This window comes from Pelmatolapia mariae, linkage group LG9 (genome assembly GCF_036321145.2).
Source record: "Pelmatolapia mariae isolate MD_Pm_ZW linkage group LG9, Pm_UMD_F_2, whole genome shotgun sequence".
Taxonomy (NCBI): domain Eukaryota; kingdom Metazoa; phylum Chordata; class Actinopteri; order Cichliformes; family Cichlidae; genus Pelmatolapia; species Pelmatolapia mariae.
This window is the reverse complement of record NC_086235.1, coordinates 29,686,935-29,759,023: the sequence shown is the minus strand read 5'-3', so window position 1 is coordinate 29,759,023 and position 72,089 is coordinate 29,686,935. Positions and strand designations below refer to the sequence as shown.

At 43.9% G+C, this 72,089-nt stretch overlaps 1 protein-coding gene and 1 non-coding gene across 6 annotated transcripts; one reads left to right on the top strand and one right to left on the bottom strand.

Moving 5' to 3' along the window:
- Window positions 1-35,711: 35,711 nt before the first annotated feature.
- Window positions 35,712-57,712, bottom strand: pfkpa (phosphofructokinase, platelet a). Of its 5 annotated transcripts, XM_063484135.1 has the most exons (23): window positions 57,450-57,712; window positions 54,600-54,673; window positions 53,717-53,794; window positions 52,405-52,594; window positions 51,983-52,148; window positions 51,675-51,719; window positions 51,480-51,588; window positions 50,739-50,834; window positions 49,445-49,537; window positions 47,614-47,739; window positions 46,962-47,026; window positions 46,652-46,721; window positions 45,483-45,629; window positions 44,225-44,295; window positions 43,926-44,013; window positions 43,033-43,185; window positions 41,873-42,025; window positions 40,561-40,725; window positions 39,776-39,837; window positions 39,444-39,555; window positions 38,985-39,084; window positions 36,640-36,745; window positions 35,712-36,516 (listed from the first exon to the last, which is right to left on the bottom strand). In XM_063484135.1, exons 1-23 carry the CDS (start codon window positions 57,541-57,543, stop codon window positions 36,360-36,362), a joined length of 2,520 nt encoding a protein of 839 aa, XP_063340205.1. In that variant the 5' UTR covers window positions 57,544-57,712; the 3' UTR covers window positions 35,712-36,359. The 5 variants fall into 5 exon arrangements, with proteins under 5 accessions (XP_063340205.1, XP_063340203.1, XP_063340204.1 ...); XM_063484133.1 differs by lacking the exons at window positions 43,033-43,185; window positions 50,739-50,834 and adding an exon at window positions 51,189-51,284; XM_063484134.1 differs by lacking the exon at window positions 43,033-43,185.
- trnat-ugu (transfer RNA threonine (anticodon UGU)) lies at window positions 46,235-46,307 on the top strand. The gene has a single exon. It is a non-coding gene; the product is annotated as a tRNA-Thr (tRNA).
- Window positions 57,713-72,089: the final 14,377 nt, after the last annotated feature.

The window sequence follows — 72,089 nt, the reverse complement described above, 5'->3', positions numbered from 1 at the left end:
CTTATCGATCAGATACCAATAACAAAGTTGGTATCGATACCTTTCAGGTATGATTTTTATAACACCTTACAAATTGTATATATTGCGAAGGTCTCCAAGTCATTGAGGTTAGAAGGTCTTCTTGCTGAAACTCGTGTCTTAAGCTCCCTCCACAGATTTTCGATCGGGTTCAGGTCTGGGCTCTGGCTTGGCCACTCCAAAACAGTCACATTATTGTCCTTTAACCATTTCTTGACTACTTTCGCTGTGTGCTTAGGATCATTGTCCTGCTGGAAGATCCACTGCTGCCCCAGATCAAGTTTTTCTGCTGACTGCTTGAGGTTTTCCTCCAATATCTCCATGTACTCTTCCTTTTCATGATGCCATTCACTTTGATTAGATTGCCAGGCCCACTGGCAGAGAAACATCCCCAAAGCATAATGCTTCCACCACCATGCTTGACTGTCGGGACTGTGTTCTTCGGTTGGAACGCTTCACCTTTCCTTCTCCAAATGAAGGCCACATCCCTGTGGCCAAAAAGCTCCATTTTTGTCTCATCAGACCACAGCATCGACAACCAAAAGCTTGCATCCTTGTCGATATGTGCTTTTGCAAAGGCTAGTCTGGCTTTTACATGCCTAGGCTGGAGGAGTGGAGTCTTCCTTGGCCGGCATCCACGGAGGCCCTCATTGTGCAATGTGCGCTGGAGTGTCTGCCTTGATATGGTGGTTCCAGAGTCACTTAAGTTTTTCAGGATAGCTTTGGTGGTGATCCGAGGATTATTGCTGACCTGTCTCACAACTTTTCTTGCCAATCTTGATGTCATCTTTGGTTTCCGGCCACGCCCCTTGAGATTCTCTACAGTGTGGAACTTCTTGAACTTGGTGATAATGCTCTGTACCGTAGCCACTGGCACTTGAAATTGCTTTCCTATATCTTTATAGCCTTTACCATCCTTGTGTGCATTCACAATGCGCGACCGAAGGTCTTCACTCAGTTCCTTCTTCTTCGCCATGTCAATGGTTTGACTGTTGACCATGAAGTGAGAATGAATGCACACAGTCACTGAATTTATTTCAGTTTATGACATAACAGGGTGCAAAAGGGATTCCATAAGGGTAGTGGGTTATAGGTTTGGCATTAATAATGATGACCCCTACTTTTGACACCCAACAATAGCTTAAACTCCATGATCATTCTATGATCATACAGGGGTATGAATAATTATGGACATGCATAAAAACCTAAAATGTTGATTATGTAACCTTTAAGTCAACAGCAAAGAAACCAGATTTGATGTATTGGTTTGTAATCTGCCATAACTAAAATGGATTGAAACCAAAGTTTTCTCAGTCCATCTTTTCATAGACAAAAATATGAAATTAGCAATTTTTGCATAGGGTATGAATAATTTTGGGCTTAACTATATATATATATATATGTCAAAATGACTGAACAGTATAGAATGCCATTTTAAGAGAATTTATTTTGCAAAAGTTGTTGTTTTTTTCAACTTACAAAACTTTTCAAATAATTTTTAAGATGTAACAGATCTGTTTCCAGACAATGTAACACAAAATTCTTAAATAACAAATAAAAATGAAGATAAATGCGTAAAAAGTTTTGAATAAAAAATACAAATAAAATATCAGTAAAACACTAAATTCTAAGTTTTTTAAAATAAAGTGCAAAATATGCCTTTGGAAAACATCAGTCTGCTGGTGTGTAGGGCCACCTTTTTTCTTTCCACTTGTCTCACTGGGCGTTTGTGGAGGGCAAGTTTTTGGCTTTCCTCATATTGAAAACGTGCTTCGTCTCTTCGCTATTACTGTCGCCCCGCATAATTTGCAGATGATATTTTTCTGGTTAACATCCGACTGCTTAAACCCAAAACAGATGCATATGACCGACGTTGCACCGGTCTTCTTTATGAGCACCTCCTCCTCCTCTCCACGTGTAACCTCCATGCTTGCAGCCGCTGCAATGCTTTCGACCAAAACAGGTGCAGCTTGATGATATCATCAATATGGGCTATCATGGTAGAGTGGTATAGTCAAAATCTCTATCCATCGATGGATCTATCTATCCATCCATTCGCTTCTGCTTTCCAGGGTCGCGGGGGGCACTGGAGCCTATCCCAGCTGTCATAGGGCAAGAGGTGAGGTACACTCTGGACAGGTCACCAGTCTGTCACAGGGCTAACACATAGAGACACAGACAACCATTCGCTCTCATATTCACACCTATGGGCAATTTAGATTAATCAATTAACCTATCCCCACTAACTGCATGTCTTTGGATGGTGGGAGGAACCCACGCAAACACAGGGAGAACATGCAAACTCCACACAGAAAGACGCCAGCCTGATGGTGGAATTGAACTCAGGACCTTCTTGCTGTGCAGCAACAGCGCTAACCACCATGCCACGGTGCTGTCATCTCAATTCATTTTGGGGTTTTGTTTCATTTCAGTTGGAAAATCTGGAAAATGCTGCTCTGCCAGAGGTACAACGAGAAGAAGGTTAAGGTGAGGTTTAGGACAAGGATTCATCCTCTGTGCAAAACTTCACAACTGTCACTGGTTACTGAGATATTTCAGTCAGTACAGAAGGCTCACTGCGTGCCCTCAGCCATGCAGCAAAACACTTGCTTGCACAGCGCTATCAAAAATGAAAGATTGAAAAGTGAAAGATGATTAACATTTGTTTTGCTGTAAAACCAAGACGGCTTTGCCCCCTGCAGGGACTTTTCAGTTCTGGTGGCTTTGTCAATATATTTTAATATTTGGCCTGATGCAAGGAGACACAGTGACATAAAAACGCGATGCTTCAGCTCCACTGCTTCATAACAGGTTAAATGGAGCGGAGGGCGATGAGCAATTCTCCAACAATTCCTCTCCTTGGGTTGTTCTTCCCCCTCCAAACCCATCACTTCCTGGTGTTCCGGCTTAAAGCTTTACCCTGTGGGGTCCCAACAGGCTGGAATAAAACACGAGTGGATGCGGCAAGTTGCCATGGAAACTTAATAAGCCAGCAGTTGTAGTGAGAGAGGGAGTCAACTACGGTACCCGGTGAAGCATGCGTCTGAAGGAAATAAATTGAATGCTGTGGAGGGGAAGAAGACGGAGGGAGACGGGAGGGGAGGAAAAAGAGGCAAGGGGGACCGGGTGCTATCATGAAATAACCTTTTAAGTCGGAATTAAATATTTTGTCGAGAGCGCACGACTCTGATGTCCCACCCAGGCCTCCCTCCGCCCCTCTGCGATTTGCCCGAGGAGGGTTGGAGGTTAAATGGTTGTCTGCGTTGTCACAAGGACACTCTGAGCCGTCTTCTGCCGTGCGTCTCAACTTGTGACCAAGGAGCGCCTGACTGCTACCTCCAGCCCCACCCCCCAGCTTCCCCTAACCGCACCTACAACTGTCACGGCTGTCGGGCCATTACGCAGGCGCTCGTCTCCAGGGCGCAATTGATGTGCCTTTAGCTGTCAAAGCTCAAAAGCCTCCAACATGCTACAATATTGCCGAGCATCCTTTACGCCGCGTTCATTAACCGCCAATCTATCATTAATTATTGGCTCCTGGCATTTATGGAGAGGTGGGGAGATTGATAGCGTGGGGGCTGGGTTGCTGATTGAGCCTGTGTATAATGATTCACAACAAGGAGGATCCCTCTTAGCTTTTATTTATAAGGCATGGAGTGAGAAGGGGGGGGGGGGGGGGGGGGGTGCTTCTCATCACTTGCCAGAGGTGTTGTACATCGGTCTAGCTAACCCGATAAGTCCTCACGGCAGCTGGAAAACAGCTTTATCTTCATTCTCCACGTCTCTCAGGGTCCGTCTCCATATGTTTTTGGACAGCTCGATGATCATCTCTCTTTACCTCTGCGGGCTCCTCTTTCCCTCCGGCCCCCTTAACAGAAACAAATTAATTCCCCTCTGAGGCTTAAGCCCCGGACCCCGCAACTTTAAAGGTGATGAGCTTCCTGCTCTTGATTCAGGGGCCAGGCGACTGCCAGCTTTCTATTATTGGGCTTTGAATAGAATTAGCTATCTGCTTCAATAGCAAAAATAAAATAACAGCGTCAATGACATCCTTATGTCGCTGTAGCTCTAAATACAATAAAACCAGGCCTTGCCGAGTCTATAAATCATCAGGAAACCTTGGCCTAAAAGTGCCAGCAAAAAAACCCCAAAAAACCTGAAACGTCTTCCTTCTCCTTTTACACCCTAATTCTTTTTCATCCCCCTCTCTCCCCGGACCTAACACTATTTACAGCTTTTCAGATGCTCAAGCCACCAAAATATAGCGTTGTTTTATCTTTAGACAAGTCGATAAGGGACCATATTGGTTTTCTGCTAAAAGCTACGGATTGCGCTGCCTGTATTGACTCATCAGTCGGGCAGTTCAGACCGCAGCCCAGGGAGGCACATCCGTCCACACACACACACACACACACACACACACACACACACACACACACACACACACACACAGTCCTCGGTTTGCTCACAGCGTTTCATTTTCTGAGATTCACCTGGTGGAGAGAAAGATATTAAAACTAAGAACAAGGATCAGAGCCGGGATAACACAGTGTAACAAGAAAGAGGTAGCGAGCGGGAGCAAGAGAGAACAGAGAGGTACGAGACAGAGGCAGACGGAGTAAGACAGGGGAACAGGAATAGACGTGAAATGAACACCCCTCCGGAGCGCTTTATCCTGCATTGTCACGCTCTGTTATACCGGCGGTCTGCTTGATATTTAGTGACAAAGACTAGATTAGGGCTGCCTGCCTATCGCTGCTGTCCCCAATCAACCCAGCGGTGCACAAGCAGTCACACGGAAACCTGCTCCTGCTGGGAGCTAGTGAAAGCTCCTGGAGGCGTCAGGTGAGAGTTAAGATATTGTCAGAGAGGCCAGAGAGAGAGACGGACAGATTCGTTACATCGGTTATTATTCCAGGTCGCGTCACAGTGGAATGGGAGAACTCAGCAGGTTTCATTAAAGCCCCCAGAGTGAGTTGTTCAGCGGGCTGGTTAGTGTGCAGATTCTGGGAAAGCACTGAATAGATGGAGGGTTACTGGAGGTGACTGAGATAAAATGAACTAGTGTGTTTTGGCCCGCAGAGGTTATTATATGTTGTTGCACTGAGGGCTCACAAAAGGCTGGCCTGAGCTACAGCTCGGTCAAGCTGTTTATTACGAACTAGGTTGATGTAACCAGAAATATCCAGAGGCTTAGGAAGCCAAATGGACAGCTGCAATTTAAAATAATAAAAAATATTTTAAAAAATAATAAAAATAATGCATGGGTGGTTATCACAGGCATCAGGATAGGCTTTCAGAAGATGATTTTATGCATTATTCTGTACCGTCGCTCATAAAAGTATTCCAGGAGATGGAAATCTGCCTCCGAAAGACTTTCATCTGCAGGCTGAGAACGGTTCCCATGTTAACCTGGGAAAGATGAGTGTTGAGCTTTCAGCAGAAAGGCACAATAGTAGAATTAGGATTCATATAGCGTTGGCTTTACAGGTACTCTTCCAAATGACTCCATGGAGCCCTTCAGGCTACTGTCAGCAGAAACCCTCACAGGAGACATACAGCTTATATGCCCTTGGTGTTTCACAGCACTGGAGCAGATGGTTATGATATGGATTACACTGACAGTAAGTCAATAAGACCCAGATCTTGGGTTTGCACCGGATTAGTCAATTGTCTCTGCCCCGTCCCCCCACACACACACTTTTTTTATGATTTTGTTTTATGACTGTTCGTGCCTCTCGGCTTTTCGGCTCGATTTGAAGCCCCTCTGCCAACCAGGCTGTGAAACAGTCTCTGCCGTCCATGTCCGGATGAACAGGGGATGCTCGTCCTAATTCTGTAACCCACCAGCGCAACCCGCACAAATCTCATTTATTGCTCCCGTGCCATATGTTACATGTCCACATGCTTTTACTCTGATATATGCACTCAAAACCAAGCTTGCAGGCCAGCTTTGGTTACAATTAACCAGTGCACCATCCAACCAGAGCGCAGCAATTAAACAGCATCCAATCAAATTTGCGTGACAACCAGACGCCTTTCATCACAGCGGGAAACCAGACGTGCTCCGTGCAGCCCACCTGCCCCGAGCACTGTCTCGGAGATGGTCTGGAATAGCTAATTAGGCAGGGCCGCTTTCAACCATCCAGCACGGGACACTCACACCGAGCCGACACAGAAAAAATTCCACTTGATCTCGTCATCGGGCTTTGCTGTTTTTTTTTGTTTTTTTATGTGTCAGCATTCTCCTGTTTGATCCTGCATCCACGCAGGCAGAAGAGAGAGAGGAGCAGTTATGGTTTGTTTAACAGAGTTTCAGAGGAGTTTGGAAGCACCTGCTGTGCACGTCGCACCGCATGCTTTTCAACCGCAGTCCCACCCAGGGAAGGGGGATGGGGGGGAGGGAGGGACTGTGCAATATTTAAAAAAAAAAAAGTCTTTTCATTTTGGGAGGTTTTTTTTGTAAACGGTGGACTCGTCTTTCTCAGCTAACACGTTTAAACTGGTTGTCATGTTGTTGCGAGAGCATTCGGGAGGTGATGCGCTGCAACTCCGGCGCTTTGAGCAGCAGGAAGTGCACTTCAAAGAACGCGTCTCTGCTGCGAGGCTCTTTGGTTACACTTTTGTTAAAAGCAATCCATTTTTAGCTATTGTTCCAGGTTTTGTTAATGCGAAAGCATCGAGGGGGTGGGGGTGGGGGGGCTATCTTACCACAGAAAGGATAAATATATGCATATGTAAATAATTTCAACAAAAGCATCGAGTCAAGTCACCTCTCGCTTAGCTGTAAACCGTCAAAATTCCTCTCCGTCCTGGTGTTTGGAGAGGTGAAGAGTGGAGTTCTCACTCACAGCTGGAAAACAATAAGGCAACAAATAATGTATGAGGGGCCAGCAAAGGGGGAGCGCACCGCAGCGAACACAAACAGGAATTATTCATTATATATGCAGTATTCGCTCAGTTTGTGTGAGTGAGCAAGTGAGCTCACCTCAGTTAATATGCAGTGTTTTCCATAAGTCAGGCAGGGTAACTCACCCTTGCTTCTAGCAGGAACCCTGTGAACCCACCTCTTTCTTTAGCTTTCCGACTTCCTCCCTGCGCCTACCCCCGACGTCTTGCGCTCACAATAAATTGATGTGAACGCTGTTTTAGCACTAGAATACCAACTTGTCAGTAATGTGCAGGAATGTGCTCACAGTCAGCAAGCCTCTTTCCCTGTCCGCTTTCTTTAATGTCTGGCCTTGACAGGGAAAAAAAGGCATACGTTGGGCCTCAAAACTGAGCAGCTCATCAGTCATGACATACCATTAGTGTTCAAAAGGCCAATTACAAAAACCTACAAGGCACTCCTAGTCACCTAACGGCAGACTTCGATTGGAGCTTGACCTCGCTGCGATTTGCGTGCACAGCTAAGCACCAAATAATAGATAAAAGATCTTTAACATAATTACGCTTTAATGGACGCTGAAGCCACGCTGTCAAAAATTGATATGCAGGCCTTGGTGCATTTAAGAGGAGATGGCAGAGCACATTTATCTCCACGTCAAAGAGGAACCGAGAGAGAGGGGAGGACAGCTAGAGGAGTGACACACCAGGATGTGGATTGCACCACCCGCTGTAAGATCTTCTCCCATCAAGCAATTCTGTGTTAGTGCTATCCAGTCTAATTGCAGTGAAAATATCCACCCTTCACCCCTACCAACCCTTTTTTATATTTAATCATATCCTGCTATTCTGTTGACAAAGCCTGATGAACATCATTTCCACCGCCGGGTCTTCTGCCGGGCCGTATTAGCGCCAATGTTGACCAACTCCACCAAGGTGACCGCCAATAACTGCGGTCAGCTCCAGTTGGCCGCATTTAGCAAAGACTTTTTGTGAAGTCAGCCCCATTAAGTCAGGGATAATTGTGTGTGTGTTCTCCATGGTGAATATTTGATCTGCTGTTTGCCCTTTGCCGGCCACACAGTGCAGAATAATGGCCCTCTTTGAGCGGCGCGAGGCAAAACCTTCGGCTCCTTCGGCCCAGTAAGAGGCCAACGCAATTACTCTATCAATTATTAATTCATCATAAAGGTCGTCCCTTTGCTCCATTATCCACACCAGTCTAAGCATGCCAATGTCATGACTGTTAACAGGCCCTCCGGGTCAAACGCCACCCAGACAGAGAGCTATACAGACACTTCACAGGATTCAACTTATCATCAGAAGCAGTGGAAGCCATATGTGTATAATTAATGAAGAGTGTGAAATTTTAATATTTGAAAATTCTAAGAGTAGTAAGGAGTCTGAATTAACCTTTAATTGAAGGTTTTACTAAAGTGTCATTTAGCGCTAGCTAGCTAACTGAAGGCTAAAGAAGGAGCAATTAGCTTGGAGCTGTATTGTAGCAAGTAGCCTAGCTAGCAACTGGGTCTAGTGGACAAAATGTTTTATAGTAAATGTGATTCTACAACATTTTGTTAGTTAAAGGTTTTGTTCTCTTCCTATGATATTTCACCTCAGTGAGCAGGCTTGCTACCTAGCAAGCTATGATATATGAGAAGGGGACAGACGTGAGTGTGATAGACTGAATTTAAAGAGCGAAAGAGGAGAAAATAGGAAATGAGATTTGAAAACCTGTTGAGAAGAACACAGACAAGACTTGAAAATGTCTTCAGAATAAAAAAAGAAGAACAGAGGAGGATATGACAGCAGAGGTGTCAGGAGCTGATACAAGAGAATAAAATATGCAGTTCATCTTTTGTGCATCTTAAGTTACTGATCAAAAATATTAATGTTTTTTTAAAATGTTTTCTTATTTCAGTGGAGGACATTTTCAGGCTTCAACGAGTGAAGCTGAGAGTGAAAGAAATGAACGATGAATGGCAAGGAATATATAAACGTACTTTAAGCAATACTGTAAGTATGTACTATTAGGCTCCCGTTGGTCTGATAGTCACTTTAGTCTAGTGTGGTGTTATTGGAGATGATTAGATTTTTATTTTTACACCCTACCTTCTGTAACTTAAAAAATATGAACATCAGAGAGGTTTTGCCTTTGGTTTGGTAGCAGAGGGGAACATTTATTGCTTGCTGTGTTATTTTTGCTGGTTTCACAGTGAAGAACAACAAAGTATCTTTGCTCTGAAGCAGGTTTTTTTTCTGTCTGAAATGATGCATAGAACTGTTTGGCGTTCCATTAGCTCAGTTTAAAAATAACTTAGGAGACCTTTAGGGCTGGGCTAAAGGTCTCCCCAGTTATTCTCGTAACTATTTACTGCGCTCAACCTGACCCTGGTTACAGATGCCAAACCAGTGGTTCCTAAACATTTTAATCCAATGTACTATGACATGCCAAACAACTCAAAACCTTGACCAAACAAGACATCCAGTCAAGCTCCAACAGCTTGAGGTCCCAGGTGCTAGCTGCATGGCGAGTCAGGTTGTGGTGCATATGAGCTCAGACACACTGTTTTGGTCAACCTTTGAACTGTTTGGCCTCCAAAACATAGCTAAAGCTCAGGCAGACTCATCAGCATTGTGCTCACATTTGTTCATTTGAAGTAACTTTGTGTGTAACACGCAACGTGTAATGCATAACTTTGCATGTGACAAATAAAGATTGAGTTGAACTAATTTTAAACTGATCTAGACTTCTTTCAGCATAGCTTCTACTTTTAGTTTATTTATGCTCAACCAATCATCTTAAACATTCATCCAAAACTGTTGACCTGCTATTTGAACCATTTGTCCACTATTTATTTTAATTACTAATACATTTAGCAATTAATAATTGTTCCATCCTTGGCAGCAAGAACTGCAGCCAAGTATTTGTAATAACTAGCAGTGAGTCGTTGATGGTGCTGTGCAGGTATTTTGGTCTTCTTTCCTTTTGCAGAATTGTTTGAATTCAGCCACATTGGACATTTTTTTAAACGTGAACCGCACGTTTAAGGTTACACCAAAGCATCTCACTCTGATTTGAGTCTGGATTTTGAAAAGCCAACTGCAAAACATTTGTTTTTGATTTTGTTTGTCTTTTTCAACCATTCAGAGGTGGATTTTTTTGTGTTTTGGATTATTGTTCTGCTGCAGAACCCAAGAGTACTTGAGCTTCAGGGCACAAATCGATGGCCGGACAGAGGACTGTACCAGAAAGTCCTCAGAATTCATCAGTTATGGCAAATCATCCTGCTCCTGAAGCAGCAAAGCAGCCCCAGATCATCACACTACCACCACCATGTTTAACTGTTATTATCAGGTTATTTTTCCATGTGGTGCTGTTTTGCCAGATGTAACAGGACTCCCCAAAAAAGTTCAACTTTTGTCTTGTCAGTCCAGAGAATATTTCCCCAAAAGTCTTGGAGATCACCAAGATGTTGTTTTTTTTTTTTTTTTAATGTTTGATGAGTCTTTGTGTTCTTCTTGGTCAGTAGTTTTTATCTTGAACTCTCCCACGGATGCCGTTTTTGTTCATTCTCTTTCTTGTTGTTGAATCATGAACACTGACCGAAACTGTGCCAAGTGAGGCCTGCATTTGTTTGGATGGTTTTGGGGCTTTTCTGTGACTTCTTGGATGAGTCATCAATGAGCTCCGGGAGTATTTTTGGTAGGCCAGCTCCTGGGAAAGTTCACCACTGTTCAATGTTTTATTGCCTCACCGTGGTTCACTGGAGTCCCAAAGCCATAGAAATGTCTTTGTAACCCTTTCCAAAGTGACAGATTTCAATGACTCTCAGCTGTTCTTGAGTTTCTTTAGATTGTGAGATCTTTTAGCCCACTTCACTTTGTCAGAGTTTCTCTATTTAAGTGATATCTTGATTCAACAGGCAATAATCAGACCACAGCATTTTGTACTTCATCGGGTCATCCTTGGCTAATGTTAAAATGTTTTTGGTGACCTGAAACATTTAAGAGTGAAAATATGGAAAAGATAACATTTTTGGAAAGGGAGAAATGCTTTTCTTAACGCTGTATACAGCAGTCTCTCATGTCTTATGGTCACAGGCTAAACAGATTGACTGAAGCGAACCACATGAGCTTTGCAAGCGGATCAATCCGCTTTGACCATGACCAGTGGTGAGTTTGTGGTCCTGTGTGGCTACATGTCAGCGCCGTGGCAAATGTTAAATGTGTCGTCTGGTTTGACCTTTAGTTAATGGTGCTGGCGCTCCTTAGCAAAGGTCACATTCTACATTTCAACCAATCGCCGTTCATTGCATTAACCGTCTGCCCGCTGGCGACCGACCGAAACAACCCCCCCGAAAAGATCAAAATACACTACGTAGTATGTGGCCCATCTCACAAATAATGATGTGATCGGTGCGCGGTGAGGTGATGGTGATAATCAGTTTCATGACGGATTTGATAGCGTGACATGCTACGACCTTTAAAGAGCCTGATAATGTATGTGTGCTGGGTCAGGGTTATATTACAACATCAATATTTATGATAATAACAGCTAAGCATGTTATTACCCTCTTCATCTGGAACAGACCACCTGTATTTTTTAGTGTGCTGTCAACAACTAGAGTGAATGCAGTTGGGGGAATTGGATAGCAGGAGGATTAAATATTTTTTCACACATTTACTGCCAAAGCAGATTTTCAATTAAAGCAAAGCAGTCTACTTTGGTAAATTATAAATTGTCAAGGCTGTCTTCATTAAATTGTATTATTAGTCGTATTAGCATTAAGTGCATAATTTAATACAATTATCCCTAATTATTCACATAAATTACATTTAGGCCACTGAAGAAGAAAAAAAGGAGAAGTTTCCGTGGTGTATTTTTCCTGCTCTAATTTGACTGTCCCGTTAAGAAGAACGCCCCCCCAAACAAAGCCAGCATTAATATTCATTTCCCACATTTCACTTTCACTGAGGAGTTTACAAAACTCCTCTCAAACTTTCTCTTGCTCGTCTATTAACAATATTTTTTATATAACATTATCTTCCAGAGCCACGACGTTGCTGCTGAATATGTGCAGCTTGGGCAATTACAAAGAAGTGTGAGGACCTGACAGCTTAAATACCAAATGATATTTTTATTACTATCAATTCTCATGCAGTGTTAAATTGAGGGCGTAAAAAAGCATTAATACAGTTATAATTCATGACATGTCGTGATTCGTGACTGTGAACAGAGTGATGACTGCTTTTATAACCGAAACAGACCTACACGTCTCTTTCATATCATTTCGGCTCGCCGGGATTCAAGAGCACAGGGGCATTTTCGTGCAGTGTGTCGCATCGTCATGGCAACATGGGAAAGCAAAAGCCAATATGTTTGAGAAAATGTTAAAAAGGACGAAAAAAAAAGTGCCAGATCTTTTCTGTGGACTCGGTGAGGTAGTGAGAAAGTCTGCCAGCCACCGGTGGAGGAGACAAAACCGAAACAAAGCGGGCGTGTGAGCGTGCACGTAAACTGTGTGTGTGCAGGAAAGTGCTGACTGGGAAAATGTGGGGTTTCTTCAAGAGCTCACAAAGCCATGAATGCGTGTGATGACAGAGTCTGATGTGGGCACACATGCCCGCCCACGTGCACACACGCACACTCGCACACGCACACGGAGACGCATTCACACTCACAAATGCAATAAAGGCTGTCACAGCAGATGGAGACACTTAAATTTTGTTACAAGTACCTGCCTGGAATATGAGACCTGTTTGAAATCTGCGATACCATCTTGTAGCCAGCGTAGGTGTTTTGTAGAGTAACTGTATCCTCAGATTATACTGCGGTTATAAAAACAGAGGTAGTGCTTTTTACACGAATGCCGAAGCCATAAGCATCCTGCACAAATGTGTTTCTGCACGGCCATTATTTATTGGATTACTGTCTTCTACAGTAGGCATATTTATCAGCACCTTTGCAGGCTATTACTTTAATTTTAGATGAAAAATAAAAGCACATCTCTATGTTTATATTTAGACACCTTGGGCTGTCGACTGAATATTCCTCTGTGATGGGTGGGCTGCGAGTAACACTTTACATAAAAGCCCTGAGACTCAAGTGACTGGCATGTTGTTGCACAAGAACCATTTTTAATAATCAAATTCCCCTGTGGCTTGAGAAAGAAATATGTTTGCGTGCGTGTGTTCGCGTCTGTGTGTGCGCCCGTGTGTCTGTTCATTCCTGTTCTCATTAGGATCTAGAGTACAGGGCGCTGCTTCAATGTTGTTTCCTGTATAGCCCATTACTGCTACCTGCCCCGGGGTTGGAAGTTGAAGCCTGAGACAAACAGCGAGCCGTGTGCAGTAAAATGCACCCGGGAGATTAGCGTGGCGAGGAAATCGGGGTGTGTGTAAGAGGGGTGAACTTAAGGTTGAGTCAACCTGAGGCCACAATGGGCTGTTGTGGAGAGACAATTTCCAGCAAGGCTTTTAGCGTGGAGGGGTGGTGACAAGTGAGAGGCAGAGAGAGGGATCATTTTGTGTAATTTAGTTGAGAAAATAGAGAGATACATTATTAAAAATCATAGAATTGAGCAAAGCACAAAAAAGTCACCTCGAAAAAGGGTCACGCAATGCAAACAATATAAAAAACTGCACACACAACATTTCCTTTAATAAGGTCAGTAACTTCAGAGCCTGTTCAAATCCGTGTGAAGTGACTGTTCCAGCCACAAAGTTTCACTTTTGAGTCAAACAGGCAGTGTTAGTATGGTTAGTTGAAGCTAGCTAGCAATCAAAAAGCTGCATTTGTTTATTAAACAGCTTAATGACGGTTACATTAAATTCTAATGCCAACGTTACATCAAGTAGACAAGTCAACATAAAAGTTGCCGTTTGTTGGTCATTGCAAGTCTTAAAACTTCAAAGTTTGAAAACGTATCACAAAAACTATTGTATATTTTATTCTATTTTATTCTACTGTATATAGTATTCTATTTTTATTTTTATTCTATTCTGTGCAGTTGTGTACTGTATTTATTCTTATTTTATTTTATTCTAATTGTCCTTCATAACTTTTGCACTGTCCACTTCCTGCTGTGACAAAACAAATTTCCCACGTGTGGGACAAATAAAGGTTATCTTATCTTATCTTATCTTATCTTATGATGTATTATGCTACATATGTTAGGTTATAACGACATGCTTAAGCAGGCATTGATGCCACACTCATCACTTCCAGTCAGTGCACCTAACATGCATGTTTTTGGACCAAGAAACTTTTTGGGGGGTAATTTTCCCTCTGTACGCCCCAACAGAGGATCTTTAGTCAAAGAATCGAGGTGTGATTGAAGTGCAGACGCAGCTTGTGTTTTTGTACATAGTCCCCGTTTTCAGCAGCTCAAAAGTAATTTGACAAGCTAACATAATTTTAAAGATCAGGATTGTTTTTACTACTGGTCTGAAAATTCTTTGCAGTCACTGCCTAAAGTTTAGAACCCGTCGACATCTCCAAAGTCTGCATCTCTTTTCTTGAGACACTCTGCCAGACCTTCACTGCAGCCACCTTCAGCTGGCTGACTTAGCCATCAAAGAATAGCCTTTTCTTTGTCTTTTTGGTTTTGTATCTTGTATCTGACTGGATTTAAAAAGCCATCCAGTCGGTTTAGTAGCATTTGAATAAATCTGAGAAGAACTACTTCTATTAGCAGTCATATCATCAGTAAGCACTAGTGACCTGGCACCAGGCCTTTTGGTTGTTTTGTATCACATTGCCTCTAAAAACTGGAAACCGTGTATAAAAATGGCTGAAATTCCTAAATAGGTACAGCAATACTTTTATAAAAGCCCGTTGAAAAAAAACTACAAGTCTGCACTTCAATCACATCTTGATTGGTTGATCTAAAAATAACCGTTGATGTGTACAGATGCAAAAATGTGTAATATATATACATATATGTCACTGTCCAAATGCTCTAGCTGAACACATGCTAGGAGAGGTGGGGCATGCAATGCTAAAATGAAGAATTTCCAAAGCACGAGGTATTTGGCGGGTTTTGCTGCAGTACCTGGATGCAGTGAGATACGTCGGGTTACAGATGTGTCTCTTAACTGCCTGTGCTGGCTGCAGAAACTTTCCTAATCACACTGTGTGATTATGGATGAAAATTCCTGCCCGGGTTAGCTAGCTACCAAGACTCATGCTAATGCTGAATTAGCACAATAAACAGACAGTACAGCGCGTACCCATAGACGGGACCAAAAGTTAAAGGACAGGAAAGTTAAATGCAGAGGTGGAAACGGGCAGGTGTAGTCAAAGTTAAAGTTGTGCTTTAAATGCTGCTTGTAGTTTTTACCGTGACTTATCTGAGCAGCCACGAAATCTAAACCAGCATGAGACATTTTGCGAGAAGAGAGCGTTAATATAGAAAGGCAGCATGTGTCTGTTCTGACTCAGTGCTCTGTACACAGTCCGATCTGCCCCATATTCCCCTTCTTTAGGCACGGGCAGTACTTTCCCTCCACATTAATATCAAAAGGCTAGTCCGTTAGCATTGCGTGACTCAGCTCATACTATGCCTGTGTTGTGCCAGTTGCAATTTAGCAGGTGTTTGGTGGGGACGGCTCACACTGATACTGTCAGTCACCATGTTTTCCAATTACCATAGCCTGCACACCAACATGATTGCTTGATTGGCAGCGTTATTTCCGTGGCAATTATTACGATTTTGATTATGTCAATCATTTCACTCTCTGCTCCACGTGGCATCGACTAGCAGCAGCTCACATTGCTCCCTTCTTCGTTCCCGCTCATGTGTCTGATGGCTGAGGTATATTCTCTCTTTTTACAGTAGAAAAACTTTTTAAAAATTCATGCTCTGCCCGCCTCTAGCACTATTACCTTTGAGCTCGGTAGCTCATTCTAAATTACTAACGGCCTGTATATGGTCCCCATAATGATCATTTTCACTCTGTGTCAGTAATAATTGCGAGGTTAGTTCTATTTTAGTGCAAGCTCAGGGCTTCTAGTTTTATCTTGCTACTTCTTGTATTATTCATGTCATCGCTGTGTCTTTGACTTTTCCTACAGCGCCCTCCATTTAAACTGCAATTACTACTATTACCTCTTCGACACTCCTCCAGAAAAAAAAGGAGGGGGAAAAAAAGCTATTTTCTTCATTACCGTCGTCATCACTGCCACCACCATCATCATCTATTTACTACATGATTCAATTAGTGAGCCATCAGATAAAAGGTCACAACCGTAATCAGTCCTTTAAGAACATGTTTTTCTCTGAACGCCTTCCACTGGGCCCTGGCTTTACATCCAAGGATGGCTAATGACCTCGCCTTTCCATTTTGTGACTGCGACTCGAACGCCTGCATTTTTTTGAACTAATGCAGTATCCACAGCAACAAATGTCTTTGGCTGTGAGGCCTTAATAGTTGGTACAGAATCAGCAGAAATGCAGATATTGGCCAGGCTTCACTCCCGCACTTTTCATGTGATGCTTTATTTATTAAAACCTTCCTTCCTGATTTAATTCTTTCTCATAAATTTTGCAAAGGGATTGAACTGATTGAAGCTTAATATGCAATATTCCAGCTCATGTCAGTGCTCTATGCTAAGGTGAATGTAGGGTGGACATGTGACTCAATGACGGCTGTTTACCGTGTGTACTCTACCTGCAGTTTAGGCACACTTAAATAACTGCATGCCACATTTTTCTTATCCTTTATGAATGATCAGACTCCTTGATCAGACTGCCACAAGAACTATTGAATGAATTACTTTTGTTGCTTTGTTCAGGTATCTGTGTTCCCAGTGATGCATTCAATGTCAACCTTTAAGTTTTTACTGTTAAATGGACTGCCATGAAATTTCGACGTTCCCCAGAGGTTGAACCCTAATAACTTTGATGAGCTATTAGAAGCTCTCAGACTTAATTTCTCCATCTACTGATGGAAGATCCCATCCCATTTTTTTTGTTGTTGTTGTTGGAACTGAGAAATTCTTGGAATGACCGTTATTATTTTTTAGTACCAACCTCAGGGTAAAAACATTTTCCAGTCGCTGAGGAACCTTTGAGTGATAAATGTACGTTGGTCGGCCCAGGCACGCTTGTGTGCATCGACTACATCTCTGTAGTTATTAACTAGCTATTAAAGTCAACCTCAAAAATTCCTAAAACATGAAACTGACTCATATACGAATTACCAACCTGCTATTTCTATGTCCCTTCCATATTGGTGGCAATGGCAGTTTTATTTGTAAAGCACATTTCATTACACAATAAAGATAAAACATGAAAACCTATTTAGGTCTAGTATCGTTTAAGGTCATAAAAACAAAAACTTTACAAACTGGTTAATTTAAAATACACACACAAACACACACACAGTGTATTATCAAGTGTTATTAAGAAATTCTGTAAGTTTGTTTTTGACTCATTTCTAATTGATCCTGGGTCAGCGGCAGCTCGTTCGAAAGAACAGGACCACAGTAACTGAAACTCTTGGTGACTGGAAAAGAAAGAATAATCCTTTGAAGACAGTGGCAGGTCGGGAGCACCTGGAATTTTCCAAGTGGTCAGATAAAGTTTAACAAGGTACCTGACATAATGATTGGAAGAGAATTTTTTATTAAAAAGGGCGGGGCTAAATGCTGAAAGTTAACTAAAAGGTTGGGACGGGGTCACTCATAAATATTGGCAAAAAAAAGAAACAATTACCTATTTGTATTGTCCTTCAATTTTGATTGATTTTTTAATTTGTTAATATACATTTACTTGATGCTTGAATGTAAAAAGATTCAGTTGAAATTTTGAGCTCACTCTGTATCTCATTCTCTGTTAGGAAGGTTTTGTGTGTGTAGCCTTGTACAGGGTGGGCCATTTATGTGGATACACCGTAATGGCTGTGAACAAAGAGAAACTTGAAAAAAACTCATGAAAGAATAAAGTTACGTTGAAACCAAGCACACCATTGTTTTTCTTGTGACATTACCAATAAGTTTGATGTGTCACATGGCCCTCTTCCTATTGAAAAAACATAAGTTGTATCCAAGATGGCCGACTTCTAAATGACCACCATGGTCACCACCCGTCTTGAGGAGTTTGCCCCCTCACATGTACTAATGTGCCACAAACAGGACTTTAATATCACCAACAATTCCCATGTTATTACGGTGTATCCATATAAATGGCCCACCCTGTACATCTGTATGTGCCGTGAATGTATTCCCACTAGGTTTTCAGCAGGCTACCATGCGGGCAAGAAATATACCTTGAAAACTCACAGATCAGGTATGCTGATAAATAATTAAAGGTGAATAAGGTGTCACTACAGCTTCTATAGTTATGTATTACGTCTTTTCCTAAAACAGGGGTGGGGAACTCCAGGCCTCAAAGGCTGGTGTCCTGCAGGTTTTAGATATCACCCTGGGTCACCACACCTGAATCTAATGATTAGTTCATTTCCAGGCCTCTGGAGAACTTCAAGACATGTTAAGGAGGTAACTTAGCCATTTAAATCAGCTGTGTTGGGTCAAGGACACATCTAAAACCTGCAGGTCACCGGCCCTCGAGGCCTGGCGTTGCCCCACCCCTGTCTTGGACAGATATCCATGCTTCAAACATTCATGCTCCACACAGGATAAACTGAAATTTAGGTCCTCTAACATCTTTTGAATGTGCCCAGTCACTCAGCCACATTATCAGTCAGTCTGTAGACTCGACCTTTAGGTCACAAGCCTTTTTCTACAAGCTTCAATAAAAAGAATGCCAGATATACTTCTAATCAAAGTGATACATTTGACTCCAAGACAATTTCACACTTTGGTTATTTAAGACAGAACCTAAGGTAAAGTTCATTTTATGTTATAGGGCTGAGGCTAATCAGCCTGATATACTTATTTGAAGTGTAATCCAACTGACACACTCTCCAGCAGTGACCTATATCTGAATGAAAGCTGACAGACTGCTTCCTCACTCACACCCGCATGGACACACACAGAGACACGCGCACACACACATGCATAATCACCTTAAACATCAACATCTTAACTTTTCTGAGCTCACACGCTGTAGTACGACTGTCTGATCAAAGCAAACTAGCAAACGTCAGTGTGTGTGTGCGTGTGAGAGTCCATCTCAGTAGCTGCTCTGTCAGCATACTCCCAGTCCAAGAGGGGATGGGGTGGGTGTAGGGGGGCACACAGCATGGCTAAAGAACTCATCAACAACCCCAGGCGCTGTGCTTGGTGTGTGGGATGATGCGCTGCAGACTCAGCCTCTCAGCCCAGAAACCCCCCACCCAGTGCACACACAAACACATCATCTTCATCATGGACCCGTCTGTACACACATTAACATGCTTACTGTCTGCATTCATCCGGCAAATGTGCTTGTTACCCACGAGGACGGGCATTTTTTAACGGGGGTTAAGAATCTGGAGTGCAGGAGCTTGTTATGAGAAACTAGAATTTGATTTGCTGTGAATGCAAAGCACAGCGAAAAAGCTCTTGGGGTATTTAGTCTCTGGCTATAGGCTTAATGAGCTTGTGTGTGCATGCAGTATGTGCCGCGTTACAGTTGTGTGTGCGGTGCACGTGTGCGCGTCAGTGTTTGTGCAAGTGCAAATGCCTGTTTGTTTTGCAGTTGTCAAAGGCTGGAGCTCTCTCCAAGTGTAATACACTTATGTGATGGCTAGTGGCTGGAGGCGGACGGTCTAATTCACTCTCGGAGGCTAATTCCATGCTAACAAGTCAGTGATGCCACATGCTTGTCCTTGCCCACAGCCCAGTGGGCCAGTCTCAAAGCAAACCAATTAGCCAGCCTCACTCAGGGTCTGTCAACCCCCACGCCCTGAAAAATCATTCTAAACTCCCCCACCCCCCCCCACCCCCCTCCACTCCTCTCTTGGAGGCTTTTGAATGAAGTAGGTCCGCGAGGAGAGTAAAGGGTCTGTGCGTTAATAAGCCTGTATCGCTGGCATGAAAGACGCCTAGCAAGAAACATCAAATACACAAGCCTAAGCTGCCTTGCCAATTAGCTAAAATAGCTTTTTAGTGACAAATCGTCTAACCGGCGCATGAATCCACGGCTAATGTACAAGTGAGGAGATGAATACAGTTTTAATGGACGCATTAGCACGCCGAGGGATTCTTTGTGAAAACTTGCTCTGCTCTATCACTGCGAGTTTGAGGAAAGCAGGAAACATGACGGTGTCAGGGCTCGCTAAGTGGACTGGCTTGACACTGTGCGGTATTGCTGCAGTTCCACTGTGGGAGTAGCTAATTGGATGGTAATTAATGGAATGGAGGCCGATAAATACCTTTGTGAGCAGGCTTGTCAAGGACAAGGAGGTGACGGGAGGAAGAGAGGGAGAGACGAAGAGAAAGCTACAGGACAGGCACCTTTTCTTCATCATGACAGCTAATCCTCATCCCTTCATCCCTCTCCTCGCTTCCTAAATGAAAGTACCCCTCCCTCATCATTCCTCCTCTTTTACTCTGCTCTCTTCCTCCCCCTTATCAGGCCCCCCTGCTTATTCTCCCTTGCCCCAACTTCAGTTGTTTCCATGGAAACGCTGAATAAAAAGAGTTACTTCTAGATTAAATCAAAGATTTCGAGGTGGCGAAAATATTACAAGCTTTTGAGTCGTTTTCCTCGAGTTCAGGATGATACTCTATTTTCTCCTTCCAGATACGGCATGCGTGCCCCTGCCTTCGCAGTGAGGAAAAAAAGGCCGAGCTGCACAGCTTATTCGCTCAGTGATGCAAACTCTACACTCGTGTGTCTCTGTGGGACCAATGAATAGCTTGTGAGTTGACAGTTTCGCTTTCTTCCTGGGCTTTTTTTTCTTCTCCTCTCTTTTCTGTGTTTCAAGGCTTTGTAGGTGTCCCGCAAATCTGTTTAACCAGTCTGTCAGCTGCCATCGAGGTGGTCCAGAGGAGAATTTTCATGCATAATTGAGTGCGTGGGCTGGAAAACGAACAAATCCTGCGATGTTTCTGTAGGACACTACAGATTAATAAGGTTGCTCTGTCTCTAAACACACAATAGGTTACTGTGACATGATGCAGGTTACCTTGACAATAGACTGTGTTGTTTTTAACTGTCGTCTCTTTTATCCTGATCCCCATTCAGAGCGCTGCAAAGTGTGAATGGATCTTTGGCTTGCTTAGCTTAAATAAACAGTGGCCTTTTTTGCATTGGTGGTGATCTTAACAGCACAGGTAGAGGTCTCTGCAGAACACGTGGTTGGGTTTGGGTTAAGGATCAGGGACATATAGGGCAATATAAGTAATTCCTTGCAGTCTAACGGTTTAGGCATTCCCAGTTAGGTTAAGGAATGCCTGCGCTGTATCCTACATACAGTGCAAATCACAGCCTTTGTATTACAGGATAATTTGTGTCTCGTTTCCTGTAAAATACATGAAATTATGCAATACTTAAAATACTTATTCATCTACTACCTAAGATTACTTGTTCATTACTTAAATTTACTTAAAGTATAAATATTTCTTTGTTTTGTATAAACAAAGCTATCCACAGGGCAGAGAAAAGTCTGAAGTCGACTGAACTCAGTGCAACTGACGCTTTCTTTACCACAGTTGGATTGGGAACTCTCTGCCATTTATTTCACCTAAACTGAACCCTAGCTTGTATGTTATTCTTCACAATTTTTTACAAACCTAAATGCAGTTCAAATGAGCTACTACCACAAGGGATGCTTGAAAAAGGTTTATTAAGAACTGAGCCGTCTTCTTTTAGTTGCTCAAATGATATCAATCCACTTAAGTTCCCCACTTACATGATTCTCTCATGTGCACATGCTCTCGAAGTATCTGAAGTCTGAAGCAGTTTTCTTTCCAAGTTGCACCAACACCACTATCAGCTTTACTGACAGTGTCACACAGTGTGCAGTATTGCTAGCTGGTAGTGCTTTGCTAGCACACGGGCAGCCTGGTGCAAACACAGTAGCTTGTACTGCTGTTATTATTTTACTTTTCTACTTTTTTTCACAATCATATTTCAGATTTTTTTCCCTGAATATTCAAATAAATAATGCGATTTTGAATAATTGCTGACAGTCTTTAAAGAAGCATCATGCATACCATACACTCCCTAGCTCACAGCCCCAACAGTCCACATGACCTTCAAAAAAAAAAAAGAAAAAAAGACATGGCCATTTTCTTCTATTGTGCCAGTGGCCGGAGTATTTTTGTTGCAACAATTTTTCGTGATCAAGCAAAGAGACTTTGAGTGCCCATAAACCTGTTGCCATTCTGATGTTCCTTTCTTAGACTAACACTGGTAGATACTAACAACTACATGTCAGAAACTCACAAGGCTCTTGAGACCCAAGACCTCCTTTGCCCAAAGATACCTGAACATGTGGCCTGGAGGAGGCTCTGGACCCAGGATTGAACTTGGAGCTGGAAATCAATTCAATTCAATTCAGCTTTATTTATACAGCACCAAATCACAACAGCAGTCACCTCAAGGCGCTTTATATTGTAAGGTAGACCCTACACTAATACATACAGAGAAAAACCCAACAATCATATGACCCCCTATGAGCAAGCACTTTGGCGACAGTGGGAAGGAAAAACTCCCTTTTAACAGAAAGAAATCTCCGGCAGAACCAGGCTCAGGGAGGGGCGGGGCCATCTGCGGCAACCGGTTAGGGTGAGAGAAGGAAGACAGGATAAAGACATGCTGTGGAAGAAAACCACAAGCTTTCTGACTCAGTCTCACGTACGTCCCCTGAACAATCCCAGCCCATTCTTCTTTGCTGACTCTCAAGCTCCTCCAGATTTCATGGTTTTCTGTCATGGACCTTGGTCCTCAGTTCACCTTTGAGGATTTCAATGGGACTCAATTCAGAGGTTTATACCGACCAATCAGGAACAGTCACTTTGGTCTTTGGAGGCATGTTTTGGGTTATTGTTGTGTTGGAAGATAAAGCGCCCAGTTTTGCTGCTAACTGCTTAAGTGAGGTTTTCTTTCAAAATCTTCACATATTCATCATTCTTCGTGATTCCTTCCACCATGACAGGATTCCCATGTTACTCCCACCATCCTGTTTCACTTTGGGGACGGTCTTCTTTCTTTCTCCAAAAATAGGAAGAGTCTCTGTTTACAAAGAGTTTTGTCTCATCTGACCAAAGGAAACACTTCCAGTGTGCAGAATCTTCCTCCAGGTCGTCCTTAACATACTTGAGTCTTACTTGAAACTGTCTCTTCTGCAGAAGTGGAGTTTCTCTTGGTCTGCAGCCTCGCAGTCCATTCCCGTGCAGGGTGCTAGGGTGATTGTCTTCTTTGAGACTACAATTCTTAGTCATTCGCTTGTGTCTTGGCTGTTGTCTTTGAGTCCTTGATATCTTTCACTTCCTGCCTCTGCCAGTCCTTCTCTGCACTGTGCAGCTTTCAGCACATTTCCTGATGACACTTCTCCCTCCAGTTCTTTGTATATCCATCTCCTGCTTTGTGAGTTAACATCATTGCACAGTATAGGCTTGTGCTATGGCTTAATAAAAAGGTCAGTTTTTAGGTCAGAGAGCTAATAACATTGACGCTGATCATTTTTTATTTTTCTGAAATAATTCTATTAATATATGCAAATGGAAATATTTATACCTTCTATAGACAAGTAGTTTGTTTTGAAAAGCTATGTTAAAAAGCTGTCTTTAAATATCCCACCTATTGACAGTTGCCATAGTAACATGCCGTGGCTGATCAGTATTTATCCATATCCACAGCTGACCATCCGTATAGCAACTATACGTCATCTCTTCATCACTTTTGCTCGGAGAGGACGAGTGACAAGAGATCCACAGTGACACTGGTAGCACAGAAAGCTTTTAACAGAAGCCGCCTGAGTGTGTCCCTCCTTCACACATGGCTGAGTCCTGAAGGAGCCGAGGCTGCGCGTCACCTGAGCGGGGGCAGGCACGTTCACATGTACAAGGACACACATTTGCAGACACACGCACACTCATACACACACACAAGAATGTGGGGAATTAATGACAGAAGAGAGCTCGGGGTTTGGACATCTTAACAGCAGAGAGAGCACTCCATCAGTCCACAAGAGGACATGTGGTGAAGAAGCGGTCGTCTTTACTCTCAGTACAAAATTGTCTGGCTGGTCTGTTGCAGTTTCTTCTCCCACAACTGGAAGTTTAAGGCATGCTCATTTTTTTTCCCCATCGGACTGTATCTCCCTCCAAGTGGAGAACTCACAGCCATGTGAAAGATTTTCTTTAAGGATGCCATTAAATGCTGCAGGACTTATGCATTTTTTAATGCATACATTTTTTATGCATGTTAACCGACTTGTATAACTTACATCCTCCTCCTTTTGTGGCTCTGATGTACTTTAGTCTCTGAGAGCAATAGCATGCTTCAGGGAGAACGGCTTTTGCAGACTGGGTTACATTATTCTGCTTGTGTCTCACCCCCACCCACCCACCCACCCATACAGTACAGTGGTGCAGAGCTACCACCCAGCAGAGAATGATTTATGAGGTACACACTCGCCAAATTACACCTAATGAATTGTATTGCTCCTGACTGAATTTAACACCCCCCTTTATTTTACTGCCTTTGTTTAACACGGGTTAACTGCCACAAGAAAAGCAATCGATGCTGAAATGGTTAATGAGAGAATATGAAAGATTGATTTGCTCTTGTCCTAAGTGGGATTTATGGTGTGTGTTCTCACGCTGGGCCTGAGGATTAAGCCCACGAGGTCTGGGTTCATGTTACTGTATCCACATGTTCGGCCTGTAGCCCAGGAGAACCAGTGGATGCAAACACATCTGTCTGCACCTTGACCTCCTCCCTGCAACTGACTGAGGTAGAGAGAGGGAGGGATGACTTTAACGCACACCTGCGTCAAACTTGGGGAATTCAGCCGCACCGGAGGCCGGCGTTTTGTAAAATATCCTGGCGCTCTTGTTAACGTGTCACGGCTTTTTAAAGGGCTCTACAAACAGCCCACCTGGGACTCGTGGGAAAGGGAAGGGCGAAATGGGAGGGGAGAGTACGAAACAGAACGCGGCCCGTCGTTATTTTCACAAGTCTTTACGACTCAATTTAGCGGGTGGGGAAATAAAACAAGCAGGGTGTCGGAGCTCCGGGAAGGGAGGAGGGGGAGCTGAGATGAGTTAGTGGGTGCTCCCCGAGCTGTCAGAGAGCTCGCTGTATCGGCGAGGGGGTTGGTGGGGATCAGAGGGAGGGATTGGGGGGAGATGAGGGAGGGGTGGGGGGCAGAGCCGTCCTAATCAAGCAAGTTTATTCAGATCAACGTCAGTCTTTAGCTTCGCTTCACATCTCAGCAAGTTGAAGCCTGAGCGGTTAGCTGAGGAAACCAGGGATTCGTTTCAAAGAAGCGGAGGCTTCGCTTAGCTTCAGAGTTATTTAGCATGAATTCTGCATGGAAAATTAGCATATTTTGTGGCTTTTCCTCCTCTTTTTCATCAAATTCTCCATGCTTTTCATTCCCAAGTAGAATAAGACGGGCTGTGGACCTTCAAACATAATGAATGACGTATATATTTTATTTTCTTTAGCTTTTTACTTTCTTTGCAGTATGCTGTTAATATTGCCCTCTGATAGTGACTGTTTCCCACACGCTATGATAGTACCATGTGATAATGGCGCTGTCTACCCCTCAGAAAGGCCTCGTGTTCTTTCATTCACCTATCTTCTTTTTTTTCCCCACCGCTGTTATTTCAGACCAATTGGGAGCGCGCGCGCGCACACACACACACACACACACACACACACCCGGACAGGAGGAGAGTGTCGGTAATTAAAATTCTGTTCAGCATGACAACGCTGTTTCATGCCTCATTTTTCCCTCCTCCCCACACGTGGGATGAATACCGGATAAGCGCCGAGACTGTTTTTAATAGGTAAATACACACTGCTGGTATGCGCTTATAGCGCGTGCGGCGCTACCTCGAGCGCACAGGTGGAGAACAGACGCGAACCGCGCGAGCTTATTATCAGCGGCACCAGCGCGCGCGCCGGGCTGCGTTCGGTAATGGCAGAGGTTGTTGTATTTAAAGTGTGCTTAAAAAAGATGAAAAAGGGGGGGAAAAGCAGTGGCTGGAGCTTTTGAGTGCAGTGTGTTCCTCACTGACAGCTCGTATATGTTTGTGTGTGTGTAGGTGTGACACCAGCATGCACAGTTGCATGCTTGCATGTGCTGATTCTGTGATGTTTACTCATTGAATGGGGGGGGGGGTGACACAAAGCCTCCTGGGATCCCGTCCACAGGGCTTGTCAACTACTGTCACTCAGCCATCACAACGGTGCACCCACACCCACACTTCCCCCCCCCCCCCCCCATGCAAAACAGAGACAGGCAGCCACAGCAGCTTGATCCAAAGGGACCATCGCTCCACCAGTGTTTAACCTCTGCTACAGCTTCTCTCTGTCTCACTTGCTTTCCTTTGCTTGTACTATCTCCCCCTCCACCTCCTCGTCATCCTCTCCTTCATCAAAGCATTTCTGGCTATTTTGTTTCCCAGCTCTACAGAGAGTTATTGCTCATGACAACGATCACGGTCGTTTATTTTCTCTCCGCAGCCCAGCCTCTGTATGCATGCCGGGCTAGTATTACCCTATGATATTCAAGCGCTCTCTATTAAATATGCATGAACCCTGGAGATGAAAATTAATTTTGGGAATGTTCTCTGCCTCTTTCTCCCCTCGCTCTCTCTTTGAATGTTCAAATATGCCTTCATCTGCCTTTGTGTCAAGCCATGAATTCATTATTTCATTTGCCGGTGACGGTTCGTAACTTAACGCAACGTGCTGGAGCGGGGGGTGAAGCGGCATCGTGATATTGATCTTGTTAAAGTGAGGCGTGGCGAGGGGGGGGGGGACGAAAAAACAAAACAAAAAAAATCCCCCAGCTTCGGCCAAAAACACACGTACCAAGAAGAGAGTTTTCTCAGATTGGCCAAGTTTTGGAAAAGTTTGCCCCGAGCTCTTATCACTCATGAATATTAAGGGCTATAAAATGGGAAAATATTACACTGAATTATGCATGTATGAAGTAATGGAAATCTGCAGTAGGACACTGCAGTTTTTGTGCTGTCTGTTTTGTTTTTTTTTTAAACATGATCATCTCGGCAAACCGCCCCTCGTTTCTGCTTGTGATGCGCGCTCTCTCGGCCTCCAGACTCCAGCACGTATGTGGGTGCTGATGCGCTGGTGTATGTTCTGCTGCACGGTAAATTACAGTATTCCTCGGTAAAGAGTGTGCACAACAGTGAGAACATCAAAAGCGTTGCAGACACAAACAGCCTGGTTGAGTAGGCTGTGTAGGAGGTGAAGCCAACACAAGTTGAAGGATAAAACAAGAACCGCTTTAAGAAACAGTACACAGCACTGAAAAGGAAGTCTGGGCTTTCTTATGGAAGATGCTGCAGAGTTTACTGATGTTCTGCTGTAGTGAGATCATCTTGACATTTTATTCTGGTATTAGTCGAGGAAAACTACGCTCTCATTTTAGTGACAGTATGAAAAGAAAATGGCTTCACTCAGTCAAAAAATAAGAATATTTTAGGCTGCATGAAACTAGGAGCTACGTTTTGAAAAAAAAACCTAGCAGCCTCTAAAAGCTTTTTTTTTTTTTAAAGAAAGAGATGTTAAATCTTGCTGATTAAAAAAAAAATAAATATATATATATATATATATATATATATATATATATATATATACATATATATATATATATATATGGAGAAGGAGGCTAGAGGGCAAGATCAAAGTAGCACGAAGGGAGGTTAGCCAACTAACGGAGTTGCAGAAAGGCGCGACAAAGAAGGTGCATAAGAAATACAGCAAGCTGTCCATACCTGAGGCCTTGGAAACTGCCAAGCAAAGACTCACAGCCTTGGCCAGCCGCTTGAGGAGGTACACCAGAGAGATAGAAGGCAGGAGAATAAACCAGCTGTTCTCCACAGAACCAGCAAAGGTGTATTCTCAGTGGCAAGGGAACAATAAGAGAACAGCACCACCAAGGCTGGAGACGGAGCAATACTGGAAGAGCATATGGGAGAAGGACGCAACCCATAACGGCAATGCTCAGTGGCCAGTGGATCTGAGGGCAGACCATAGCGACCTCCTTGAACAGGGTCCAGTAACCATCACGGTGGCAGATATCCAAGAAAGGGTCTCCAGTATGAAGAGTTGGACAGCACCAGGGCCTGACATGGTTCACGCCTACTGGCTGAAGAAGCTGACTGCACTCCACGAGCGTCTGGCAGCACAAATGAACCAGCTGCTAGTTAACGAGAGACACCCGGAATGGCTAACCGAAGGTCGGACGGTCCTGATCCCCAAGGACCCCAAGAAGGGACCGGTCCCATCCAACTACCGACCAATAACCTGCCTCAGTACTACATGGAAGCTCCTGTCAGGCATCATATCGGCTAAGATGAACAGGCACATGGGTCAATACATGAGCGGGGCACAGAAAGGGATTGGCAAGAATACCAGAGGCGCAAAACACCAGCTACTGGTAGACAGAACAGTCAGCCGAGACTGCAAGACCAGGCTGACCAACCTGTGCACAGCCTGGATTGATTACAAGAAGGCCTATGACTCAATGCCCCACAGCTGGATACTGGAATGCCTAGAATTGTACAAGATCAACAGGACCCTAAGAGCCTTCATCAGGAACTCAATGGGGATGTGGCGTACAACGCTAGAGGCCAACTCCAAGCCCATAGCACAAGTCACCATCAAGTGCGATCTACCAAGGAGATGCTCTGTCCCCACTGCTGTTCTGCATAGGCCTGAACCCCCTCAGTGAGATCATTAACAAGACTGGCTACGGATACCGACTACGAAACGGAGCGGTTGTCAGCCACCTCCTGTACATGGATGACATCAAGCTGTATGCCAAGAGTGAACGAGACATCGATTCACTGATACACACTACCAGGCTATACAGCAATGACATCGGGATGTCATTCGGGCTGGAGAAGTGTAGTCGGATGGTAACAAAGAGAGGGAAGGTAGTCAGAACTGAGGGGATCGAACTACCAGAAGGCAACATTGCAGACATAGAGGACAGTTACAAGTACCTGGGGATCCCGCAGGCGAATGGGAACCATGAAGAGGCCGCTAGAAAAGCTGCAACCACCAAGTACCTGCAGAGGGTCAGGCAAGTCCTGAGGAGTCAGCTGAACGGTAAGAACAAGATCCGGGCCATCAACACCTACGCCCTGCCCGTGATCAGGTACCCTGCTGGGGTAATAGGCTGGCCAAAGGAGGAGATAGAAGCCACTGACATAAAGACAAGAAAGCTCCTTACCATGCATGGAGGGTTTCACCCCAAGTCCAGCACCCTGAGGCTGTACGCTAAGCGGAAGGAAGGGGGCCGAGGACTGGTGAGTGTCAGCACCACAGTACAGGATGAGACAACGAACATCCAAGAATACATTGGGAAGATGGCCCCAACTGACCGAGTGCTCAGTGAATACCTCAGGCAGCAGAAACCCAAGAAAGAGGAGGGAGAAGAGGAACCATCATGGAAGGACAGGCCCCTGCACGGTATGTACCACCGGCAGATAGAGGAGGTGGCTGATATCCAGAAATCCTACCAGTGGCTGGACAAAACTGGACTGAAAGACAGCACAGAGGCACTAATCATGGCAGCACAAGAACAAGCTCTGAGTACAAGATCCATAGAGGCTGGGGTCTATCACACCAGGCAAGACCCCAGGTGCAGGCTGTGTAAAGATGCCCCTGAGACAATCCAGCACATAACAGCAGGGTGCAAGATGCTAGCAGGCAAGGCATACATGGAGCGCCATAACCAAGTGGCCGGCATAGTGTACAGGAACATCTGTGCCGAGTATAACCTGGAAGTCCCGAGGTCAAAATGGGAGATCCCCCCAAGGGTGATGGAGAATGACCGAGCTAAGATCCTGTGGGACTTCCAGATACAGACGGACAAAATGGTGGTGGCTAACCAACCGGACATAGTGGTGGTAGACAAACAGGAGAAGACGCCGTAGTGATCGATGTAGCGGTTCCGAATGACAGCAACATCAGGAAGAAGGAACACGAGAAGCTGGAGAAATACCAAGGGCTCAGAGAAGAGCTCGAGAGGATGTGGAGGGTGAAGGTAACGGTGGTCCCCGTGGTAATCGGAGCACTAGGTGCGGTGACTCCCAAGCTAGGCGAGTGGCTCCAGCAGATCCCGGGAACAACATCGGAGATCTCTGTCCAGAAGAGCGCAGTCCTGGGAACAGCTAAGATACTGCGCAGGACCCTCAAGCGAGCTTGAAGGATAAACCGCCCGTAGGGGCGTGCTGGGTGTTTTTTTTATATATACACATATATAAAGTAGCTCTGATTTTGTCCTGTTGTGTAAAAGCAGCATCATTTTACAAATTTTTTTAAAATGGAAAACCATCTTTAAAATTTTTGCTAACACAGTTTGCACTTAGCATGATTGCGTTTGCATAGAGCTAACTGAAACATAAGGAAGCAGCTAACTTTTTATGCCTTTGTTTTTTGAGTTTAAGTTCTGTCTGCCAGGCGTTAACTTAATTTTAAGCCTTTGTTAAGTACTGAGGGAAATATTTGGACTTTTAACTGCTAAATTCTCAAATTATCCAATTAGCGACATGCTAAAGTTGTCCACCAGATGTCTGATTATGGGTATCGAGTGCACAGTGGGTTTTAAGAGCTTCATCACTGACCTATGAAAGCAGTTAGCAGATATTTGAAAAATATATTTTAACAGGGAGTTCTTCCTCCCCGCCATCACCAAGTGCTTTGCACATATTATATCTATTGTAGGCACTGCAATATATATATATATATATATATATATATATATATATATATATATATATATATATATATATATATATATATATCGTAATTATTCAATTTTTGGGACTTGTGTACAGTGTCGTTATTTCTTAGAAATGAGCCTTAGGCATTATTCTATTTTAGTGTGACCCAGTGTGATATCAGGAAGTTTATGTTGCCTGAAAGAGCTGCCCATTCAGCAGACTGGGAAGCTTTGGGCTGCTCCACATCAGCCCCCTTTTGGCCTGTGTTCACTCACCCCAAGTCCATCTGCATAACTGCATCTTTCATGAGCTGTGGTCAATGCCTAATCCATACTGTATGGGAATGTGTGTGTGTGTGTTCAGGTGAACGCCTGCATGTTCTCTCCTGGTCACGCGCAACATATTTTGTCTCGCTGTGACCCATAAAGCGAAGACTCACATGCGCGACATGGACAGACACAAAAGCATTAATGCGGGACACAACTGTGCAGTCTATCATAGAGTAATCGTTCAGGTCAGCAAATAATGATCCCTCAATCGCTTAGCTGCGAATTAGCACTCTCACCTGTGTCTCTTCATCACCTTCATGGCTCCTGCTAGTGGCACCTTGTTTAAACCCAGTCAGTATCAGCAAAGAGAAATGCGGATGCCGGCAGCAGGTAGAAGACCCCTGTAGTTCTTATCAGGTAAAGTGGTTTTTGATTAGTGTTAATGGCCGGGACTAAATAGCGTTCAGCTTTTCCAGCAGCTATGCTTGTTATTCGCGTAAATGTGTGTGCGTGTTGTGTGTCTGTGTGTTGTAGCTCAGCTCAAGGACATGCTGGCAGTTCATCAGGTTGACAAAGCTATATCTGCTCTGCATCGACGAACAGGTTTTATGTCTGTGCCTGAACCCTAAACTTACACCATCAGGTTGCTTCTAGCTATTTTGAGAATGCTGCTGGATAGTGTTCTGGACTGCAAAGCATCTCCCTGCAGCAGCAGTGTCAGTGTGTCAGCACCGCCTCAATAAGAATGAGGCTTTCTCGTTGTGCACGCTCCAGAGCCACGATCCACTCGTGGCCTAGAAAGACAGGCTTGCAGCACCCGCCCTCCAAAACGCTCGGCATCTGGTGCAACAGACAGCCTTGCATGTTAATGCCGAGTTAATATTATTCTTATGAACTGCGAGTGACTTCGCATGTTAGTGAGCGCTCTCTCTCAAATTAATGTCACTTCCATTAATGCCGCCGTCTATTTCGCGTCACGAGCACGTTCAGGCCCAGGCACACCCCACACACACCCACACACACACACACACACAGTACAACCTCGTGCACTCAACTCAACGCTGGATACACACAGTTGTATCCAGCGCACGCCTTTTTCTCCACAGAAGCAACAGAGAAGAAGAAAATGAATGTCCTGACTCATTTATCACATAGCCCCAAAAGTACAGATGAATCCAGTGATGAAAATCTGTCCTGAGAAATGTCAGGAAGATATTAACTCCAATACATCAAAGAGGAGCTGCGGTCTCTGAGCTGACTGCCAGCCGATGCTCCCAGCCTTTTTGGTTAAATAGGCGGCGGGGGGGTGCACCACACACCAGCGCCGATGTAATTTTTGCCAGCTCTGACCGTTTGTCACACAGAAACGAGTAAATAAAGACACAAGTCACTTCCGTCCAGAGATTAACATCCGAAATGATGCAGAGCGAATTTCATTAGTGCGCAAATGCCATTCTTTAGATCTGTCTGATCTCAATGAAGTGTGAGAGAGTGAGGGGAAAGAAAAGAGGGGGGGAATTGCCTTTTCATGTAGATTTCACTAATCGCTTCCCTAACAAAATACGGCAGACTTGTACTAATAAGTAAGTTAAGGCTCAGTGGACAGATAGAGTGAAACACGGCACAGAGGCTAATGGAACTGAGAGCTTTCCATGCCTCCATGGGTGTCTTAATTGTCGAAAAGAGGAGATTCTCAGATGAGCATTTCAGCCCTCGCCCGCTGGATTGTGGGAAGCCTAAATTGGAGTGCGACTCACTGGACTTGTTTTAAGGCAGAGCTTCTCTGCTGTGTGCGAGGCGGATCAAATCCCTTATCCTATGTCTGGAAACGGTTCCTGTGATTCACTCCTGTTTATTTTGCAGCCAGCGCCGGCACAGTGTGAGCTTCCCATGCAGCCAATGGGGACTGCAGTAGGCTCATATCAAAAATCTATAACTTCTGCTCTTCTGTGCTTTTTCATCTCGCAGCGAATGTATTGTGAGCTCATCTATTTTTTGCATGGCTCCTCTGGTTCATAAATATTCATCCCCGCAACGTCAAATAGGTGATTTATCTGAAAGCAAAAATATGGCTTTTTCGGCACCAGCCAGCTTGGATTTGTTGGCTCTCGTCGCTACTGTTACCGAGGCACCTTTATAGCAAGCTATTTTAGCATCGCACCTCTAATGCTAGTTATTACAGCAGTAGAAATTCCAACCGCTGCGGTTCATTAGTAGTGAAACCGGAGTGCAGGGGGGGACTCCATGAGAGACGGAGAATGCACTTTTAATCTAAAAAGGTCAATGTGCATGAGCTATTTTGGAGATTCACTGCGAGCTTATAATTGGAGGCCTGTCTGAAGACAACTTGGAATTAAATGAAGACAAAGTTACCGAGCGTGTGGTTGGCCTTTGATGAGAATCGGGGAGTGAGGACCCTTCATTTGCAACCTTTAATCAGTCCAGTGAGATCAGATTCACGTGTGATTGTAGGAGAAAAGAAAGGAGGGGAGAGAAATGAAATGGTAATGAGTATTGATTACCTATGTGCATATGACCCTTTAGTCTCCCCTTGCATTCTTAAATCAACCCAAATTATTGAATTTTCTAATTTCATGCTCAGAGAGAAGTAGCCGGCAACATGAAACTGCCTCCACAATGAACCATGCGCCCATTGGGGTCTGAGCAAATTATAGTGAAGAGAAACAAGGCGTCTTTTTGTGCAGAGGCGTGGGCGTGAACCTGAATTAAGCACGCCGCTTTTAAGTTATGGATGATAATTATTCTGGGAGGGTCTGTTGGGAGTAAAGGTGATTCAGGTAGCTTTTTCTTCAAATTGCATTTCACGTCGCGGCACTGTCGCTAAGCGATGGCCTCAGCACAGCCATATATGTATGTAATTACTTGCCGTTAAGTCAGAGGAAAAAAGGTCCGTTTAGGCTGGAAAAAGAAGCCCAATTACATGTATACACAATTAATACACCCATGGGAAATTGAAATTTTCTTTCAAATGATAAGATTAATTCCTAATTATGGCCTCACACACACGCACACACACGTGCACACTCACACAAGGCCTCACACAGCTAATCTACTTTAGTAATAAGCTAGTGTACACTGAAATAGTGAAGAGAGAAGTGGACAGCAGCTGATGGAGGGAATCCGTGTCATAGTGGACTCAGTGAACCGGGGCACAGCGCAGGCCTGATGGTCCTCTGCTGCCATCTGCTGGCTGTAACATATATCATGGTTGGTGCAGCACAGAGGGCTTTTAGGAGTTTCTATTTACCTCCTCCATGCCTGCCATCCCTGCATTTGCTGAAGAGAAAAAGTGCATAACAACGATTGGTCCGTCAGTGTGCCATCCCTCATGATGTCCTGTGATCAGTCACAAACCCCATGTTGATGCATGTGTGGTTAGTTGGCACCTTGTAACTGTTTTCAGTCTTTTTGAAGATGCTGTATGTATGGTGCAACCATACACGTGTGCTATCGTTTTGAATTACTTTGGCTCTTTTTGTGTCTCCCTTGTTGTGCTTCTCTTCATGCTTATATTTGCTTCTCTGTAGATTATGGTGGATTTTTCCTTTTCTTTGTATTTCTTTGTAGTTTGTTGTTACTTTGCATCCTTTATTGTGTTTGAACATTTTGCTTCTCTTTACAGTTTGCCTCTTTTTTATCTTGTTTTTCTATTTGTGGTGATTTTATTATGTATTGTTTGTTTATTTTGTGTAATTTAGTCTAAGGAGCTTAGAAAGAAAAGCGTCTGGACTTCTTTGAGTTGCTTGAAGATATTTCACCTCTCACCCGAGAAGCTTCTTCAGTTCTAGGGTCAAATGGTGGAGTGTCCCAGATTTAAGCCCTGTGGGAGTGTCTCCCGAGAGGGACATGGACCCCCTATTGATCCTCTACCTAATCACACGCGCCAGGGTGTGAAAACGGGTGTAGGTCACAATCAGCCAAGGTTTCGGGTGAGCCCATAGTGAAACCTAGCCCCACCCTATCATGTGATTTCCTGAGGTCAAATGGCCCAGGATGTGAGTGGGCGTTAGGGCATCTGGGTGACTGAGAACTGGATACAGACATTGTGTTAATTTAGTTAGTTAAAACAGTCGACACTACTGCCTCTGGACTGCAAAGGCAGTCCAAAGGCAGTCCAGAGGCAGTCCTGGGGCCTTTCTGTCCAGGTGCTCTGGCTTCCTCTCACAGTCCACACACATGCAGGTAGTGGGGTGAGGGGAACTGCTTATCTAAATTGGACATAAAGGCTTAATGTGACCGTGATGGCTTTGTGTCTCTGTGTTAGCTCGACACACTGGTGTCCTGTCCAGGGTGTGTCCTGCTTCTCACCCTTCAGCCCCTCCATGACCATGACTTGGGTAAGTAGTTTGTGGTCATTTAGCATTTATTTGTATTGTGTGTGTATTTTGGGAATTTTGCAATTATTTGGCACCCTTTCGCAGTTTGTTTGTCATTAGGTTAACTTTGCAACAACAAATATTTACACAACTAATGAATGGCTCATTAATCTGACACTTGGGGCCAGGAGCCTGCTAACTGGCTTCACTAATCTTCAGGCTTCACCAAGAGTCAGTCAGCTGAAAGCGATTTTGATTATACAAGCTCTAGTTAAACCCAAAAAATGTGAATTAAATGACTGGAAGAACTGTAATAATCCCAGATGAAATAAAAGGACATCATTTGATGGAAAGTGACAATCGTGACTCAGGCACATCTCAAGTATGAGTTTATTCTGTGGGTCTCATATACATCTAACTCTGTTGGTGCAATATAACAGACAGCTACTCAGTACAGCAGTGCCTACATTTTTAATATATCCACATTTACAAGCAAAATAATTTTTAAAAGATAAATATTAGTTTCCTTGTTAAAGCACAGAATGGAGTTCTCTTGGCTTGCAGCAAAACTATATTGCATCAGTCTCATATAAATATGCTTAACCTCACACTCGTTCTAAGAAGATACGCACTGGTTTTGTGCTGCAGATAAAGTGCCTACTCTGCAGCTCTGCAGTCAGAGAATGTCGAAGCAACTCAAGACACAGAAAGTGCAATTTAAAAACACTAAAAAGATCCAGGGCAACGAGGACACACAGATGCATGGCAGGACAGCTGTGTGTGTGTGCATTTGAAAAGAGGAGGAGAGAGGCTAGACTACAGTTGGTGAGTTTTTTAAAACAGAACTGAGAGGAGCGCCACTAAAAGGAATGACAGTAACAGAACATGAACACAGCATGTGGCCAGAAAAAAAAGTGTTCATGTTGTAACAGGAGCTCATTTACAACACAAAGACTGACACCTCACAAAATTTCCATCATACACAAAGACTGAACTCAGACCGTCATACAGCGCGGGCCTTCACATGGCCACTGAAGCGTCCAAGTCTTTTGGTCGATTGTGTACGACGTGCTCGAGCTGTCCGGAGTCGGAGACGTCGTAGCTCGTCTTGTACTTAGCCAAGATCTTCATTAAAGGACGCAGCTTCAGCCACCACTGCTCCTTGGGGATCCTGTGACTGCACACAGATGAAGAAACGTCAGTGTCAGCGTTTATTTCGGCATTTCTTTCTCATTTTGGACTCCCGAGTTCTCTTTTGGACTAATCTCCCTGTGTCCCAGCGAGCTACTGTGATACATACACAAAGTCAGTCTCATCCTTGAGTTGGACCACAGGCTGGAAGACCAGAGTCCTGCGGCGCATTCCCAGCAGACAGCAGGAGTCCTCGGTGTTAGCAAACACTCGGCCTGCACACAAACACTGAATCAATCAAAGGTGCAAACACAGGAAGTCCCTGATCTTACAAACATGCATTAGGGTGGAATTAAAGCCACTGGAAACCCAAACCTACAACAGCGTTCCAGCTGTACCTTTTAGGGTCTTATGCAGTGCCGTTATTTTGGAACTTTTTGATCGCTAGGTTTAACTTCCTACACCTCTGTGTGTCAGTGATTTAAAACCCCACTGGTGAAAATGACTAGTGTCATTGTTTTTGTTGGGGAAACAGTGGGCTACACTGGTGATCAGGGTTACCCTCACATCCCCCCCAGAATGTGCGAACATGGAGGTGGATAAGGATACCTGCTTCCCTTCTTAAACTCGGTGCTTTTGTTAGTTGGCACCAGAAATACTAGTCGTTTCATTATTAATATTTTGTTAATGTATAAAGCGAGTTAACTGTAGAGTTGAAGCTGCGTCTATGCAGCCAACCATCAACAGTCACAGCTGCCTTACCAGCAGATGGCAGCAGCACCCCACCCTGCCTCTCTCTGTGATTGGTAGCTTTAAAGAAAATCAATCACAGCAGAACATGGATAAGCAAACATACGACCCGATGGCCAGAATCGGCCCACCAAAGGGTCCATCCTGACCTGCTTGATAGCTTCCAAAGAACGGCATGAATTTTGCACCTTTAACTGTACAAAAATGTGACTCGTGGCTTGTTATACACAGTAAGAAAAGCAGAAAAGAAGGGAAACTTCTTTTGTATTATCAGTAGTCAAGTTTCTTTTTTTCAGTCTCTACTTTGAATACAGTAGAAAGTCTGAACTTTTCTGTCACTTCACACCTAATTTCTGTTTTTTAATTACAAAGTCCTTTATTTCTTACAGTGTCATACCAGTTAGTGGTGCTGACAGCTGTCTTTCATTTACTACCATAAAGAAAAAACTGAGATGAAATCTTTCTAACAGAATCGTTCTCAAAAATGAAATATTCCACCAATCGGTGTTTTCACCTCACATGTTAGTGTTAAAAATCTGCTCTCTCCTTTGATATAGAGACATATGTATACAAATATATTCATAGAACAGAAATATGCTTAGAAGGCTCATTCACAAGTCAAGTTTAAAACATTAAGCTTCTTTGCACTGAAAGCAAACGGAGCAATTTGGAGTTGTTTTGCTTTTTTAACAACAGTTTGTTTTTTAGGCAACAGCTTTACTGGACTAACCCACTTGTGCTGACACTGGGCTGTATGTGATGCATGATTTAAAATGAGCTGTTGTATGTGTAACCACATGACACACAAAATGTTGAACCTTGAGCTCAGTTTTTAATGTTTTTGGACTTTTCTGTCTCCTCAAAAAGGCCGAGGACTCACCTAAACTCTCAACTTTGATATCATTTATAATTGTTATGATTTTTGGCTAAATTCCCAGTGGCTTTAACATTGAGATGTATCTGGGGAGATGAGGGGTGGTTCACAGTGATTTCTTTCTACCAGCTAGTGGCTATCTGAAACATCGTCATAAATGAAACAGCTGCAGTGTGGTTTAAGAGGAAGAGAAAACCGAAGCACAAAGAGGTGTTGATATGGAAGCCATGAAAAAAAGCAGCTGAATCGAGATAAAGCACCGCACACTACCAAGAAAATGTGGGAAAAGCAGGAAAAAGAAATGTGTGTGTCGCTCACACAGCCCATGCTTGCACATTTCCATTTCAGAAAGGACCTGGAAACAGCACTGCATGGTGGCTGCCGGTAAATTTGGAAGGCATGGGCAGATTGCATCCTACATGTGTGTACACAACAGTGAAAATGACACACACACACTGGGAGTATGGCGCTAAAATGAAAACACAGGATAGGAGCTAAATATGTAGATGGTCATGGAGCCAGCATGAAGAGAAAAGGATTTACCTTCATCTTATGTCATCCGAGTGTAAGAGAAATGGACACAAAAAAACAAAACAAAGAGGAGTTTTAACTTTAATGGCGGCCTTAATACACAAACAGTGTACAGGTCGGTTGTGTCGTATCGCTCAGAGTTATCTGTCAGATGAGGAAGTGTGTAGGTCCTCATTAAAATGCTACATTGATGAGTGTAAATGATCAATAATTCATTTTCTTTGTGAGGATAAACATACATCAAAATGTCAGACAGAGTGACTCCATGACAGATCTGCTTCACAACGGCCACGCCTCTGCAGGGAGGGAGGATCGGCTACCGCGGGTCTAATTACAGGCAAGGGGAACATTAACCTTACCTTGTCTGAACGTCTCCACCAGCTTTTTGGAGACCCACTGCATGGCCTTGGCTGAGATCTTGGTCCCAAAGTTCCGGTCAAATGGAGACGGTGCTCCTCCCTTTGGAAAAAATCAAGAGGTTTCACTCATCCACCAGATCTTTTCCCCCCTTTTCTTCATAATTGAACACATGTTTGCTGATGTGGTTTGCTAGCTGTGCTATCTTTAAAACAATCCACAATTCTATTCCTTTGCTGCATTTCATTACAAACCAGATTTTCCCCAGAGATCATCAAAGTTATGTGTGTTCCAGTTTTTTTATGTGCTAATCTCAAGATACACAAATCCAAAATACAACAAAGACCAGCCATGTAAACTGAGAACATGCATATTCATGATACAAATATGGAAAATTGGCACTTCTGTACTCTGGAGGAGACGTTACCACTGATTATTTATACAATGGGAAATCAGCCCACCTGCTGCATGTGTCCCAGCACATTCTTCCTGCAGTCAAACACCCCCCTGCCTTCTTCAGAGTACAGCTGATAGATGAAGTCTGTTGTGTAGTTCTCATTGCAGTTCTCATTCCTAACAGACACACAGTGAAAGTGTTAGCAGAGGCACACTCACGATGTGTTTGGTTGACGCTCACGCTAGTTGGACGTCATCAGTGGGAGCCGGATCGTAAAATGTCAGCACTGTCAAAACTGTCGACTTCAAACACCGAGGGATGGAAATGCATGTTTACACTGCAGCTCATTACAAAGAGATGCTGGCTGGAAATACAACGTGACTGTCATTTTCTTACCTGAGGACCAGACCTCTCTGAATGCTCGTCTTCATTTTCTCTGTCAGATGTTCAACATTGGCCTGTGGGAAGAAGTAGTGCACATGGCTGATGTTAACACATAGGTGGCTCTGTAAGGTCTGCCTTAGAACTAGACTAGGGCGACACCTAGTGGGCAAAACCAGGAATGACATGTTAAGAACTGAGCCTGAAACTTAAAGGGGACCTATGTTGCTTTACCTTATTTACTGCCATATACACTAATGGCCACTTTTTTAGGTACACCTCTTTTGCCTTCAGTGCTGGTACTAAGGGGCCTAAAGTTTTCCAAGAAAATCCCCCGACACCATTACACCACCAGCAGTTAATGCAAGGCAGAATGGAGCCATGCTTTTATGCCGTTTATGTCAAATTCTCACCCTGCCGTCCCAAAGCTGTAGCAGAAATAGGCTCGACAGCCCAGGCAACATTAACTGTTGCTTCAACTTGCAGTTGTAAGCTGACAGGAGTGGAACCTGCTGTGGTCCCCTGCTGCTGTAGTTTGACTTGTTGTGCATTCAGAGATGTTCTTCTGCAAACCACGGTGGTAACGAGTGGTTATTCGAGTCACTGCTGTCTTCCTATCAGCTCAGAGCAGTCTGACTATTCACCTCAGATGTCTGGCATCAACGAGGCCCTTTCACCAAGAGGACTGCAGTTTGTCTGGATGCTTTCTTATTCTTTGATCGATCTCTGTAAATCCTAGCGATGGTTGTGTGTTCAAATCCCAGTAGATCAGCAGTGCCTACATGCCAGATGCGTCTTACCTGCAGTTCTTTGATGTCAAACGGCTCCTCGTAGATGTAAGCAGCATCAGCCCCTGAAGCCAGGCCCCCCACCGTGGCCAGATAGCCACAGTAGCCTCCCATAGTCTCAATAATGAACACACGTCTCTTGGTCCCACTGGCTGATTGCTTGATGCGGTCACAGGTCTGACACACGCACATGAGCTCACAAAGTCAGTACACATTCAGCACTAATGTGTCAAAGCTAACCTCTGTAACCCTGAGCTCATATTTGTCCATCAAAGTAAACATGATGATTAGAAGTCATGAAATGATAACTTAAGACTTTCCACACAGTTGAACAACAGCATGCTTATTTAGAGAATAGCTACATTTCAACAACAGATTCATCTAAATGCTGCTTTCACCAGACAGACTGGAGTCCTGCGAAAGACGACAGAACACGTCAGATGGTAACATTAAATTCAGAATTCATATGCAAACACTTGGTTAAATTCTATGTGGAAACATTTTTCTTCCTGTGCTAGATTTTTATTTTGATAGCCCAGTGCTGACAATCAGCTAAATATGAGATAATCTAGTTTCAGTTTAGAAGCTGCAGCAGTGGTAAAAATATAAAAATATGTGTTACTGTGAATTCATGTGCTCTGCAGAGAGCCCGTCTCCCAAAAATGGGAAATCATTCTTTAGTGTATCCTTGTGCTTTTAAATGAGAATGTTGAAACAGCACATTTATAGCTGCTTCCAATAAATAAGCTGTTGCTTTACCTTTATCAGGTTTAGCACTAAGAAGTAACATTTGTAACAAATCTGTTTCTCTGTATGGACACAAGCTAACAGTTTAGTAAATCACTATCCTGGAGCCCTCAAAGTGCTTCAGCATATCACATATTTAATGTTAGAAAACAACACTGATGTACAGTACTTAAATGTGCACAATTTTACTTCATGCTTTTGTGTATGATTTAAAAGAACTGAGAAAGTTGTGCACCAAAGTTTTCCATCTTTCTCAGTTGTTTTTATGAGGTGAGGGGGATCAGTAGGAAAACACTTTTTTCCAATTTTTCCCAGCAGCACATGAATGCACAGTTTATGTTTGAATTAGTGTTTGGGCTAAGTTTAGTTCATTGACTTTTGTTGCCTTTACTGTAACCTAAATCCAGAGAGAATAGTAGTGTAGCACCTTCTGTAAGCAGACAGTTTGCTGAGTATTAGCACTGGACCACAGTTTTATCTCTTGCACTTTCATATCATGCCTCACGTTCAGTGTCTTTGCACAAGCATCTTGAACAAAGCGCTCAAAGCTCTGCTGGCGGCGGCTTGACTGCCTTACCTCCACAATGGCATTGAGGGCCGTGTCTGCCCCGATACTTAGATCGGTGCCGGGTACATTGTTACTTATGGTGGCAGGCAGCATACACATCGGGATGCAAAACTCCTCATAGTTGGCGCGAGCCTCATACAGCTGCAGCAGACTCTCAAAGGCCTGAAGCAGCAGTATATAGAAAACGCGTTAGACGACCGCTCACTTAGAGAGAGAGAGAGGGGTGAATCTCTCTCAGTTTGCAAGAGAGTATCCCGCCATTCCGGCACGTTCCGTGTGATAGCGGCTATGGCTTCCCTTTGGCAGAAAGGACGGGAGGATGGGATTGTGAACAGAGTGGTGGAGAAAAGAGAAAAGAAAATAAGAACAGAAAGAGTGGCAGAGCAGAGTGGGGAACGTGTAATCTAGAACAGGAAGTTGATGTGCAGAGAGAGAAAACAGAGGGAAGGATGATAAACAGGGACAGACAAAGAACAGATGAAGAGACAGGACAGAGAGATGTGTGTTTGTTGGCCTCAGAATCCGCTCCACGGTGACGCGGCATATAACAACCACATGACAGCCAGATCTGCTTATATTCAGCAGGACAAGCAGAGCCAATCGAGTCTGCATACACAGCAGGAGGAAATGAAGATGATGGCCAAGCTGCGATTCCAGTTTGAAACAGCACACGTTACCTGAACTACAGGCTGTTAAGCTTGTGTTCTGGCGATGTGTAGACGTCAAAACCTGCATGCAGCCAGCCACTCATCATGACGTGTCAGAGGACACTATCACAAACACAGACAGGGAGAAGGGCAAGCAGAGCAAAACATGGCGGCCACAACACGTGTGCACCTCACAGCATGCCTCCATGTTGACACTCGCTTACTTACCTGAAGGGAGCTTTACGTTTACCAGTCACGCCTCACGGTGCTGACATGACTCACTTTGTCTGTCTGAATTTCTAGTTTTTAGGGAGGCTTTTTGTGCCACATGTGGCTGACAGATGCCACCGTTACAAGAATTTCTTCCGAATGATCCCCTGACAGGCTGGTGACTGGTAAAACACAACACTGTGGGTTTTTTCCCCTTGTTGAAACACAGCTGGCTGGCTTGCAAAGTGAGCGGATGTGTTTGTGTGTCTGTGTCATGTCTGTCTATTCCTGTTGTCAGGCCCCATCACTTACAGTAGTGATGGCGTTCAGAGCCGTGTCAGCGCCAATGCTGAGGTCAGAGCCCGGCACATTGTTGGAGACAGTGGCTGGGACCATGACCATGGGCACACAGAACTCGTCATATTTCCCACGAGCCGTTAACAATTCCAGCAGTGACAGGAAGGCCTGCAGGGCAGAGCCAAGTGCTTTAGTGTCTGCGAGGGGGTTGGAAGATTGGTCTGGTCGAGAGGTGCTACTTGCCACAAAGGAAAGGGTAAGACATAAGTGGAGGGTGCCAAGGGGAGGAGCCAGGTCTATCACAACGGACAGCAGCGAAACAGACAGGTACCACTCCACATTCACCCTCAAAAAACACACACGTACATCATACACAGGATAACTCATGTACTTGCATTCATCAAAGGAAAAGTAAAGCTGGTGAGCATCTATACAGGAGTGCGTGAAATGGCTGAAGAAAAGCAGGTGTTCTCTGTTTCCAAATCAGATCAAATTGAGTCAACTTCAGTGAAATAATAAAAATACATCATGTTAAGGAGTCTTCTTTCTCACTATATAGCTATACATATATATCATATACCATTTAACATGTAATGCTAAATATTAGCTTCCAATGTTGCAGTTCTGCAGCTCTGCTTTTAGGCAGAGAATTCAATTTAAAGCATAGTTTTGTACACAGCTATGCATGGAACCATACAGAGGTGTGCTGAAATGAAGTGGGATAAGGCTGATGGAAAAGGTCAACATCATACTGTTTACTGTAACATGTTTGCTGTTAAAGTCATAAATATTCATCATTTAAAAGCTTGTAAGCTTGTACATAGACTTAAAGATGAGAAGCATCTACTGACAGATTCAACAAGTTAAAAGCAAAACGAGCAGAGACAAAAACAGAGTCTGAAACTTACCTCGAATCCACCGATAATCAGCAGAGCATTTATATTGTGCTTTCGCATTTGCTCAGCAATTTTCTCCACGTGTTTTGCAGGAAGTGTTCTGAGGATTACAAAATGAGTATTATGAAAAAAACATTATGGAAATATACAAAATCATTGAAATACAAAGTGTATGGCTGGGAATTTAGTTTCTTAAAGCTATCTATGAGGAAATTCTCTGGATATACTGGTACAGTGCTGATACAGACTCCATCACTTTTGTAGATATCTCAATTTAATCATTATTTTATAAGAAAAACTGAAGACACTACCTTTTTGTCCCCAAGAGGGAGCCACCCTGTCCCGTCCAACCTCCAACATCACCCCATTTCACCTCCTTAATCTGAAGGGTAGATGGATGAGACATAGCTATTATTGATGGGTGGAGTCATTCACAGGATGCTTTTATTTTGTTTGTTTTTTTTGTTTTAAATTTTCTTAATTAGTTCTCTGCTAACTTGTAAAGAGCTGAAAAGCTCCAAAACCTGGTGCCTTTTTCTTTCTTTGTTGTGTTAAGAGTTGCACAGAGACTAATGAATGTAGTCCCAGTGTGGAAGCTGTTTTCTCCCCAATATTTTGTTTATTTTCTTAAGTTTGCATCTCTCTCACAGTTGTGTATTTCCTGTCCTATCCTCCTGGTTCTCAGGGCAGACATTGCAAACACCAGAGTTAATTTGCTGGACAATGTCTTTCATGTAGCAGCGTTAATGCTCCAGTGGAAACTAACAGAAGCGTGCAGCAGAGAGTGCTTGAGTCTTGAATAACAGAAATCCATTATTCCGTCTGGTCTAATCTTCTTGGGGTCAGTAGGCACAGTCTGAATCCAGGTCTCACAGAGGATGTTTAACTAAGCAGTGACAGTGGAGACATTCTGATAGAGATAAATGATCCGATTGTTTCTTAAGTGCTGTTCACTGAGCCAACCCCACAGTCTGAGCCGTTTCATCACTAATAGAAAGTCAAAGGAGGCCAGAGGAGAGAAACTAGTTATACCAGTCATGCAACAAAGAAACGGTATCACCTCAGATTACATATCAGTACAGGTTTTCATTGTTAAAAGTCACACAGGTGTTGCTTGCTTTTACCCTGTATTCATAAATCCCATGACATTGGGTGATAGGTAATGTGAGAAACTCTTTGACTTATCAGTACAGAGCTGTGTTTCTCAGCCCAGGGAGAACAGTCTGTTTCCCCCCACTGGATAGTTGTGGTACTGCATCGTTTCGACTGAGCCGAGCAGAGCAGGGAGAGTGAGCGTGAGGAAATTGGTTTACATTAATCTGGACAGATTATCCCCCGGGTTTCCCTGATTATGCTTTAGTGTGACTGTGCACTGTCTGACTCTCATCAAGCTAAGCCAATTCTCTTTGCGATATTGATTAAAAAATCGGAGTCATACACACAGAAGATTTTTATTAAGCTTGGAAATTATGAATGCATTTAAATAACATGAAATCTCATTAGTTTGACGACTCCTCTGGTCGACTATAATGACATGCAGTAGTGCAGCAGCAGTGCTACAAGGCTCACCTGTCCTTTGTAGAATCCCTCAAAGCCATCACTGACAGCAAACATCTTGTGCCCCTCAGAGATGCCCACCCTTACAGCTGAACGGACAGCAGCATTCATGCCCGCTGCAGGGGCCCCGACATTCAGCACTGCCACGTTGAAGTTGCTCTGAAGACATAAAATGCACAGCAACAGGTTATCATACGTTCTGGCTCTGGAATAATCCCACCAAGTGATAAAGTGTGTTTTTTAGCACGGATGACCACGCTCTACAGAAGAAATCAATAAATGCTTTCTGGGGTACTCTCAGCCACATGCTGAGCTTACAGTGGTCATTATCACAGAGGCAGAGGGTGGAGTCAGACCCTAAGGCAAGCTCCACAGCATGGAGTCTACCAGGCTGCCTCTACACTTCGCTGATTTTCAGTGTAAGCTACCTCCTATGGAGCCGCAGCTCCTGGCAGGGATGATCAAGTCCAACCCTCAGCGGGGGAGCCAGGTGTGATCTAATATCACTGCACAGCAACAGTGGCCACCCGGGCCCCATACGAAGCCTACGCTCACTAAACCTTAAGGCTTCACAGTAAATAAGAATAACATGGTTAGAAGTCAATATTTGTTCTTATTATGTGCACTTTTTATCTTTTTATAATGAACAGCAGGGAACCACTGACGCATATGACTGCTGAATACTAATGCCATTAGCATGATGTCATACACCTGTCTACAGGACAATGCTCATATGGTTACTCACTCAGAAGGTGTGGAGCACAGGCTCCATAGCTCAGTGGTTAGAGCACTGGTCTTGTAAACCAGGGGTCGCGAGTTCGATCCTCGCTGGGGCCTGATGCCTGGACAATACTTTTTATTTGTTTTTGCTTTTTTGGGCTTGCCTCCACCTCTAGATAAATGGATCTAGCTTTGTTTTGTCAAAGACAGCTCTTAAAATAGCAGCAGCAGCAAGGCACATCACGACGGCAATAGCTGAGTCATTATTTGTTGGGCAGAACCTTAGGACAGCGTCATAAAATATTTAACATCAGTGGCTTAAGAAAGGCTGACTTGGCTCCCTAAAAACAACCTGCTCTACAGGTATTCTGTGGGGGGGGGGGGGCCTCGCCTCTGTCCTTTTTCATTTCTCTGTGTGTGCTAAGTGTAAGCAAGCAAAGCTGACACCATCACTGACTTACAGTCGGCAGCTCGGATTCTGGTTTACGATGAGCCAGCAGTTTGTATGTCTTCAGGTTGTTTTCAAAGCTCCTGTAGAAAAACCAGGGACAGTGAGTTCATCTGTTCCAAGCAGTGTATACACTTCAAAACTAAGGGAGGTGTAGTTGAAAATGAAGTCCATGATCCTGATTCTTTCCCTCTTTCCTCATCCTGCTGAACACTGAGTGTAAACAACAGACTGGTGGTGTTCTAAAATAGCACCTTGATCCACTTTCCCTGTGTTCACTTAGAAACACCAGACTGAGTGAAGTTCAGGTCTGTCGGTCATACCTGCCCCGAAGCTTAACGGCCTCCTCAAAGCGTTTCTGGTCCATAGCTTTCTGGACCTCTTGAGTCTGGGGGAAAAAAAAGAAAGGAGATTGTTTCATTGTCTGAAATCTGCATTTAGACACGGCAGCACAAAAGTACTTTTCAATTTGTTTAATCTACACGACTTGGGAATAAACATCTGCATGCAAGGTCTGTGATCTTTGAAGTGTCACAAGTGCTGCATGGAGGAGAAACTGCCCTGAAGTGTGGAAAGAGGAAAAAATAACGTGTCATTGTGTGTTTGGGCAAAAAAGTTGACTAATATGTAACCTGCTCTTCACCTCTAACATTTCCTGCTACATAACGTCAGTGAGGTCTTCACTGTGAGCTCTGTTAAACCCAAACAAGGAGCGAGAACGGCAACAAAGCTTTTTTGTGCATTTCTATGGAGGTACACATCATCATAAACAGATAATGATTAACCAGTGGCTCCCTCTCAAACAATGCACCTCTCTTGTGGACACTATTGCCACTCCAGACTCTGTGCTGTCTGAAATCATTACTTAAGCTCTTTGTCTTTATGGACTCTGTGTCTGTCTCTCCTTGGCTTCTCTAGTTTTGTAACTATGTGTGTGAAAGTCTTGGACTGTTTCCAGCACAGAACAGCACTTACCATCTGCACACACTCCATCAGAGGCACGCGCACCGATTGGTTCCCGCACAGAGACACCACACATGCCGGCGTGTTGGCCGTGGTCTCCAGAAGCGCGAGAACAGCCTCAACACCCATACGGCTGGCCTGTATGTGAGACGCACAGATTAAACTGCATCTTCCTCACTCATTGTTTCTATGCCAACACATTCTTCCCCTGCTCAAGGTTTCTTTTGTTTTTTTAAGTTTTATTTACTTTAAATCTAAAATTGGTTTTAATTCTCCTCTTAAACATCCATAATTTTTTGTTTTCATCTTTAGACGTTTTGTAGTAAACGGGAAGGGTTCCTGCTCACTGTCTGGGATACACTTGCTCGTGTGCAGAGCCACAAATCTGTTAATATGCTTAACGTAAAACCTGAGGGCAACGCTCCTCAGACACACACGGGATTAAACAGGAAATGTTTTGGACAACTCAAAACAATACTGCGGACAGGGAACATTTACTATAAATTCTCAAAAGACCATCTATTGAAATTGTGAAAATGAAATCATTTCTGATAATATAATTGCTTTTAAAATTAGGAATAACACTTTAAACACTAATAAATATGCTGCTCAAAAACATAAATGTGCCTATAAACTGCCAAAATAGTCAAAAATGTCAGTTGCAACAACCTCATGTGATATATTTTAATAACATGGTTTATTTGACAGGCCAAAAGCAAAAGATACTGCTTGGAAAAAAAATGAAAGGAACACTTTTTAATCAGAGTAAAGCATCAAGTCATTTAAAGTTGTGGGGCATTGATCTGGTCAGTTAAGAAGCAGAGGAGGTTGCTGATCACTTTCAGCTGCTTCGGTGTTAATCAAATTAACAACAGGTGCAAGAGCATGGAGGAGATTCCAGGAGAAACTTAGTTACTCTAGGAGAGCTGGACGGGGGCGTAGAAGCTCCTTAATCCATCAGCAGGAGCGCTGTCTACTCCTTTGTGCGAGGAGGAACAGGATGAGCACTGCCAGAGCTACAAAATGACCTCCAGGAGAACACCTGTGTGGATGTCTGTGACCAAACACAGAAACAGACTTCATGAGGCTGGCCTGAGGGCCTGATGTCCTCTGGCTTCCCCCCCGGTGTTCACTGCCCGGCACCGTGGAGCCTGACTCACATTTGCCATAAATACTAAAACAGGCAGGTCTACCACCGATGCCCTGTGCTTCTGACAAATGAGGACATGTTCAGCCTGAGCAAATACGACAGACATGAAAGGATCTGGAGAAGCCACAAAATCGTTCAGCATGACTGGTTTGTTGGTGGGACAGTGATGGCCTGGGGAGGCATATCCATGGAAGGACATACAGACCTCAACAGCCTAGGCAACTGCACCCTGACTGACATTAGGTATCAGGATGAAATCCTTGGACGGACGGTCAGACTGTCCAGGAGTTCAGTGGCGCTCTGGTCCAGCTCTGGGAGTAGATTCCCCAGGACATCATCCTTTGTCTCATGAGGAGCTTGCCCCGTTGTCAGGAATGCTGATGAGATTGTGGGGGTCGCACAAACTACTGACAACCATTTTTAATTGCTAGCCTGCAGTAATTTGATTTTTAGGGTGTCTTCTGGAGGTTGAAGTTCATTTCCATCATATGATCTGGCATCATTTAATTCCTTATTTTTAAAACAAGTTGTATTTAACCAACAGGCCAGAGGCAAAGTAGTTTGACAGAGAATAAATAAATCTTGCTTTTTGAGCACATGAAACCAACAAATGTTTGATATTTTGGCCCCTAAAGTAACATTTAGCAAAAAAACATCAGAGCACTGGCTCATAATTTAGGAGGGTGGACCTACCAAGATACGGTCAAAGGCAGATGGGGTTCCTCCTCTCTGCACGTGTCCCAAAATTGTCACTCGTGTGTCGAAACCCAAGCACTTGACCACGAGCTGCGAGGAAAAGAAAAACAAGTTTGAGCAGATGGCCTGGCATCACGTCATCAATATTCTCATGAAAATAACAGCTGTTCATTTAGGTAATGGATCCTTAAAGAGGCAGTTCACCCTAAAATCAAATGTCTGTACTTTCCTCAGGCCTGTGCTGCTGTTTATCACCTATATTTGCTTTGGTGTGAGTCGCTCAGCTCCAATTGGTAAGTCTGTTTTCTCTTGAATATAACGCAATCAGATGATGTTTGCCTAGTGCTGATCAGAGAAGCAAAAATTTAATAAATACATGCATTTAAAATAAACCTCACAGGTACATGCAGGCTTCCTTCCACATAACGATACAACTGTTAGTCGGTTAAACAAAATAAATTTAAAAATGTGTGTGTGTGTGTGTTGGGGGGGTTCATTGTTTGTTTTTTAAATAAGCAGTCATAATTTCTAAAATGTATTCCTGCTGAGCTTTTTAAATGGATTTTGAGCACCACAAATCGACCGGTGAGAAGGCAGACGGCAAAGTCATCTTGATGGATAAACAGCACAAGATAAATAGGACCAGAGAAAAGGATGTTTATTTGATTTATGGGTGAAGTGTTGCTTTACTGTTGTCTAAATTCATCTAATGCATATTATATATACACTAATAAAGGCATAACTGTGTCACTAATATATACAAAACAAAGGTATAGGCAAAAACACATGTAAACAAACTGGCACATCACAAACTTGAACATCAACACGATCTGAAGCTGAAGAGAAGGGGAAACAGCAAAGCACAAGCAAGCCGTTCTAATTTTTCAGTCATGTTAGAAAGGAGCTTTTAATTTGAAATCAAAAATAATTACTCTGCTACTTTAAATAAAAACAGAATCTAAAAATAACAAATGTTAGTAATAATTATATAATAATATCATCATGATTCACAATTTACAGTTAAAAAGCCAATTTTTAAGGAAGAAGAAGGCTATGTGTGAAGCAGCTATAAGTAAATGCTATAAGACCTATAATAGCTGTGAGGTTTAGAAAAGGTGTCTTGCAGTGCTTTGGCAGTACAGTGTGGTGAAAGCCCTCTTACCAATCTAGCAAGTGTGCTTTACAGAGCATTCCAGAAACACAGCAACAAAGCCACACCAGGGCAGCAGTACAGTAGTAGAGGTCATTCAGGAGGGAGTCAAAGCTGGAACTGGGTACACTCTGTACTTACATTCTTAACATATTCAGTGGTAATGGGTTTGTTGTTACGATCAATCGCCCCTTCGGCTACAATTATGATATTCAGCCTTTTCATCCCTGCTCGGTTCTACAAGGAGGGCGTGGTGGAGAAACAACATGACAGAAAAACTGAGACTGTGGCTGTGACGTGGGCTTTCAGAAGCACGGGGAGGGAGCCGGACGACGACGGCAGCCTGGGAGCCGAGGACAGATTCTTTCACAATAAAAGCCTGGGTGTCACCACGGCTTGTGTTCACACTTAGTTATCAGGTGTATCCTGTCTTTATTGCTGCTTGTCCACACTTTGTTATTACGGGACTAGCGTAATGTGGATAGAAAACTGTAACCAAAGATTTTGGCGGTGTGTAGCTCAGATGGCTGGCTTGCATCAGTCAGGTCTCCGTGCTTCTGGCTTCCCCTTTCTTAACACTCAGGTACTCACATCCTTGACAAAACTAGAGGTTATAGGCTTCCCGTGCCTGTCAATGGCTCCCTCTGCAACTATGATTATGTTCAGCCTTGTTCCCCTGGAACGGGTCTAAATCATAGAACATTGGCATTTTTTTTCAAAGCAGAAAAAACACAATCTCACAAAAATCTTTCGTGATTTAAAGTCTGTGTAGAAAAACAAAGAAAGGTTTGGAACAACATGTTGTCAGATTAAATAAAACATTACATCTCATAGAACAACCCAGTAATACTACACTTCACTGAGTAAGTCTGACTGTGTTACCGCGGATAGTTTCTGACACATCTTCTCCTCCCAGCCATCCTCTGGAGGCATTTCAGGGATCAGCACCCAGTCTGCCCCGCAAGCCAGGCCGCTCACCAGGGCCAGGTAGCTGGGAAACACACACAGGTGATAAAGGTCTGTGTCTCTGACTGAGAATTGACGGTTCTGGATCTGCTAAGGTTTATCTATCCTTACCCACAGTGTCTGCCCATGACCTCCAAAACAAATGTCCTCTGGTGACTGAAAGATAAGGAGAGGAAATATGATGTAGGAATGCTGATGTACCCGAGAGCAGATGTAGAAGATACTATGATCGTTTTTTCCTGCGTTAAACTTTTCTCAACTTCAAGGTGAGTGATTGAAACAGCTGCTGGTGAGAGTGAAGGATTAATATATTAGAAATTTACCCAGATAATTAAAGCCTGAACTAGCGACTGACTTGTCACATATGCAGCAAACTTTCACATGCAAAGCTGCTAAAGGTGCTTATTTTGACTGCTCACCTCTGTGCAGTTGTCATAATTGCATCCACCACCTCGATGATTCTGTGCAAAGCCGAGTCAGTGCCAATTGTCATATCAGTTCCACAGAAGTCGTTATCGATAGAACCGACCATCCCCACAATGTGAAGGGCAGAGTACTTCTGGACGGCATCGGCCTCAATCAAACCTGAAAGGAAAAGAAGCTTAGGGCAGGACTGGGCTTTTGTCTGAGTAACTGACTCTGAGTCACAGCTGTTCCTACAAACACAAATCTCTGATATTACTGGCAGGAGATACGGTTTCTCAGTATGGCACCAAATGACTCAAAGCTCCACATGCTGTGCAGAATTGTTCTCAACAGTGTAACTATATCCTCACAACATATAAACTTCATTTTGTCTTGATTGAAAATAGGAAACACAGAGAGATAAAGCCTCCACTACCTTGCTCCACCAACTCATTCAGCAGCCCGCTCCATTCCTCCTTGAAGAGGTTGGCTCCCGTCAGACTGCCGTCTCCACCGATCACACACAGGTTGGTGATGCCGTGCTGCACCAGGTTGTGGGCAGCCTTCAGGCGCCCCTCGTGAGTGCGAAACTCTTTGCAGCGAGCGCTGCCGATAACGGTCCCTCCCTGGTGACGATAATGGGCACGTTTTAAAAGTGTCTCCGGCCCACATCACATGGTTATTCTTGTGGTTTGAACTCCTGTGTTTGTTCTTCAACAGGAAAAGCACTGCTGATAACACACCGCCTACTGCGATGTTAGAGGTTGTAATCTTTCACCACTTAACAGCCTTATCGTCTGTGTCACATGACTTACATGTTCCTCCTTTGTGCATTGCTTCCTGCAAGATAAACCTAACTTTGATAAATACATATTTCAGTGTTTTTCCACACTTTTATATTTTATTTATGGTGGGTAAAGAGGGCATGTGGATGCATTAGTCATGACATAAAAAAGATAATAATTCCAATTTATAGTAAACGTCTCAAGAAATAAATCTGATGTGAGGTTAGGTTATTTATTAATTATTAAACACGTCGATATGAAGATTGTTCCTCTGCAAAGTGCTTTGAGTAAAATAAGCTGCTTCTCTAGTAAGAATCCCATCTTGCAGATGAACTCTAACTGCACTGTCTTGAACTGCAACTGGTGACAATACTCCAAAGTCTCCTCTGCAGCCTCGGTGGACTTGACAGCGATACATCAAACGGGTCGCCACTTGCTCCAGGTTCTAGTTAGAATGGTTCCTCAAACTGGCAGAGGATAACCGGACTAGCACAAGGATACTATCCCCAGCTGCAGTTCAAAACAGTGGAACTGGAGTACATCCAAATGGATGTGATCCTCTCTAGAGAAAGCAGCTGAATAATGCTGATTACCATCACAACAGTAGCCTGGTCAGAGCGCCAGGAAGAAAAACGATACAGGAAGGGTCAGAGTTAGCTTACTGGAAGATGATGAACTTGCAGAGTGAGAAGATCATAAATCAATGGCATCATGGCGTTCCTCCACACAAATAAAAAGCTAAATGAGTTCTTGGACAGTTATTAAAACACCTGCCAGCCCATCCAAGTAATGTTTCCATGTGGGAAACACTGCACACTGCAGTCCAAGAACTGCAAAAGTACTTATTACTTTCAAATGTTTCCGATATAAGCCAGGAGCCCACAGGAGAGCTAACACCTGCTTATAAAAACCTCACTCTGTGTATGTTACATGTGTCTAATATAGACCATGATAATTACTCACCAACTGTAGCATGCTGGACACACTTTCCCATGTGGCTTCCTTTATGTTATCCCCACCATCCACCATACCCTGATATCCCTGATTACATAGACAAAAAAGAATATACATTTAACATTTATGGCTAAAATCATGACTTTAACTAATTTAATTAGATATAACTTACATGTAATAAAAATATAAATTCCCCATGTAATTCTGTTACATAAGTACAATATGAAATGTTACATTTAATGGAATCTGGGCAAATGAAATTTACTCAAGTAGTAAATTCAGTTTCATTCAGTTTATTTTCCTTACTAATTATTTATTTGAATACATGACCATTTGATTTCTGTTGCAATTTATTCCAAAATCATGGTTATGAGGGCAAAGAATCATCTTTCTGAGTGTTGCAAGAGCTAAGCAAACAAACACACACTCCAAAAAACCTCTGGCTAACAGCCCAAAATACAACACAACGACATCCTATTGTCATCATGACTTGAAATAATCAAAATATTTCCACATAATTCAAAACCAATGAAATTTACATCATTAACTATAAGACTTGTGCATCGTCATACTGTGCTACCTTAGCTGGGTGCAGGGTATTCATATGAGGCATCTAAAGCCTCAGTTATGTAACACTGTGAGTGAGCAGAACCCACACGTACACAGATGTGCTGGGATCACAGGATGAGCAGACAGAGCATGGCTCTTCCCAAAGCTCTTTTAACATCTGCTTCATGAAAATAAATAAACATCCCTGTATTGATACTGGACCCCCCGCTACTACTGTACACAAATCCAACCATTAAAGTTGGGCTTAAACATCTTCCAAATATTTTATAGTGATTTTCCTTGAAAATGCTACTATAGTCCTAAAGATAAATTTATGGCTCACCTCATGAATAAAATAAACCTTTGCCCCCACGTACAACCCCATTCGAACCACAGCACGTACAGCACCATTCATTCCTGAAAGAGAAAGAGTTGAAATCTTAATCACAAAACAACTTTTTTTACAAGGTCAAACTTTAAACTATAGAGAGGGAAAACACGTGTGTCTGAACTGCACAAAATCATTGTAAAACCCTAAGTTGCATGGCTCTCCCAGGGTTTAAGCTGCATGGATATTTAATCTGGGTGCAGCTGTAAACCTTTATTTATTTATTTATTTATTTTTTATGAGTATTTCCATGTCCTGGATGTGGGAGATAATGTGTGTAAGCCCAGCCTTTGCGTGTTTATAGTGTCTGTGTGTCGCTTGTGGATTTTTTTCCCCAATCAGAAAGCACTGCCATGTTTGGTCAAAAGGCTTTCCTAGCTCCTCCTACAGCTTCTCTGCGATTAGTCTGAGTGAAAATACTAACCAGTAAGACCATGCTCTGTGGCTTTAATGTCAAAGTCAGGGTTAGCTTCAACACAGATGGGATAAAAACGTAACGCTTTACCCACAGGAAGGAGGAGGACGGGAACTTGGCTAACTGGAAGACTTCTAAACAAAGGGGAGAAAGGACTGGGTTTCCTGGTGAACCAAGCAGTACTGTAACTATGCAACACAAAGGCTCAGCCCACTAGGGAAGCAGAGGACACAGCAGTGAGGGAAGGGAACAAATTAGGAGAAGACCTCTGAAATGTGTTCTGCTCATGAAGCCGGCAAAGCATCCAGAATTATTAGAAAAGGACCAACAATACAACCCAGTGTATAATCCATGGCACGCTGTCCTTGTTACATAACTACAATCACAGGGGCATCAGACATCAGAGTGTGGTGAAAACAGAGGCAGAATATATGAAAAGATGATTGCACAGATATCTCAGCTGAAGGTTTCAAAGTCTCTATCAAAGCAGAACATCTCTTCTTCTGCGTGACTGACTCTTTCTCCTGCTGACTGACTGAAAGCACTCAGCCAAGGCTACACAATGTACTCTGACACTGATGCACGGTCTCAGTTAGCATGCTGCAGACTCACTGCTTAACTCTGGGGCCAGCGCTGCGTGTTTGTTCTGCAATTAAGTGGATCAATTCACTGCTTCTGAATAACCACATTCACTCTTTGAGCTCCTGAAGGATGGAGGTTAGACTATAGAACACCTGGTATAATTAATAATAATACATTATTAATAATTGTTCACAAATGCACTTACATAACAACAACAGGTGGCTTCTGAGAAAAGGTCAACATTTGTCTAAATTAGGTACTGAAAAGTTTAAAATAGTCTGGTTATTTAGCAGAAGATTTTAACATAAACAACATTAGAATATAAAGAACATAAAGATGCTTCTTTAATGCGGTACAGCAGTGTTAGTGCTACTGCCCTTTGTATCATGGTCCAATGCTAAAAGTTGACACAGCTTTGATCCGACCATGGCTTCTCAGGGTAATATTGGAAGAATATCTGGATCAATAAGCCAAAAAAAAGTTGAAGTGCTTTCTGACTACTTTTAAAGCAGGATAAAGAAGTTTTTTCCCTCCACAAATATACAAAGCTTCTTGCTATTTTTATCGAATAACAATTTAAAATTGGTTTGTTAATAACTTTCCATGCAGCATGAAAACAATCAGAAGAAAGTTACTGGTTAAAAAGATATTTTGTAAATAAAGCACAATTGAAATAATACAACTAAACTTCGATCTTTAGTTGCACACATAGATGAAAAATGAACTCCTTTTTCTCACCCCTGAAGTTGGCAAATTGAGTAAACAGCCAGGAGGACAACATCTCTATTAGTGTTTAAAAATATCCATATTTATTCATATTTTGCTCATATTCCACTTTCTACAGCTTGAAAGATATCAGGATGGATTCACTCTCTCTTTATGTTTTCTCTACTACACTGGTCACGTGTAGGCCTAATAATAAATTACATAACTGGTAAAATAACCACATCCTGTCTTTAAATAAAATAAATAAAGTTTCGACTTTTATTGTTTAATTATAAGATGATGCAACTCATTTTCCGCGGCGGATCAGCCGGCTGCCATTACAATGTGGCGTTACACGGCAGTAGTAGATGTACATGTGCTTAAGTGAAATTACGGGATGAGCCGGTGAGCACATGACCCGGGTTTCCTCTGTGACGTATAGTCGACTGGAAGAGACGTAGATGAGTTATATGCTGCTCATCACGTACACAGGATGCCGGCATCCCACAACCGCTGGCCTCCGCTGTGCTAATAAAAATCCAGAGTCTCTAGTCTCGTTAAAAATGAACGCGACAGAAACGCTGTGTAAGAATTTCCAACCTGTGCGCCAGTGGCCTACACATCCACCAGAACCAGCTTTTAATGGTTACACAGCGCCCTGCACTCCTGCGTGTCTGGCTTCTGCACAACCTAAATTAATTGGGAATCTGCGCTAATTAAATGCTAACACAAGCCCGTCAGTTATAATGCAATAATAAACTGTGAGGAGGAAAGCAAACCGCGCGGCTCGACCTTGACGCATCTGTCTGAGCCGCTGCCACGGTGGGTAATGTCACACATGCCTCTGAATCAATGACAGGATGATGCTGTTAGCGACTTAGCAGGATGCGTGGTGTTAGCATGCCGGCTAACCGTGTAAATGGCACATAACATCACAGCCTTACTGTACCACCCCGCCCCACCGCGTTTTTAAATACAAGCCAGGCCGACTTCACAGGCAGTTCACTATGACACAGGTGTGTATCTTCGCCCTCAGCGGGCCTTTCCTCACTGATACGATGCTTCACACAAGTATCCACAAAAAGTGTAACTCGACACTCTACCTTGAGCATCCCCTCCGCTCGTCAGCACCGCAATGGCTTTGCCCGCTCCCGACAGGTTCTCAAAAAATATCTTCTTGCTGTCCGGCTGCGCCATTTTCACTGCAACTCAATATATAAATATGTGTTTCCTGGCACAAGCCGATAAAAGAGAACACCGGGAGGCCCCCGACAGTACGGAACTGTGCTAAAATGATGAAGGGCAACAATCTATGCCCTCTGCCTATGTACAGTATGCCCGCTTTGGTCTCCTTCTCCTGCCTGTTCCGTATCTGGTCGCTGATTTGCATAGGCCGAGCGCGAGGACAGTTATTGGCAGAAGCTCGGGCCAATCAAATCATAGTTCCAGCAGCATCCGTTCGCTTGCAAACTAATAAGAGATGTGTGGGCGGGTCTATCATTAGAGGATGCCGGCGATGTTTCAGTTTGTATATGAACCTTAGTGAGGAGGAAGCAACAAGTTACGAAAGCTGCACACAGAAACACCGGAATTATACAGTGTAAAGACGAATAAATCTATTATTTTTAAATTAATACTATGAGTAGTAATAGCAGTAGAAGTATTTTTATTTCTATTTCTAGGCCTAGGTGTTTTTATTGCAGTAACTGGTTTGCTCCATAATCAACATTTTGGTAATCCTTCTATAAGACAATATGTGTTTCAGCTGTGCACATTGTATAGTATTCTAAATCTATATTCTTTCACTGTTGCTAATGCATTTGCCCAACTGTGTAAGGTAAAACAAACCTTCCACAGATGCGCTACCTTATGCCATTCTTCGTAAAATGCATCGTTTACGGCCCAGGCTGACTCTTTTGTGAAGTGTATTCTTGTGTGGTGATCACTGCTTAAATATCATATTTACATTTGCATCAATGAAACTGTGTGCTTTCCTTCAGGCCGAAAATCTTTTTACATTGGAGCTATGACTTCCATTCAAGGTCGTTTTTTATGAGCCATTGATTTTTGTTACTACCTTTATGTGTATGGGACTCCTAACACTACACAGAGTAAGGCAGCGTCGACTATTTAAGATTTTTCACAGATAAACACAAGAATAATAAATATTGTGAAACACGCAATGAGGAAGGAGTTCGACTTTGGATCGTTGTCTCCACCATGTGGCCTTAAGGCCAAACTACACGTGCAAAGACATTGAATTGTATTTTTCCCGTATTTGTTGAAGACCATCGCTATAAAACTGAGGTACTGTCCATGGTCTGTATTGGTCTCAAACAAAAGTGAGTAAAGGTCTGCTTAGTAACATATAACATCAAAACCTGAGTCATCAGCAGAAAGAAAAAAAAATCAGTCATTTTAAATTATTCTCATCACACAGCATACATCGCTGAACGACCTAAATAAATTATAGCCTACTTTGCAATATGATTTAGAACAAGCAAATGAGGCTACTGTGCTTTTAGTCCAGAATCACCCTATTATCAGAAGAACTGTTTTTCCTGCAAACTCAAAATCGATTCAGAAGAAAATAACATACTGATATGCATGAATGACAGCCCTTAAGCTTCAGGAACTACATCCAAGGACATATAAAGTGATGCTGCTAGTGACATCATTGATAGCTGTGCACCTTCTTGCCTCACATGTGTCCCCCCAGTCCCCTTAGACACTCCTACAGCTTCCCTGGAGAAGACGCTGTTCTTTTTTGTGTTAGTTACAGTCAGATATGAGAACTGTCTCAGTTTGTCCACACTCACTGTCCTGAAAAATCAAATAAAACTAAAGAAAACACTGAGTTAAATAGTCTTTAGATAGAAAAAAAACATTTAGTTTGTTAAACTTAAATTGCATCTGCAGGTATATTCAAACAAATCCAGCATAGTGTTAGTTCAGACAGGCCACAAAGCCAAACTCAGATGCAATCTCTCCTGATCAGCTCATCAGTGCCAGCCTACATTGGATGATACTCATCTACACATCCAATTGGCAAATGTCATGTAAAGCACTCTATTTAAGCTGCGGCACATCTGCAAGCCACTTAGCAACCCACCTCCATTTCAGCCCCTCCTTTCATGCTACAACATGAAAGGAGGGGCTCACTTCCAAGATCCTTGGGGAGCATTACATAACTCATTAACACTAAAATAAATCAAAAACAGCACAAACTAACCATTTATAGCTGATGTGCCAACAATCATGCATAACTCTGAGGCTAAACACAGTCTTGTGTGATGACTGGCAACAGTCTCAATTGGCCATTCAAGGAACAGCACATTTTGGAACTGTCAGTTTCATTTACAAGTGAGCTGAAAACCAAAAGGGTGCTCCCATGGAACTGCAGATCAGTGACTTAAAGTATAAAGAAAGTCTCTAGGCATCAATTATGCATCTGAGTAGTCATTTTGTTGGGTCTCATCATGGCATAATCGCCAAACACAGTTTATTTGTGCTAAAAATACCATCTGTACATGTTACAGTAAAAGTATCCCAGTGAAAAAGCACAAATAACAAGCTCTCACTTTTCTCATTTATCTTCCTTTTTTTAATCTTCGAGTGGAAGGAATTGCTTCCTTTACATTAGCAAGCCTCTCTGCCCTCAGGCACTTACAGCCATCTTATGGTCTCACTCCACGTGCTTTGGTGGAAACTGTTGAGATGACTGCCAGCTGGAGGCCCGATGTGGATCTTTTATCTGAACTCATCATTCTTTGCCGTCAGCTTTTTGCTTCACATAACAACAAAAGCTCCATATCCGTCAAATTATGTCATCTGCTACAGTATTGGTTTATCATCAGGCCTCAGCTGTAGCATGAAGCAGACGACGACGAAGAGCTTAATTTGTGTGACAAATAAGTGCAACTTATACACACAACAAATGTTGTCGTTTTCATTTCTCCAGCACATCATATTGTGTGCGAGGGAACATGAGTACAGCCTACTGTAAGTATCCATTAGGGCGTTAAGTGACATGTAGAATTTCCAAGATTTCAATTACGCTAATCTCTTGGAAAAGCGCGAGAAACGCCAGCATTATCAGTCGTGCATGTGAGCAGCCTAAAGAAAGGCCTGCTGGCTGGCAAACTGCCATCGGTGTTGTTTTCTCACCGTACTTGTATATTAAATAGATGTGCAGACTTAAGTTACTCACTCCCACAGGAAAAGCGGGGCTGTCCATTAAAGTCTGTTAGCTTCATCCCAGAAGCATGTAAGAGAATTGATAGTGAATGGAAAGAGAATGGCTGAGTAAACTGAGCTGAAGAGAATTAAATATGTCCACGTCTGGTTTGTCGGAGGCAGCCTGCAGGTAAAACTCCTCAGACTGTAGGAAAAGTCTGCTTTTAAAATGTCACTGCAAGTGTTGGGAGACAGGACTTGTAGAAAAGCAAGAGAAATGAAAGAATTGAAAGAAGTTGGATTTATCATTTTTCTTTTTAAAATGTAGAATCTTACATCTATTTGTAGTTTCTTGTGTTTTCTTATCATTGTTGCGTAGCAGCCATTGCCGAGGTGTTATTCCTCTGGGGTATTACACTTCTTCTGTGTATTCTGTGCTGAAAAACAGTGATTCTTGTATTACCAGTTCATTTTCTACTTCCAAGAGCAGCAACCAGACACCGGGTGTTTACAGCACCAAAGAGGAAGTTGCAGTTAACCACAGATTTACTCTTGATTGACTTATTTATTTCCTGCATGGGCACGGGGAGAGAGACCCAAAAGACATTTTTATTTTTACATATTAATAAACATAACACATAAATGTAAAAATGCGCTATTTATTTGGCTGTCGAACACAGAGATGTTTAAAAACTAAATTCATAGACAAGAAATTGTCAGAAAGAAAGTTAATGACTGAAACATGACACGCTAATGATCTTGGCCCAATTGAATTTGATGGTAATGTGGAGGTAAGCATCAACGACACAGTGCTCTCAGTTCTCACTCCTTCTTTATTCGTCTCCAACATCAACTGGACATATCGCGCCACAAAACAGAGGAACACACTTCCTCAACACTGGGTGTGAGTGGAGCCCTCTAGTGGTCCACCACACATGCCCCCCCCGAACACCCAGCAGAACTGGTCCAGGACCCGGGGCTTAAGCAAACGGCCGGAACGGCTGAACCGGGGGGGTGGGGAACTGACAGAGGGCAACCCAGCCCGGAAGCGAGGCTGGCACTGGCGGTCAGAAAAAGCTGCAGGCGACTCGGACTCCGTTGATTTGCGCGTCGCTCCTGGGGGAAAAAACAGAATCCATCAGCCCGGTGGCAGGTGGGCGGCCGCGGCGAGGGGCCTGGGCCGGGACCACCTGATCCTCTTGCATAACATGTGCAGGCTTAAGTCTGTCAACAGAGACAACCTCCTGCCGACCGCCAAAGTCCAAAATGAAATGTTTGCTGCCTGGTTTAAGAACCCTGTATGGCCCGTCATATGGTGGACGCAGCGGAGTCCTATGGGCATCGTGCCTGACGAAAACGAAACGAGCAGAGTCCAACGAACTCGGAACAAAAGTGTCAGGCAGGCAGTGGTGCACAGGACCGGGAACAGGAAATGAGTCTCTCGGGGGGCGAAAAGGCAACAAAGAGGCATCAAAACATGGGGGAGGGCTCTCAGGCAAGAATTCCCCGGGGACCCGGAGGGGCTGGCCGAGGACCAGTTCAGCCGGGGAAACCCCGAGGTCTTCCTTAACCGCGCTACGCAATCCCAGCAAAACCCACGGAAGACGGTCGACCCAGTCGCCACCTGTTAAGGAAGCCCGGAGCGCGGCCTTAAGAGACCGGTGAAACCGTTCGCACATCCCGTTAGCTTGCGGGTGGTATGCTGTGGTGCGGTGGACCGTGACCCCCAGGCCGTCAGCCATAGCAGACCAAAGCTCAGAAACAAACTGGGGGCCCCTGTCTGAGGTAATGTCAGCAGGGGGACCGAAACGGGAAACCCACGTCGACAAAAATGCTCTGGCCACCGTCGCCGCTGTCGTGGACGCCAGGGGCACCGCCTCCGGCCACCTGGTCGTGCGGTCCACCACAGTCAAAAGGTGCGTGAAACCCTGTGACTGCGGCAAGGGACCAACCAGGTCCACATGAACGTGATCGAAACGCCTACCGGGGATACGGAAAGGTTCGAGGGGTGCCTGCGTGTGCCGGTGGATTTTCGAACGTTGGCATGGGATACAAACCGCCGCCCATTCTTTCACAGTCTTGCGAAGGCCCGGCCAAACGAACCTGGCGCTGACCAGCTTGACCGAGGCCCGGACGCCGGGATGAGAGAGGGCATGCACCGAGTCAAAAACACGACGACGCCACGAAAGGGGAACCACCGGGCGTGGGCGGCCGGTGGAAACGTCGCAAAGAAGGCGCGGACCGCCGTCCCACACGGGGTGTCCTCCAGCACGAGGCCCGTTTTCGTTGACTGAAGGGCTAGGATGTCCGGGTCAGCACGTTGCTCGGCGGCCATAGCAGCGTAGTCGACACCGACATACACCGGAGAAACCAACACACGTGACAGACAGTCAGCGACGTGATCGGACTTACCAGCCACGTGCTGAATGTCTGTGGTAAACTCCGAAATGGCCGCCAACTGGCGCTGCTGGCGTGCGCTCCATGGGTCAGAGACCTTGGACATCGCAAACGTTAAAGGTTTGTGGTCAACGTATGCAGTAAAGTTGCGACCCTCGAGGAAAAAACGAAAATGTCGTGTCGCGAGGTGCAGGGCCAGCAACTCCCTGTCAAAAACACTGTACTTGCGTTCGGCATCCCGTAGCGTACGACTGAAAAAGGCGAGCGGTTGCCAGAGACCTGAAACCCGCTGTTCCAACACCCCACCCACTGCCACGTCGGACGCGTCGGTGGTCAACGCGATCTCCGCCGACGGAAGCGGGTGTGCCAGCAGGGCGGCGTCAGCCAGCGCAGACTTGGCTGTGGAAAACGCATGGAGGCGTTCTGGCAGCCAGTCAACCGGATCTTTGGCTGTCTTACCTTTTAAGGCAGCATAGAGTGGCTGTAACAGGTGGGCAGCTCTGGGGAGAAAGCGGTTGTAAAAATTTATCATCCCCAAGAACTCCTGCAACGCTTTAACCGACGTGGGGCGCGGAAAAGCTGAAACGGCCTGGACTCTGTCGGGCAACGGAACCACACCTTCAGCGGAAATGCGGTGCCCGAGGAAATCCAGAACAGGCAACCCAAACTGGCACTTGGAAGGGTTGATGATCAGGCCGTGCGCTGCCAAACGCTGGAAAACCTGGCGCAGATGGGACTCGTGCTGGCTCGCCGAGCAGCTGGCCACCAATATATCGTCCAGATAAACAAAAACGAACGGCAGCCCACGCAAAACTGAGTCCATCAGCCGCTGAAAGGTCTGGGCGGCACCTTTCAGGCCAAACGGCATGCGCAAAAACTCGAACAAGCCGAACGGGGTAATGACAGCGGTCTTAGGAACGTCTTCGGCGCGCACGGGAACTTGGTGATACCCCCGCACCAAGTCAATTTTAGAAAAAATCGACGTTCCGGCGAGATTGGCAGAAAAATCCTGAATGTGGGGGATGGGGTAACGGTCATTCTCCGTGGCATTATTTAAACGGCGGAAATCTCCGCACGGCCGCCACCGACCGTCCGATTTGGGCACCATGTGAAGCGGAGAGGCCCATGCACTGTTCGAACGCTGTACAATGCCAAGGCGCTCCATGGCAGCAAACTCTTCCCGAGCGACGGACAGTTTCGCAGGGTCGAGGCGACGCGCGCGCGAACACCGGGGGCCCGACCGTGGGAATATAATGCTCAACCCCATGCTTCGTTACCGTGCCAGAGAAATCAGGGACAGACAGCGATGGAAACTCTGAAAGCAAACGCTGAAAAGCATCCCCGGAGGTCACTACATTAGCCCGAATTACGGGTTCGGCGGCCCGAGTAAAACACGGTAGGGAAGAAAACGAGAGAGCATCAATTAAACATCTGTTAGCAACATCGACAAGCAGTCCATGAGCGCACAGAAAATCAGCACCTAAAATAGGTACAGAGCTAGCGGCAACAACAAAGTTCCACTGGAAATCCCGGCCGTGAAAACAAACAGTCACCAACCTTTCCCCAAACGTTTTGATGGGAGAGCCATTAGCTGCCATGAGCTGCGGCCCACAGTTCGCTGCTAGTCCGTCGGCAGCGGTAGGGGGAAGGAGGCTCTTCTGGGAGCCGGAGTCCACGAGAAAACGTCTCCCGGAGCGCGAGTCCTCTATGAAGAGCAGCCTTTCTGTGTCGCCAGCGGTCGCGGCTGCTACGGCGCGCTGGCGGGTCCGTTTCCCTGGGCCGTGAAAGCGCAAGGCGGCAGGCAGCGACGCGCTCTGTCGCCAAAACGCTGATGGTAGAAACAGATGTTCTTTCCGCGGTGCCGGCGTGTAGCAATCCCTGCCGTCAGCAAGGGGGCGGATGCTCCGGGGGAGGCAGGTGGAGCAGTGGAAGGCGCCGCCGGCGAGTCCGTAGCCAGGGCGTGAACGTTGAAAGTGCGGCTAGCCAGGAGAATGCGATCCGCTTCTTCAGCCAGGGAGCGATAATCCTTCGCCGGCAGAAGTGGGGAGTTTGCGAGGACAGCTCTCACGGCGGCCGGTAGCTGGCGGAGGAAGAGGTGGGCGAAGAGGAATCCCCCGTCATCCGGCCCGAGCAACGATAGCATGTTCTCCATGAGCTCGAGCGCGGTACCGCCACCCAAGCCTGACAAGTTGAGGAGCTTTTCGGCTCGTTCAGCGTCGGAGAGGGCATAGCGCCGAAGAAGCAGCTCTTTAAGGGCGGCGTATTTCCCTTGGGCGGGTGGGTCCCGGAGGAGCGCCATCGCGCGACGGGTGGCCAGCGGGTCGAGCGAGGCCACCACATGGTGATACTTTGTGTCGTCAGCCGAGATGCCGCGAAGGGCGAACTGAGCCTCCACGTGTACGAACCACGACGGGGGGGTCATGGAGCCAAAAGTCCGGCAGTTTCAGCGCCACAGCGAACGTAGCTGCAACAGGAGGCGGAGGTCCGGCGGCCGCTGATGCCTCCATAGCGGAGTCTGCGTCATCTGCGGCCCGTTGCATGCTCGAGTCAGGGGTCACCAATGTGGAGGTAAGCATCAACGACACAGTGCTCTCAGTTCTCACTCCTTCTTTATTCGTCTCCAACATCAACTGGACATATCGTGCCACAAAACAGAGGAACACACTTCCTCAACACTGGGTGTGAGTGGAGCCCTCTAGTGGTCCACCACAGTAACATGTTATGCTCAGAATGATAAGACAAAAAGTCAAGAACTCAATCTATAACCTAATTCGATACAATAGTGAGAGTACATGTAATGTAAATAAAGGTATTGTGTTTTGAGGTCAAATGTTTTTTGTACCTGTCGTTGTGTTAGTAGAGTTCAAACAGATGTTAGAGAAAGTGTTCAGCTGCACGTCTGGATCCATTAATTATCCACATCCATTCAGCACAGCCCCAGTCATTTTATTGACCTCTGCATCAGCTGATAGAGGAATTTTACAGTGTGTTGATTCAGACAGATTCAATGACACACTGCCTCACTGAGTAATATGGATGCTTTTCATCAGCTAGCACTACAATATTCAGGCCACAGAAGGGTTCCCTTGCACTAACAGGTTCAAGAAGACAGCACTTTTCAGTCACAACTAATGCTGATCCTCCTCCACATTTCTTCTTACTGATCAGATTATAGCTCGTATAACTGAAGAATTTCTAAATCGCTGAAAACCAGGCAGACACCCACAGCTGGAAAATGCCCACCATACAAAAAGCTGCAAGTGGCCACTTTAGATTGGCAACCATGCTACATGGTACAAAAAGCAGTTTCTGTAGAGTCGATGTAGACTGTTACACACACGCAAGCACACAGTGTACCCTTAAAGCCTCAAAGCATAATGTTTCCACCCACATGCTTGACTATGCGGAATGTGTTCTTTGGTCATACTCAGAATTCCTCTTCTTCCAAACACGGTGGGTCGAGTTACTGGCACAAAGCTCAACTTTAGTTTCCTCTGATCACAGCACTTTCTCTGAATCATTTTAAAGTTCACTGGAAAACTTAAGGCAGGCCTGTACATGTGCCTTATTGAGCAGGGGAATTTGTTATGACATAGCGTGTTGTCAGTGCTGTTCTTAGTTACCATGATCCCAGCTGCCTTCCCAGGCTCCTCCCATGTAGTTTTGGGCTGATCCACTAGCTTTCCTAAGCTCATCCTCACCCCAGGAGGCAACTGATGCTCATTTCTTCCATTTCTGAATAATCGCACCAGCAGTTGTCACCTTCTCACCAAGCCTCTTGCAGTCTTGTAACTTCTATATTTACATTTATAATATATATTTATAACTTTTTTCAGAATTTTTGGATGATATTCTGTTTTTCTTTATTAGCATAAAGCTACCATAAAAATTACAGACAGTACGTGGTGTCATCTTCAGGTGACAAATCACTGTGAAATGTCTACTGGTGTCTGAGATGTTTCCAGTCTGGACCAATTAAAATGTGCAATAATATACAATTTAACGGAACTATCCGGTAATCCCCCCCAGCAGAGGTCACTCATGACACCACTACACATTCTCAGCCGTCGTCTGTCCCCTCACACAGAAACTCACTCTCTGTCAAATTACATTTCCTCCTTGTAATTTTACACCACAAACCTCATCCCTTATTGCCACACGGATCCCCAGGGAAATCCAGTGCCAATTTAGAACAGGTTTGTGCAATATAGGCTCGCATTGATTGTTTGTATATTGGCTGCAGGTTGTCATTCAGATTGGTCCTTTTTGTTGGAATGGGGTTTTAGCAGATGTTGTGACCCAAAGAGACAGAGCTCAATCTATTTCCATCCCAAGAGGCAAACTGCAGTCTCCAAACCTGCACTGCCTGCATGGAAAAAGTTCATTGTTGTTTTTTTTAATTTAAAAATTTTAAATATATACGATTAGTTTCACTGCAAAATTCACTTCATTAAACAGTTTAAATTAGCAGTCCCCAACCTTTTTTGCACCAAAGACCGGTTTAATGTCAGACAATATTTTCACGGACCGGCCTTTAAGGTGTCGCGGATAAACACAACAAAATAAAATGATATGACCAAGACAAAAACTGTGGTGTTTTGTAAATATAATAATAAACGCACATTCACTGTGTAATTGTGTAACTTTATTAGCAGCGTCCTCCTGAAATGCGCCAACAACATTGAGAGTAACATCCTCCTCTCTGCCCCTTAATGCTCTCTGGTTGCTATGGTAACACGTAAATATTTATTTCAAAATAAGACACACAACTACAACACGGGAAAAGACCCTGAAATCATAAATTTCAAACCCGAGCCTCAACTCCGTGGCCCGGTACTAAACAGCTCACGGACTGGTGCCGGTCCGCGGCCCGGGGGTTGGGGACCGCTGGTTCAAACCATTTGCTGGACTTTGTTTCTCATTTAAATATTATTGGATCCTGTCATTGGAGCTAAAAAGTCATGGTTAGGTCCGTCCTTAGACATTCGTCTGTGGGTAAGGGGTTAGGCTTAGGGCTTTTACCATATGCAGTACATCAGGAAATCACATAATACGGGTTGAAATTGAAAGTGTTAAAACAGTTCTGCCACTAATAAATTCAGCTTATTGCATCCCTATATAAAGCAGTCATGCACTTCCTGCTTTTATGATGTGGCAAGGATGCCTTTAACAGACACATGCAACAAGGATGCTGTTTGTGTTTCTTCTCTTCTTTGTTTGAAAGGCTTGTTTCTACTTTAAAACAGGATCATGTAAAGCACACCGGACAGACATTGCGAGCTAATGGTCTGTTGAAAGTAGAGAGCCATGAACGATATCCTCTAAGAGGGGAATATGATTGTGCTTGTCGTCCTTGTCTGGTGACGTGATGCATCATTTAGGCTGATGCATGAGACTCATTAAGATATTGTACTGAGATGCCTAATGGCAGCCTATTTCACAGCTGATTTTCCAACGCAGAGTAACATACAGTAGATGAGCAGTACTTAACCATGCTGATTATTTCTTCTTTTAAAAAGAAATCAATTGACAATATTGTTACCACCACACGTATTAAAAAAATGCCTCATCTGGGGTTAATAGAGGTCACATTTGGCATCAGCACACATTTGCAGCAGCATAAAAATTGAAGATGTGAAAGTAACAAAAAGAACACAAAGAGATGGTTTATAATGTTAGGTAATAGCGTAAAGGTGGTGAACTGATTTCTTTCCCTTTCTGATTGCCACATGGGAACAAATGAGTGAGCTGCCAATCTGCTGAACTGATTTCGGGGGGCCTCAGGTTGCTGATTAATGAAATGTGGGAGGACAAAAAGACGACTGTGAGCGGCACCTACCCACAATCCCTCACTGCTTTTTCTGATTGGGCTAATCACCCCATTGTCCCTCAGAGCTCCGAGTCTGGGATTTTTAACGGCAAGAAGAAAAAGAGTGACGGAAGGAATCGCACAGAAAACTGCATTTCCTTTTTTCTTTTTCCCCCCAAATCCTCCCACCATCTCCTCTTTCTGCCGTATCAAATCTTGCACCATTACCTCCAGTTTTTCCATAACGCCTCATGTGTCATCCATCTAGCTCACTTTAATGGCAGCCTCATAATTATTTAGATGATTATGTGTTGCAAGCCATTTAGCATGCTCAATGACACATGTTTAATTTATTTGCTGCAGCAGCTTCTCATAGAGGAAAGAGGGGAAAGAATTGAAGATGGCTGCTGGTGGTGGTTCGCGGCTACAGTTGCTGCTGCTGCTAGTGAGGCAAATCCAGTGCCAAAATTGTTTGATAAATTGCAGCTGTTGATATAATACGCCATGCCACATCAAAGAGCTAATGTGATACAAATAAGGTATGCTTTGTGTAGCATTGCAAGGCAACATTTGCTCGGGCTAATGGCGTGTGTCTTGGTTGACCAGTCAACCCACATAGCGGACTGCACCATTGAGCAAGCTATTAGGACACGATAATGGACAGAGCAGCCTGGTGCCGAGTGTGGGCTCGTTTCCTTCGAATCCACTTGAAGGAAAATACGCAGAAAGCTCATTCTGTGTTTTGCCTCTATTTTAAGAAAATCTCAACATTTCCGCTGTACTGGCAAGAAAAACTGAAATTAGAGCTGGACACACTTGTCTGTAGAGCTCAAAGAAATATTTGAAAATATAGTTTTGGCATTAAAGCTTGAGAGAATTGACAAATGAAGGGAAAGTATACAAAAAGGCACAAGAGCTGTGACTGCTTTCGAGTGCCTACATGCTTCTGCATGGCTGCAATGATGTTAGGCAGCCACTAGAGAGTAGTACATCCCTGCTGAAAAGGTAATAGACGGCACTGATTCTCAGAGGTTGGTTTGGTCTCTAACATGAAATTGCTCTGCACATGCAAACAATATAATTACTTTATTTAAATTTGTGGATTTGATTAACTTATATTAGTTTCCGAAGTTTTTAAGCTTGAGCTATCCATACAAAGTATAATACTTTTGCCTTTTTACTTTTTATCACACGTATTTGACTCAAGACTGTGATCATTATTTCAGTCATGTTGTGTTTAGACTTTGGTTCTTGTGGGTATGTATATATGTGAGATGAACAACATACAGTCGAAACATGGCCGCCCCTCCCCGAGCCTAATTCTGCCAGAAGTTTCTTCTTGTTAAAAGGATGTTTTTCCTTCCCACTCTCACCAAATGCCTGCACATAGAGAGTTGTCTGATGAGTTGTTGAGATTTTCTCTCTATTAATGTAGATGCAAAACCTCAAAATCTTACCAAGCATATTTGTCTAATTTCTAGTCAAAATATCATCACACTTGAAAAAGGGATACAACCAGCTACACAGTAACATTTTAGTGAGGTATAGGAAGTGAAAAAGTCTTGAAAACATATTGTTTTGAGTCATATCTCACACAAAACAAACCTTTTCTAGTTTTCATACATTTTTTAAGCTGCTGTGTTATTTGTAAAAGATGAATCATCTTGTTTCACGAAGTAGACCTAACCTGAACGACGACATCGAATCTGCTTTATGGAGAACTGCAGGTTAAAAACATGCCCAACATTGGATTATTATGAGTCTTAGTATCTTAAGTATAGTGTGGTTATTTTTCTTACTATTCAAACAAACCATGTCAAAGTGACATTGAAAAAGAAGCAAAAGCTGAAATTAAGTTTCCTTCTCTGTTGTGTTGCGCTGGACAGACTTTGCTTGAGTTGTTTTTCACACTTTAGAAATAAAACTGAATTGAATTGAATCAATAATATTTGCTAACCTGTGGTGTTGTGCGGTTTTTCTTAAAATTATGTGGCGTTTTTGTCATAAGTTTGGCGTACTACAATATGTTAAGTTCATGTAACGTATCCTTCTTAAAAACAACATGCTTAAATATATTATATAAAAATGTAACATCCTCTGAATTGACATCACCCAATACAGAGAACAAACTTGAATGCAGCTGAACTATATTCCTTATATTTGTATGACTTGCATGTTTATGGCCTACGGAAAATGATCTGTGTACAAAGTTTAACATTAGACAGTTGCATGCTTGCATGGTCATAGAGAAGGAATGGATAGAAATAAAGGGTTTTGCCTACATGATAAAAAAAGACAAATCATTTCAAAATAAGAGCATTGCCTATATGCTGAAACATTTCTGTAAGAGAGCTTAAAGTACAAAAAAAGTTCTCCCTGAGGACCGAGCCGGGTCGATCAGCACAGATTTATGCTTGCGTGGCGCTGAGCAGCACAGCTTGCAGACACAATGTCGAGTGCAGTGTGCTGCAGCTGGGTCTTGACGTGCGCTGAAGTCTGTCACTGCGCTCCAGGAGCGCTCTGTCATCTCTAGCATCTGCCGTGACTTCTTGTTGGAGAAGCTTCTGGAACAATCACAGTTCTCTGGTTGTCAGCACCTGGTGTTCCTGTCTGCTTCCCTGCAACATGTCACTGTCACCCAACCGCACGCATTTCACCGCTCATATCCACGAACCAAACAAGCATGGTATTGTCATGCACTTCTCACTGTAACCGCAGACACTCCTGTATCAATTAGTGCCTTTTTGGAAATCATATTTACACAGCTGGTTACTGGTATCATTTAAGACTAGCTTTCATGTTTGAAGTTCTGCTGTAGTGGAATTTTCCAGCTGTATAATGTTGTTCACAAAATCTAATTTCTCAAATGTAATTCAACAAGCGTATTCACAAGCATATGCCTTGGTGTTTCGTACTGACCCAGAAAGCATATGGACCATTTGTCAGCTCCACAGTGTGCCTCTTGTGTTTGTGTGGTTGATTGTATCAAACGTATGCACATATAGAAAATATGCTTCTTTCACATCTTATTACTCTTTGGTGGTGCTGCAGCCTAAGATTAAAGAAGAGCTGGACTTTTGTGTGTGTTTGGTTCTCAGCACTTCAAATGGCAGACGTTTTCAATTGTTTCTCAAAAATATGATACAGTAACCTCAAAGCATCTGGGCTTGATTACAGGGTTAGTAAGTAAATGTGAAATCAGCTGTGCTATCAGTTCTGTTCTTTGAAATACATGTAGCAAAATTGTACAAATGTATACTTAATTTCCTCTCTTTAATTTTTCACAAGGTTCAATAAACTCTTATGTTTCAAAAGATTTAAATTTTCTGGCTATTATTTTACGCTTTAGACTTTCCAGGGC

Excerpts from the sequence above, each read along its gene's own strand:
- pfkpa (XM_063484135.1), bottom strand. The coding sequence starts at position 57,543 with ATGGCGCAGCCGGACAGCAAGAAGATATTTTTTGAGAACCTGTCGGGA. Across the intron at positions 42,026-43,032 it reads CTCTGAACGCCATCACTACT|GCCTTTGAGAGTCTGCTGCA; the intron begins GTAAGTGATGGG and ends CTGCTGCTTCAG. Across the intron at positions 40,726-41,872 it reads CCCTCAATGCCATTGTGGAG|ACCTGTGACCGCATCAAGCA; the intron begins GTAAGGCAGTCA and ends TGCGTGTGTCAG.